The sequence below is a fragment of the Lotus japonicus genome, chromosome 3 (assembly GCF_012489685.1).
Source record: "Lotus japonicus ecotype B-129 chromosome 3, LjGifu_v1.2".
Taxonomy (NCBI): domain Eukaryota; kingdom Viridiplantae; phylum Streptophyta; class Magnoliopsida; order Fabales; family Fabaceae; genus Lotus; species Lotus japonicus.
Genome location: NC_080043.1, coordinates 29,602,300 through 29,673,416, shown reverse-complemented (window position 1 = coordinate 29,673,416; position 71,117 = coordinate 29,602,300). Strand labels below are relative to the sequence as shown.

The 71,117-nt window shown below is 37.2% G+C and overlaps 5 protein-coding genes, 1 long non-coding RNA gene and 1 pseudogene across 14 annotated transcripts; 5 read left to right on the top strand and 2 right to left on the bottom strand.

Moving 5' to 3' along the window:
• Positions 1–1,938: 1,938 nt before the first annotated feature.
• Positions 1,939–5,823, top strand: LOC130749164 (uncharacterized). Of its 4 annotated transcripts, none has more exons than XM_057602470.1 (5): positions 1,940–2,301; positions 3,085–3,723; positions 4,089–4,433; positions 5,074–5,114; positions 5,307–5,446. In XM_057602470.1, the coding sequence occupies exons 1-4, from the start codon at positions 2,110–2,112 to the stop codon at positions 5,086–5,088; spliced, it is 1,191 nt and encodes a 396-aa protein (XP_057458453.1). In that variant the 5' UTR covers positions 1,940–2,109; the 3' UTR covers positions 5,089–5,114; positions 5,307–5,446. The 4 variants fall into 4 exon arrangements, with proteins under 4 accessions (XP_057458452.1, XP_057458453.1, XP_057458454.1 ...); XM_057602471.1 differs by having other exon boundaries at positions 5,260–5,339; XM_057602469.1 differs by lacking the exon at positions 5,074–5,114 and having other exon boundaries at positions 1,939–2,301; positions 5,260–5,364.
• A 3,688-nt stretch (positions 5,824–9,511) lies between these two features.
• Positions 9,512–10,940, top strand: LOC130742410 (uncharacterized). The gene is made up of 4 exons (XR_009021144.1): positions 9,512–9,801; positions 9,922–9,983; positions 10,068–10,301; positions 10,707–10,940. It is a non-coding gene; the product is annotated as an uncharacterized LOC130742410 (long non-coding RNA).
• A 5,163-nt stretch (positions 10,941–16,103) lies between these two features.
• On the top strand, positions 16,104–19,917 carry LOC130749024 (uncharacterized). 5 transcript variants are annotated; one of them, XM_057602291.1, is made up of 8 exons: positions 16,104–16,310; positions 16,407–16,507; positions 16,926–17,007; positions 17,129–17,449; positions 18,243–18,565; positions 18,651–18,743; positions 19,092–19,193; positions 19,293–19,917. In XM_057602291.1, the coding sequence occupies exons 4-8, from the start codon at positions 17,179–17,181 to the stop codon at positions 19,596–19,598; spliced, it is 1,095 nt and encodes a 364-aa protein (XP_057458274.1). In that variant the 5' UTR covers positions 16,104–16,310; positions 16,407–16,507; positions 16,926–17,007; positions 17,129–17,178; the 3' UTR covers positions 19,599–19,917. The 5 variants fall into 5 exon arrangements, with proteins under 5 accessions (XP_057458274.1, XP_057458273.1, XP_057458275.1 ...); XM_057602290.1 differs by having other exon boundaries at positions 17,122–17,449; XM_057602292.1 differs by lacking the exon at positions 16,926–17,007.
• A 6,063-nt stretch (positions 19,918–25,980) lies between these two features.
• LOC130749023 (PH, RCC1 and FYVE domains-containing protein 1-like) lies at positions 25,981–32,260 on the top strand (annotated as a pseudogene).
• Positions 32,261–41,331: 9,071 nt separating this feature from the next.
• LOC130749020 (protein LURP-one-related 15-like) lies at positions 41,332–42,732 on the bottom strand. The gene is made up of 3 exons (XM_057602284.1): positions 42,409–42,732; positions 41,733–41,960; positions 41,332–41,634 (listed from the first exon to the last, which is right to left on the bottom strand). The coding sequence occupies exons 1-3, from the start codon at positions 42,649–42,651 to the stop codon at positions 41,482–41,484; spliced, it is 624 nt and encodes a 207-aa protein (XP_057458267.1). The 5' UTR covers positions 42,652–42,732; the 3' UTR covers positions 41,332–41,481.
• A 702-nt stretch (positions 42,733–43,434) lies between these two features.
• Positions 43,435–48,270, bottom strand: LOC130749019 (E3 ubiquitin-protein ligase HAKAI homolog). 2 transcript variants are annotated; one of them, XM_057602281.1, is made up of 4 exons: positions 48,033–48,270; positions 46,789–47,113; positions 46,014–46,072; positions 43,435–44,564 (listed from the first exon to the last, which is right to left on the bottom strand). In XM_057602281.1, the coding sequence occupies exons 2-4, from the start codon at positions 47,041–47,043 to the stop codon at positions 43,622–43,624; spliced, it is 1,257 nt and encodes a 418-aa protein (XP_057458264.1). In that variant the 5' UTR covers positions 47,044–47,113; positions 48,033–48,270; the 3' UTR covers positions 43,435–43,621. The 2 variants fall into 2 exon arrangements, with proteins under 2 accessions (XP_057458264.1, XP_057458266.1); XM_057602283.1 differs by having other exon boundaries at positions 46,789–47,108.
• Positions 48,271–55,231: 6,961 nt separating this feature from the next.
• LOC130743915 (uncharacterized) lies at positions 55,232–58,921 on the top strand. The gene is made up of 7 exons (XM_057596129.1): positions 55,232–55,643; positions 55,764–56,439; positions 56,558–56,693; positions 56,782–56,857; positions 56,951–57,027; positions 58,212–58,617; positions 58,731–58,921. Exons 1-7 carry the CDS (start codon positions 55,232–55,234, stop codon positions 58,919–58,921), a joined length of 1,974 nt encoding a protein of 657 aa, XP_057452112.1.
• The last annotated feature ends 12,196 nt before the right edge of the window (positions 58,922–71,117 follow it).

Sequence of the window (71,117 nt, the reverse complement as noted above, 5' to 3'; positions counted from 1 at the left end):
CAAATCTTTCTCCAAACACACCGCAAAAAAATCGAACTCTCAACTAGATGCTTAAGGAGTTCAACTATCAACCAATAGTGCTAAGACCTTATTGGTATATCGTACTGCTTTATTCAACAACAAAAAACAATAAAGGTTGATGAACCCCCAATGAGTGCAGACCCTTATAAAGAGATATGAAGATAAGAGAAATAAGTGACAGATGCGATATATAATGTGATGTGAACAAAGAGCAAGATGAAGAGAAAAAAAAGGGTGTCCCTAAGTGGAGATGGACTCCTCAAAATACCTTATCACTTTTAATACTATTGCTAAAATTGTATTTTTTAAAACAAAATTCAATTATAAAGTTTAATTTTTCACTAAGTGTATTTATGTTATTTTATATACATTTACTTTTTTTCAGTCTTTTTTTACAATTTTTCAACCACAACCATTAGTTATGATTACTTACGTTGAGAAAGTTAATAAAAATAACTCAATTAATAATTATGATTACTTGTCTTATTCTCTAAAGCTACTTCCTCATCTTAGAGATAAAGATGCTCTCAAGGACGACTTTTCCTTCGAGCTTGGGAATGGCAGGACATCTTTGTGGTATGAGGATTGGAGTGGGTATGCACCCTTATCTAAACAAGTTCCTTTCATGAATATCTCTGACACCAATGTGTCTCTGTATGATGTTGTTACTTATGGGGTTTGAAATTTCTCCGGCCTTTACACTGAGTTACTTGTTCTTATGCTGCAGAAGCTTATGGAAATATCACCGGTTATATATAGATGACAGGTTGTGCGATCATTAGATTTGGAAACATTGCAGGCAAGATATTTATTCTACAACTGCTGCATATTCCCGGTTGCTTGCGTCTACAAACCATGCTTCGTCTTCCAGTTCAGATATATGGTGTTGGATTGGAAGGATTCAAGCACCGGAGAAAGTCAGGGTTTTCATGATCATGCATGACGCTATCCAAGTCAATTCAGCAGGTATGGTCTTGCATTTTCTCCTCTTTGTTCTCGCTGCATTGATCAAATTTAGGATAGTTTGCATTGCCTAAGGGATTGTAGGTTTGCGCGTGAAATCTGGATCAGTTTTATTGCGTTTGCGTGGCACGATTTCTTGCTAATGAATGTGCGGGATTGGATTAAAGCTCAGGCTCGTGGTCCCCAAGGACATTCTTTCATGGCAGCTCTATGCGGTATTTGGAGATGGAGAAATGATGTTCTTGTAGGTGATAATAGTTGGACAGCTATGAATACCGTGAACGGGATTCGCACAGAGAAGAATGACTACTCGTTGTGCCAAGCTAGTAGGCGACAACGAGTGAACTGTGTGGAGCGTGCTAGGTGGGTAACTCCATCAGTTGGGAGCTTCAAGCTTAATACAGATGGTTCCTAAGACCAACGTCAGATGAGGATGGGAATGGGAGGGATTGTTAGAAACGATTCTGGAGACTTTGTGATTGGCTTTTATGCTGGCAATAGTGGATGGGATCCTCTTAAGGTAAAGCTTAGTGCCTTAGTTCATGGACTCAATTTCTTTTGGGTTGCAAACGTTAGATGCACAACTTGTGAGGTGGATTGCCTTGAAATTTTGGAAACTTTGGCTGGAAGTAGGTACCAGTTTCATGAGTTCGGTTCAGATTTTCTAGCCCTCTGGACTCTCCTAGACCGTGATTAGAGCATTGACCTATGTCACATATTTAGGGATGCTAATGAGGCAGCGGCAAACCTCGATGGTTTAGGGGCCATGTTGTAGTGTCACCTCACTCGTCTTGAGGCTCCGCCTCCCGAACTTATTCTCATCTTGGCTAGGAGTTTGTTAGCCTTATAGCCTTTTCGTTGTTTTTTTACTTTTTCAATATAAGAAAAAAAGGATTCAAACCCCCTTCTCTTTGCACATATCATTACTAAAACAGAAAATGTAAAATTTGCTAAATTTTTCATTTTATAATTTTCAAATGGATTTGGAGAAAATGAAATAAGGAAGCAAGTATATCCGTCGCTTCGGTGACAACAACAACTACCACTTTCTCAAACTCTGTTCCTCGTATCCCCCGAGGTTAAACACCATGACTTCTTCTTTAATTACTACACTCTCTCCCAACCATGCTTCCTTCACGACCCTTCATCACTCTCACTCTTACGGCGTCGTTTTTCTCTCCTCCCCTGTTCCTCAATCGCCGCCTTTTCCTCCGTCTCTGTTCCAAGTTTTCACCGGTGGCTAAAACCAACAACGCCATGTCTTCGCCAGCTGAACCGTCGCCAATTCGTGGAAACTCTGCTGCTCACCACGACCCTGTATGTTTCAACGACTTCCCTGAATTTTTCTTAATTGTAGTGTTAATTGAAGCTGAATCTATGAAGTGTGTATGTGAAAGATGTTGAAATATATTAAGATTGCTTTTATTTTTTAAACATATATGTTATCTTAATAGTATCTAATTTTTAGGGATGCTATATTGCTATGCAAAGAAAATATCTAATTTAGAGAAATTGAAATTTTATTACAGATTTGAATTTATCTAGAAGTTTACTTTCTTTATGATTATTAGGAGTTTACATATATGTACATCTTATTTTAATAAAATATATCTAGTTTAGGAAATTTAGATTTTGTTAAGATTTTCTTTTTGGTTTATTTAGGTGTCTTATGTGAGGGGGACTTTTTATGATTAATGAATATACATATACATATTCTTTTCTTGGAAAGTATCAATGAGGTTTCAGTTGAAGGATTACTCTTGAAATACTTGTTCTGTGTCAGTAGTATTACATTGTTCAAGTGAGCATTGAGAAACAATACTGTTTTTGCTTCCTTTCTGTAATTTGATTGTTGATTTAATAACTTAATGTCCTTTAGCAGCATTTCAGATTATTCCTATTTTTTAGTTTGAATAAGTACTCGAGCTTTTCCTTAAGTGCTTGTTGAATTTCATGTAGTCTCATAGAAAATAAGGCAGAAATATTTATACTAGTTTGTGCCTATGGCTTGCAAGATTTTATAGTATTTGTGTTAGGCTTTTCTGTGCTACACTTGAGATCATACTTCAGTTAATAGTTTTACATTTGTTATATTTTCAGGTTCCATTATCTGATTCTTCTCATGATAATGAAGCAATTATAATGATCGGAAGCAATCCTGTACCCCTGTATAAAAGGGCGAAGAATACTTCACGAGACACTTTCTCAACTAGATGCGATTCATCTGTTGGCAAACTCCCTGAGCTAATGTCTAGGTCAGATCATTTACCTTCCCCAGCAACTAGTACTTGTTCTCAACACAGAAAATCCAAGAGGAGAACTCGAATTGACTTGGGATTGACCAAGGATAGTGGTGATAACTGTAGTGAATCTAGTTGTGGTTCCAGTTTTGAAAATACTCAAAATAGTAATGTATCACTTACAAGACACAGTGATGAATCACCTCAACCTAGTCAATTTTTGAAGAAGTCTGCATCAGCCAATAGACCATATCATATCCAACACAATTTAAACTGTAAAGAAGCTGGTTACGACAGAGATTCTCCAGGTAGTACGCCAAAGTTTGAACGATATGACATCTGCTTTCACGGGAAAAGAAATTCTCCTTTAATAGGAGGATCCACATTGTTTGAAAAGAACAGCGAAAGCAGCATCGAAATGGAGGATGGAGCAACCAAAGAGGGGGTACTAAGGCCTGGAATGGTTCTCCTGAAACATTGCATAACCCACATAGAACAGGTACTTGTTTTTCACTTGCTTTAATATGCTTGCTACTTTTCTTTATGATCTTTCAAAATCCAATTTATATTGCAAAAGTAGAAATTGAAAATTATGATTTATGTTTCACTAAAGACTAAAGCATTCAGAAGAGATATATTTCAGAATAGGGAGGACTGAAAGTTGCATGATACCTAGGACACATACAACTTTCCGTCCTCCCTATTCTGAGAATTTCTCTCTTGTACTAATGCATTGCATTATTTAATGAGTTTTCCCCCATGTATTCTGATTGCTGCACCCTAACTTTTCTACATTTGATTGAAATATTTTATTTCATAGCGGGTAAGTTTAATTCTCTAACCATATTTGTTCTTATGATATAGGTCGAAATAGTGAAACGATGTCGTAAGCTTGGTTTGGGTCCAGGAGGGTTCTATCAACCATGTTTTGCAAGTGGAGCGAAACTTAGATTGAGGATGATGTGTCTTGGTATGGACTGGGATCCTCAAACTAAAAAATATGGAAATAAACGCGCATTTGATAGCAGCAAACCACCTGATATTCCCCCTTACTTCAGAAGCTTGGTTATAAGAGCAATACAGAAAGCACAAGATTTAATTCCTAGGGAACATGACATAAGCAATGTGGAGGATATACTTCCATCAATGACTCCGGATATAGGCATTGTTAATTTTTATACAACCTATGGAAGGCTTGGTCTTCATCAGGTTAGTTCCTGTTCTTGCTACACTTTCTTGCTTGTTTGTATTTTACTTCACAAAACTCATGAAATATTTGGATATTGTTGCCTTGCTCCCTTTATATTGAAAACAAAATATTAAGAAAGAAAAATGTCATCATGGATTTAGGACCAAGTATTTGCTGATGGTAATAGGCATATAGAGATATCAGGGTGTTTTTCTAAGAAATCAAACCTTCTCTTACTCTATTCCTGTGTTTCACCTATAACATCCATTTTTCTCATACTCGGTGTAATGGATGGATTCAGATCCTCTTGTCCAATCTCTGCAGCATAGAAATCATTATCAACTATTTAATAAGAAATTTTTTTATCAATATTAATTTTAGCCTTTGGTCACAACTCATAAGAATCAATGGTTAAAATTATGCAAGAGTGGCTGTAGAGAGACTTGATGGAGAGAGGATCCAAATACGTTATAATGGTGTGTTTGCAAATTTCTTGTACTGGACGCATTCAACTAGTGTCTTGTAATTTTGGTATTCACGTATAGTTTATTCATTATCTTAATCTGCATTGGCAAGCTTAAGTTTAAGTTTGAAAAGTTTTACTTCATCCATTTTGTTGTTTATTAGACCACACTCATAATACTCATAATGCAAATGCAGATATCAGTCAATTAGTTATGAGTCATGAAAGTTGCAGATAAGTAAGTCAACTTCTTAGAACTATGCAATTATATACCTCAAGTTTTTTACAGTTAATTAGATGAAATTTTGTAACATGTTTCAATGAGATTCCTCATTTTGTCCATCTACAAATTCATACATTGTTATCCATTGTTTGATGATTAGATGAATGGCAAACTTGTTCTGCTTCAATGAGATTCCTCATTATGCAGGATCGTGACGAGAGCAGAGAAAGTATCCGAAAAAGGTTGCCTGTTGTGTCATTCTCTATTGGTGATTCAGCAGAATTTCTGTACGGGGATGAAAGGGATGTTGAGAAGGCCGAGAGGGTGCTTCTAGAATCTGGAGATGTGTTGATATTTGGTGGTGAATCTCGTCTTGTCTTACATGGTGTGTCATCAATTATACCAGAATCAGCTCCGCCCGAGTTGCTGCAAGATACTCGGCTTTGTCCCGGCCGCCTCAATCTTACATTCCGACAGTATTAATACAGTCAATATACTTGTAGTCATGCATGTTATTGAAAGGGGCAACATTTGATGTATTGGTAACCTTAAATGTTGCCCTTTTCAGTAAAAAAAATCATATAAGGAGTGCCATAGCACTTGTCCTAGTGAATGTGTAGAGGGATTATGGATTGTTTATGTTTATGTCCCTTGTGCACATAACTGTCCCGTCTGATATTTAATTTTCATGCCATGTTTGACTAAAATTAGCATTTCCCTCTGATGGTTTTGCTTCCCTGTTCAGCACCATTGATATTGATTCTGTTGAGCATTAATTAAATTAAGGTGTTTGCTGTGGTACCTTAATTTAATTGAGGGTACGGTACCTTAAATGATGTAAAACTTATTTATCTCCAAAAATTTTAACTTCTAAAAGCCTCTAGCACCATTCATGAGCATTTTAGTAGATTATCTCATTATCTTGTTGTTCGCCAGACACCAATTTCCATATTTCACCCTTATTGTGGTAGATAACTCTCTTGTTCTTACATCGCATACATTTCCACTTCCACCACTAGATTCTGACTTAAAAAGAGCTGCAACAACCAGCATGACGTCTAAGATTCCAACAAAAGTTAAAATGTATAATTGTCTCTCTTTCTCTACCCTTCAATTTCACAATTTCATCTAGTCGGGGTACCGTACCCAAAAGAATTTCAGGGTACCACAGAATTTGCCTTAAATTAAATGTTATAACAGTCACTTGATTCATATGTAATTCCATTAGAAGTTAGAATATAAAATTTGTTGAAAATTCTAAAGTAATAGCCAATTTTGGTTTTTGAAGGTATCGCCGATAAGGCGATAACCATGAGACTAATCTCCTGGCTCGAAGATCATGTTAAGTGGATATCTCATAATAAATGTTTCTCCATATGGCCCTTGATCGAATCTTGAACTATGCTTAATGAATTTAACTATCTATCAGTTATACTACACCTTATTAGTAATTCTAACCAGCTAGAAACGACATAAATAAAACAGAGACAGAAGCCTTGCAAATACTATTTATATTATCTTCTTGTTACTTACCAAGATATATTTAATACGCAAAATTAATTCATATCTATATATATTAGAAAAGAAGAACTTCTAGCATGACGTGTCGCTCCCACAGGCCAAGTTAATGACGTGTCTCTCTCAGATTAATTCTCACTTAATATTTTACACGTAAGCTTTTCCACCTTAGCCCTACTTGCCACATGTGCCTGATTTTTCTTTACCTTATTTCTCCTTTAACAGCTAAACCTAATGTTCTTCCTCCTCCTCTTTTTTTCAATTGCACGGTTTCTTCTTATTCTCCTCACTCTGATTATTACTACGATCCCCATCGTGTATAGCCAGAACAACCCGTGTGCCACTTCACCGGAGCAAAGCCCCACCGTCGTCGCCGTCGTTTAGGGTTAACACAGTTTAGGGTTCCGCTCCGTCAGCCAAAGAACCAACACAGGGAGGCAATGTCAAGGTTCACTTTCTTCTAACTCTTCTCATTTAGGGGGTTGACTAACCTGCTTATTATTGATTCAATTCCTTTGTGACAAACATGACACAGAAGGAAGGCATAATTTGGTTGAAGGGGAATTGCAGAGCGAAGTGAATCGGGAAGAAGAAGAGTGGAATACCTAGCTAGGTGATTTGAACTGAGTCTGAGTAGTCACTCTATCCCTCTCTCATTTTTACTTCATGCTGCTTCATTGCAATTCCTTTCCTGTTTGGCTTTGATTTGCACCTTTTCATTGCTGTTTCCAAGCACTTTTATCATATCTTCGGTGCATACTACGTGTTCGATGAAATTCCTGAATGAATTTGCTTAACTGAGTGCATTTTCTGTTCTGCATACACATAAACTTCAGGCACATGTGTTTGGTTCTATGAGTTTTCCTACACATTTTTACATTGTCATGAGATGCAAATAAAATCTGTTTAATTGATTGATTGCTGTAAATCGTACTTCATATCATCCCTGTGGGCTGCGTTTTATGTGCTTCTTGCCTCAAGGATGTAGATTCTCCTTATTTCCCCACTTCCAAGTATGCCTTTTTTTCCTTTGAAACACTGTTTATTCTATTATTGATAATTTTGTTCATTCTTTTGTATCTCTCTGCAGGTTTGGGATTATACAAGTTTGGATATGTTAGATATGATGCAAGAGATGTAAATAAAGACTTTCTTGGGTAAGTGTGGTCATCTGTTATAATAAAGTGAAGCTCTTCACAAAATAGCTATTGTGTTACTAATTGCAGAAACATGATCACTCAGGTGCGTAGCAGAGAATAAAGTGCTGCATAGTGTCTTATTATCATGTATGAAGGTACTCACATTGTCTGTTTGTGATATGCAGTATGTAATTCTGATATAGTCTTTAAAATCAATTGTAGAAGAAAAAGAGTGTCTTTATCTAAGAATAAGTGAGATTCATTCTCCCGTTTTAATCCGTCACTGCATGCATTTTTGAGATTTGAAGGAAATTGAGAGTGTTTGTGTTTGTTACTAGGTAGAGGTGCATTGGAAGATAATGTGGATGTTGCTGCTTCTGCTTCGGCTTCGGCTTCTGCGAATCATTGTAACTTCCACCCTAATTATTTTAGTATTTTGAATCCTGTTGTGCCGCCTCCTAATGTCATATCTCAGCATTCATCTCATCACAAGGAGGATCGGTAAGCTATTTTTCTATGAAACTGCTAAATTAATTATATTTTCTCCTTCACTTTTTCATAAGTTTATTAACTCAGCCCCTAGAAGGCATTTTATGTGTAAGGTCTTAACTCTTAACCAAACTCTCTAACTTGACAGCAGCAAGGAGCTTTTAGGTCCTCTCAAGTTAGTAAAAAAGTAGCTTTGAACTTCAATATACCTGATCACAAGTCAGGAAAGGTGAGTATAATCTAGCTTTCCCACTATGCGATGATGTTAACACTTAATACATGCTTCATAAAACTTAAGAAATGCTGTTTTTTGTTGCTCTTGGAAGATTTCGATAAACAAATAACATGACATCCTTAGAAACTAATCCATATTAGTATTTAGTGCATTATTTATGTTCTCTCCTGTGATATTCTTCTGCTGCTATAGGTCTGATTGCAGTTGGTGCTTTTGTGGCGATTGAGCAGCTTTCTAAGCCATTTACTTCTGTGTTTCTATATGACAAAGAGTCCCATCGTCCCGCTCTTCTGTATGCGCTGCTTCCTTTAATCAGTTAGTCCAGTTTTCATCATCTATGCCACTTGAGAGGTAAGATAATTCTTTGGTTTTCTGCTTGGTTTGAACATCTACACTTATCGTCTTCTCTATTCGTAGAGCTTGCTTTGTTCCCTTTTCCTAGACAATATTTTGTACTATATCTGCTCTTTATGCTACCTTTAATCCATGGAGACTGCCTTCTTGACGGAATAATTGGCTTTCACTTAACTTTGTGCTAATTATGACTTCATATATTCAGATTTAGAAGTTTCAATTGCTACTGTAGCTGCTGTTATTCAATCACGTGATTAAAATTATAGCTGTTATTCTTATAGCTGTTAATTCTTATACAGAGATTAATTCATGTGCATTAATCTCTGTATTAAGCTTCTTTTACTATGTTAATTAATCAAGTCAGATTATTTAAGCATAAGTAGAACTGTTTGAAATGTGTTTACTGTTGTTATTTATTTTATTATGATGATTGGAGTAGAAGAGTAGTAATCTCCATTCTCTTATGTTTAATTGTTGTGACCATTTTGAACAGTTTTATCTCTGCTTCATGACGCCTTCAATTTGTATGGCGCCTTTCTTGATACCCTATTACATCTCAGGTATTCACTTCCTCTTTTTTTCCGTTTTTTTCTTTCTTTGGATTGGGTTTTGCGTTCTTAATAATTGGTGATTCTCAAATTGTGAATTTCTGCTGTGTATTTGATTTATGGCTTTCTATTTTGAAATTAATTTTATGCTTAGATAATTGGGTTTTGGATTACAACATTTAAATCAATAGTCATTTGGCAGGAAGTGGCTACTTACTGATTAGAATCTGATGTGTCTGATTGTGAAATGGTAGCCTAATCGAGAAGATGAATATGCTAGAATTGAGGCAGCTGGAGGTTAGGGTGCAGATGAAGATAACTCCATTAAAGCCAAGCCAACATCCTCTAGGTTTGGATTTCTTCTCAGAGATGGAGCCGGCTAGGGTGCACTGGGTCGTGCTTCACCTTCAATGTTCTCTGTGAGTCCCAATTTCCCTTTTTGTAAGTGACCCAGAAACACGGCTTTGTTTAAGCTTGCGAAAGTTTTGATTTTGTTGAAAACCCCCAAATTTTTGAAATCGATTGATTGCCATTGCAAGAGTGGATTGCTCCCAAGCCTATGCATGAGGTTTTGCTTGAGGGTGCTTTGCAACATCAAACTGTGAGTAGAGTGGAGTAAACATTGATTTGGCAAGCTTTTTTTGTTGTTTATTGTTGTTTTGAGAGTGTTTGTGTTTGTTACTAGGTGGAGGTTCATTGGAAGATAATGGGGATGTTGCTGCTGCTGCTTCTGCTTCGGCTTCTGGGAGCAGCTATACAATTATTGTTTATCTGATTCATGGGAGGCAGATAGTATACAATTATTGTTTGATTGGTGGTTCATGGTGGGGATCTTGATGGTACAAGCTTCTGATACTTTTGTATCCTACTTTTGTGTAGGTGGTACAAGCTGACTCAAAAGACTAATGAGAACAAAAAGGTTGGTTCTAAGCAATGACAGTTTCCCCTCTGCTCTAAATAAGTATGATTAATGAAAGGAATCACCTGTCTTTTGTTATCTTTTATTTTTTTTGTTAAAAAAATGACATGTATAATTGTTGGCCATAAAACTTTAAGCTTTTTATTGTGCATGCAAATGTAGAACATGACATGTAGATATATGAACATCTTTTATCATCTGGCTAACCGCAAAGTGTCTATTTAAAGTGGTTGTGGGAGCGGTTCCATAGTTTTGTATTGTTAATTTATATGTGGATAAATAGGTGAGATAATAATTGATCTACTGATACACATCGCAACACCTTCCATCTGTTACATATAGTGTTTCTTCTAGCAGGATTTATATGAAAGAATACATTTAATATTTTTTGTACCTTACATGCAGTCTATCAAGCCAGATTTGGAAGTGCAAGTTGTACCAATCAGAAATCCGTATGGCCCTTCCATTGTAGATGAAAATTTGGAGGTTGTGATTGTAAGGTTTGGAGTAAAGGCCATCTTTGTATTTGGTGTGAAGTGTCTATTAGATTTTATATATCTATAGAAGCTTACAGAAAGAAACGTGTGAGTTGGGACAAAATATTTCATTCCTATTGGCTATTTTTCTGTTCTTGATTTCATGGTTATAACTATAGTTTTGCTTTGATAGCAACCTGACTGCAGTTATGCAGATTGAAGTTGTAGATTTGGTACACTGTGATTTGAGTTGAATATATGGTTTTATGGTTCATGGTGTTGCTTTATTGATATGTATTGCCAGTTTTAGTTTACATTAAACAGATTCAACTTTCCTTAATTTAGCTTCTGTGCATCATAATTTTGATTTCAGTGTGATTTTCAAATGAGTATCTAAACATGCTTTTTATATCTCAGGTGGTATGTTTTATTGTAGCTATGCCACTTGAGAGGTAAGATAATTCTTTGGTTTTTTGCTTGGTTTGAACTAAAATTATAGCTGTTTAGAATATTAAATATATTCTAATATTTAAAATCTTTAGCAAATCTAATCTAAAAGCTATGCTTTTTATGTAGTTTCCAGCAAATCTATAGTAATCTATTTGCTTTAGATTTTTATGTAGTTTAGAATATTAAATCTATTCTAATATCTAAAATCTTTAACAAATCTAATCTAAAATCTATACTTTTTATGTAGTTTCCAGCAAATCTATAGTAATCTATTTGCTTTAGATTTTAGATTTGATACAAAAAGCAATATAAAATCTATAAATTCGTTTTCCAGCATATTAGATTTAAAAAGTTTAGAAGCATATTAGATTTGTTTCCAGAATTTCAACAAAATCTATAGATTTGTATTTCTAGGAAATATTTTATTTTATTTTATTTTAGAGTTATTTCTAGATTTTTGACACGTGTCACACCTTAATTACTATATATAATCTTGACATATTTTATTTCAAATTCAAATCAATCTTGCCATATTTTGATTTAAAACCAAATCATCCAAAAAAAGTTATTACTGATGCGATATTTTTTAAAATAAAATTCAATGAGATAACAACCGAATGCATTCAGTTTTTATTTTCTTAAAACAACTATTATATTCTAAACTAATTGATAGATATTTTTTAAAAATATTTAATTTATTTATTTAAAATATTGCATCAGCCATACCCATCAAACTCTCATCCTAAATCATCTCTATAATAGACAAATTCTCCGTGCAACGCGCGCGTTGTTTAATATGTTGGCAATTCCTTATATCTATGATTTGTGCTATTGTCTTCATATTCACGAAGAATGTGAAACGAGTTCCTGTTGATCTGGATCAGGCTTAGAAGAGAAGTCTTTATGTCCACTTTGCTTAGGATTTCTGACTCTTCTATTTCATCCGTAGTTTAATATATTTTTAATAATTAAGGTATCAATTGATGTATCAAATACGATAGACATATTCCCCGTGCAACGCGCGGGTAAAAAACACTAGTATCAATCAATTGGGCAATGTTCACGCAACGGTTCTAAGTGATGTGAACTGGGCTTTGGACTAACCCAACTAATCTAGACTTACTCAGCTTAGTGTTTGGCCCAATTTCTTTTTTACTTTTAAGTTACTTTTAAGCCAAAGTTGGGCCAAACACAATTTTTAACTAGATCTTATAAAATAAGTTACTTATTTTTTTACAAAGGAAATATAAAAAAGTAACTTTTAAGGAAAAAGTTAAATGATGGAGCTTTTTTCTAATAAGCTGTTGAGAGTGTTAACCCTTACGTTCCATTCGTTTCTTCCCGCTGTTGTGCCGCACAAGACTTCTTGACCTCCATTGATTCTCTTTTGGCATGTTCCTTCTTTTCTTTTCCTCTCCTTGTTGGTCTCATCACGTTTCTTTTTCTTCATGTTTTTTTTTTCTTCTTCTCCTTATTTGTTAGCTAATTTTAGTCAAACTGAGAGTGTTCGGAGCATCATGTTTTGGGAGTTGGATTTTCCAACCCACTCATTAGAAATGTCACCCCACTTAAAACACTTTCGGGAACTCAATTCCCGAAATATTTCAGAAATTGAGTTCCCGAAGTATTTTTCCACTTAAAAATGAGGTGTTACATTGTATTTTGCACTACCGGAAATTTAAATCCCGATTTAACTTGGAATATAAAATCCTGAAATAATTCGGAAATTAAAAAACCAAAATTGTGGGGTGGGAAATCTAGTCTTGGGGGTGGGAAATCTAATTCCCTCATGTTTTGGTTCAGGTATAGGTGCAGTTTTTTTATTATCACCTAATTGTGCAAAAGGGGGTTCCATCAGGTAAAATTCCAACCTTTATTGAACAATCCACTCAAATCCAATGAGATTTCCAAACCTAATCATCCAATTAGTCATGAAACGATAAAATGTTGCAAATCCAGGACAAGGGCAAATCAAAAAGGTTTCCAAAGAATTGTAACATACCTAGAGATAAAGCTGGAATTTTTATTGTTCAGAATACAACCCCACCTTCTAGAGCTACATTCCCATGGAAAAATGACCCAAATCAATCACCCCAGATGAAGAATTGAAGCCCTAATTTCCCGAGAACATGACAATGTTTTTTTTTGGTACATCGGAAAGATAAATTGCACCCGTCAGGAATCGATCTCTGGACCTCCCCCTACCCAACCCATATGTCCCCAGTTCCTACCAAACAGTTTTGAACTTAAAAGTAGCTTTTAAGCTATTAAAAAATGGAAACTGACAAACAGTTTCTGTCTTTTTTTTAAGCTCTTATTGTGAGCTTAAACTTAAAAGTAACTTTAAAGTAGCAAAAAAATTAGGCCAAACGTTACCTTAGTATTAAAAGAAGTGAAATTATTTTTTTTTCCGTAAAATAAATTATTTTCTTCATCGCACCACCTAAAATAAATTAGGTACGATAACGATTTGTGAACAAATGGATTTGAGCTACATATTTCAGGCATACCTCTACATGTTGCGGTGGTAAAAAAATCACCTCTAAAACATATGTCGGAAATAGGGGTGATAAAATAGCTTTGGTCTAATGGGTCAACCCATTTGGCCCACCTTTTTTGGTGGGTTGAGTTGGGACTTTGAACCTAAATCTTAAAGTGAGTCAACTCAACTGAACCCGTATTGTGGTAGGTTAATGGCGGGTTGGGTTGGGTCGACCCTCCAACCCACATTTCAGCCCTTAAGTTATGTTTGGTCTAAGACTTTCATGATTGCATAACATTATTATTTATAATTGTTAGAAGTAAACTTTTGCTGATAATTGGATAACACATAGTATTGTTAAGAAGATTAAGTGCGTGCATATCAAAAAAAAAAAAATTGACATTTAAAATGATTTGGTGAAGGTCATTAGCACTTACACTTGATAGTTGTAATGGAAGTTACACTTACAGTTTTTAATTACAATGCATGGTGAATGTTTGTTTAATATTGTGATAATTCTAATTTCTATATGTTTCAATATACAAAAGTGACAGATTTTTTTTTTATTTCACTATATTCACTAAGTAGGTCAGCTCACTAAGCGCAGATCCATCAAAAAATGGATTTAGTTGAGACTTTGAACCCAAATGCCAAAAGTGGATTAACCTAACTCAATCCAGAGTTGGATTCGACATGTCCGACCAATCCATTTTGCCACCCCTGGTTGGAGATATGTCGGGCCAGAACTATATCTTCACGTCTAACAGCTTAACAATGAAATCTTAATATTTTTTATTGAAGCATTTAAACTACTGATTTAGGATATATGTCTAATTTGCTTTTCCATATAGATAGCCATCTTCACATCTTTTCTACCATAGGATCTTAGAGATTTTATTCGTTAGATTGAGCCAGAAGGCCCTATAGCATTCCAATCGGCACAAATGCTTCAAAACTAAGTGAGTACCGTGTGGGTGAATGGACTGAATTAGTTAAGAAAATCTATCCCAACTAAAGTCAACTGATCACACGATAATCCACTTACTAGCCATCAAGCAATGCTGCCCAAGGGCAACCATAATATTGAAACACCTTCTACAAGGCTTCTTATAGTCTTTACGATCTCCGAGCCTATAAAAACTATTAAGAATCAGGGAGGCTTAACTCAGCCCAAAAGTTAGCTCAAGCGTTTAGGGTTGCTCTACCCTTTATAAACACTTGTTTGGCCATATATCTAGCCAATGTGAGACTTCTGACACACCCCACGCCACTGCTGAACATCTAGAGTGTGGAATGAACATCAACGGGTGGCCCAAATATGGGAGGTCTCCACCACAAATTGATCTATGATAGGCTCTAATACCATATTAAATAATCAATTATCTCAAAAACTTAAGTTGTTGGGTAAGAGGCAAATGAATGGTTTTATATTATATTCTAACACGCCCCCTCATGCAAGAGTTTTTTTGGGCTTGAAGTGTGGATAAATGCACAAGCCCACTTACCATGTGCTTAAATTTCACTTTTTTTAATAGAAAGTGAGGGAGTAAGGATCAAACTCTAGATCGCTAAGTCATAGAGGCTCTGATATCATATTAAGAATTAGGAAGACCTAACTCAACCCAAAAGCTAGCTCAAGAGTTGACGGTTGCTATACCCTTTATAAACACTTGTTTGATCATACCTCTAATATGGGACTTCTAACAAAAACATGTGTAGTCATTCATTTATGTATACAGTACTACTTATTATGCTAAACTCCAAGTTTTTCTTAGACTTTGAAATTCTCTATTTTCCCTTTCACTAACTTGGACGTCAAAATTTCTTCTACAGATACACAATCGAGTCAATGCAGCTCCGCAGTGCAAGCAAACGTGAACAAGGCCGTGTACCACCACGGGAAGTAAGGAGATTCTGGCAATCTCATTTCATGAAGAACAACACCAAACACAGATGTCAAGGTACTTAGAATAAGGAATTGGTCCAGTCCTGCAATGTAGTATGTTAATATTATACTCAAGCAAAATGAATATGTATCCACATACACCTAGTTGGGTTTGATCACTATCAGAAAACATTCAAGTAGCAACTGACCAAATCCGTCGCTAAAACGGTTGGCAACCGATTGAGTCGATGCACTACAACAAAACTGGTGTTTAGCGACGGATATTTTGCGGCGGTTACGCAAAAACCGCCGCAAAATGTAAACTTGAGGCACTTTTTCATGCGGTTATGCAAGCCGCCGCAGTTTTCGAACAATTTTGCGGCGGTTTAGGTCAACTAGTGGCGGTTTTTAGACATTTGCGGCGGTTATTTCAGAGGCGGTTCAACCAGGCGCCGCAGAATGATTAAATCAGGAAAACCTAAAATAAACCCACCTCACCTGAACCCACCACAGAAGCAATTTCAGATCGCGTTTTTTCATCTCAGGAAATACCCACCACACCTTCACCTCTCTCAGCATCGCGATTCTTCTCAACTTCGTGATTCTTCACCTCTCTTAGCATCGTAATTCTTCATCTCGCTCAGCATCGTGATTCTTCATCTCTCAGCGATGGCGAACACCTCAGAAGCAAAGCTCACGCCAGTCATTGATTGAAGGTAAGCACTTTGTTTCATCTCGCGAATTGATCAGGAGTTAGGGATTTTAGTTTTTAGATTTCAGGTTTTTGATTTGGATCTGTTTGATTTGGTTAGGAATTAGGGATTTTAGATTTCAGATTTCCACATTCTCATCAAAACTGATGTTTGTGCTCTCGGTTCTCAGTTCTCACTCAGATTTTGGTCTTTGATTGAAGGTAAGCACCTAGTTCTTGGTTTCAATTTCTTCTCAGTTGTGCTTTCACTTCACTCAGTGAATGTGGTTTCGTAACATAGTAGCTTCTAGCGTTGATAGTTCAAGCGTTAATTGCTATTTTCTTTGAATTTGTACCTCTGTATGTTTCATCTTTCTTCATCCTTTTTCTTATCATTGATTGAGGCTTTGAAATTTGAGTTAACTAAACCAAATTGCTATATCTGTATGTAATGATTCCTGAAACCTTGGCACCACCATCAATCTGATTTGCATCTTACTCTTTTCATATTACTGATAGCCGCTGTCAAGTTCTTATTAAATTCTTTATAATGTCTCAATTCCTTAATTATTTTGGGTTATACCTTTATGTCATGTCATGAGGTTTCGGCTGTTTTGAATGAATTGTCTTCATTCTTTAGGCAATTATGTGGTAAAGTGTTGAATGTGAAAGCTTTAGATAAACTACAACATGATATTGTGCTCACTTTATGCCAATTGAGTGTAAGTCTATGCCTGCCCTTCTACTTTGTGGTGTTAAAAATTCTGGTTCAGTTCTCTCTCAGCACTCATCAGATCTAAATTTAACGTGGCCCTTTTTTTTTATTTCATTTGAAGGTCTCAGATCATTTTGGATTAAAAATCTTAGGAGCAAAGAACTAAGGAAGATTGGATATGGCAACTAGACGCGTTCATTACGCTCCTCTTGCCACGGATGAGGATGATTATATTGGTGATAGAAGTAGACCATTTGACCCTCGATTTGATTATATCCCAAAAGCCTTGGATAAAGTTCCCTGGAAATCCATTGTCCTTGCACTCTTCCTGTTATTTCTCGGTACAGGACTACTATTTCTGTCATACTTTATCTTCACTGGTCATATGGGGGGAGAACGGTCTCAAGCTTATGGCCTTTTAGCCCTTGGCTTTCTTAGCTTTCTCCCAGGTATGTTGAAGTCTCAAGATGTTGTTACATGCATTGTTTACGTGTGCAAAGTGCTTTGGTTGAATAAATATAAAGAATTAGGAAATTTAATTGTTTATGACAACTCTCTGAGGCTGAAAATATGCTTCTGTGTATATGTTAATAGTTATGCATTAAGATCTATCTTGGCTGCAACTGCTTTCAGCTTTACAGTCAGAAATACAAACCAGCATACAGGTTTCAATCTTGTCAATGTTCGAGTGAATTTGGTCAATTGGAGGATAGTGGATGCACCTTATGATTTGCAGAGATAATTCTGATAGGAACTGAATTTAATATGGAATTATTCAAAAGATAGAAAAGCTGTAAATAAATTGTAAAACAGAAAAGCTTCTGCCTTATAACTAGAATTACACATACTATGAGGCATACTACTCTGTATCCAGATCACATGTCCTACTTTCCTGTCCCACCTTAGAGTGTCATTTATAGTAACACAATTTAGGTAAATGACAGTGATATCTATCTCCATCCCAATGGATAGGGTTACCATTACAAATTAATGATTTCTTTCAATCACTTATATATGTGGAGTGATGTTGCTTGACATGATTTTTACCTGTTTTATTTGTTCTAGAACTTTTATGTCTGGCTACTTATCTTTTTCTTAGACAGAGAGTAGTTTTTAGCTTGTATCTACCATGCAGCCTCTTTTTGGTTATCACCCTTTAACTCTGCTGAGATGAACTTATCTTTCATGAGGATTTTTTGTCGACTAAACTTGTTGCACACGTCGATTGATTTTTTGATACAGGCTTTTATGAGACTCGAATTGCATATTATGCATGGCGGGGTGCCAAAGGATTCTGGGTAATGCTTTCTACACCAATACAAATTCAGGGTAATGCTTCTACCATTAGTGAAAGTGCATCCCATGCTTCAGCACAAAGTGAGCCCGTAGTTCCTACTTTCTCATCCATCCCATCCATCCCATCCATTAGTGTTGCATCACAAAGCCCCCAAACTGCACACTCATTTGACCAAAATGACAATCTTACGGAAGTTAACAGCCCAGAAGGCATGCCGATAGAGCAATGGGCTTCTTTTCTAACTTACCGTCTGAAGGAGGAAACAATGGTAATGAGATATTTTTGTGTGATAATTCTCTAATAATAGTTATCAGCTACTGATTTTGTTATTTTTTTATTCCTTCACAATGTAGAAAATGTCTGAAACGAATGCCTTAAATAGACAAAAACAAACTATACCGCACACGCTTGGCACAAAGACCATTGCAAGGAAGAGGCATGAGCTGGTAAAATCACTAATCTGATATATTTTTTATTTCATTTCTCCTATGCTGTTTCTCTCCTCTGAATGTTCTCGGCCTATGTCATTGATATTCCTGGTTGAAATCAGTTAGTTTTCTGCTATGCAAGCTGGCATATGCAGATTCACAGATTGCAGTTTCTTTTTCTTGTTCTTCATCAAGCTTGTTTTTCCTGTGGTTGCTGGTACCTGGTTGTGCTGAAATTTATGTGCTTCGAAATTGTTTTGAAGATGTTGTTGCTGCTGTTAGGATTAGAACTTTTATTTTCTCCTATTTCCTTATTCTAGAGTTGTTGCTGTTTTTAACTTGTGGTTGTGCTGATAATTTTTTTAGGAAATTGAAACCGGCCGATCATATAGTAGAGCGGAAATGTACTCCATTTCACACAAGAAAAGTGATGGCTCTTTTGTAAATGAAGAAGCAAAACAAAAGAGTGTGAGTATAGTTACAAGTTTCTATTTCCTTTGAAATTTTATAACTATCAAATATGCTTTGTATGTTTGATGGCATGCACATGTTTAATTTTTTGTGTAGGATTTATTGGAGAAGGAACTTGAAAAGAATTGTTCTGAAGAGGCTGCCTATGTTAAAGTTTTTAGGAAAGATCGCTCAGGATACGTGAGAGGCATGGGCTTTGGTGTTTGTCCATCTCAAGTGTTGGAATCTGCTAGCAGCTCTAGTAGCTCGCAATTTGCTGGCATCACATTGGCTGAATGGAATGCCATGAAATCAGAATTGCAGGAGAGCAATGCGAAATTTCAAGCTTTAGAGGAACGAATGAATTCTTTCATGCAACAGTTTGGAGGTCAAGGGCCACCTAACCAGGTATTGAAGCTTTAGATTTCAAGTGTGTTCATCTTGTTTCAATGTTTCCCTAGCTCTTCACTGTTTTCTATTTCTCTTTCACTCTTATCTTTGTGACTGGACACTGGAAAAGTTGATCAATTTATGGTGATAATGCTAATGTGACCTTACTTCTATTTTGTAGAGTTAAGTACAAGTCCAATTTATTTTGTCATATTTAGTATTTTGCATTAATCTCCTATCCACACTTATTATGTGATAAACACTTATTTTGTAAGTTGTACTTGATCATATTATACTTCTATTTTGTAAGTTACTTTTTATGAATCCTTTAAATACATTTGGGTGGATGAAAGTGCTAGTACATTTGGCATATTTCCAAGGTGTTTGGAATTGGTTGATTTCTTTGCTACTGTTTATAAATATTATAAGCTTCATTTTATTTAAAGAGATCATTTTATAAAGATTATAAGCTTCATTTTATTTAAAGAGATCATTTTATAAAGATTATAAGTTTCATTTTATTTAAAGAGATCATATTATAAAAGATTATAAGCTTCATTTTATTTAAAGAGATTATTTTATAAAGATTATAAGTTTCATTTTATTTAGTGATTAAATTAAATATATAATTTGACTTTTAAAAAAATTTGAAAAACTATTTTACAACTCCCTGTAGCAAAAAAAAACTCACTGTAGAACTTTGCGGCGGTTAGAAACCACCGCAAAACAGAGGCGGAATGAATTATAGGTTTTGCGGCGCTTTTAACCGCCGCTATATACTGCGGCGGTTATTCCAACGCTTGGATATAAGCGCCGCAGAACGGCCCCCGACGCTCGTAACTGCGGCGCTCGAGGAAACGCCCCAGTATACATTCTGCGGCGGTTAAAACCGCCGCAAAATGCTTCCAAAAGCGCCTCAAAATGGCTTTTTTTTTGTAGTGGATGAAAAAGTTCTTATTTAACCGATCGAGACACAAGTTCAAACAACTTGAATTGAGATATTGCTTCACTCACTATTAAGGTATCTGGTATCATATACATAATTCAAGGAATGTTAAACTTTGTGAGCTTTGAAAAGCATCTTTTTACAGCTTTATCAAGGAATGTTAGACTTTCTCCAACCCTAGGAAAGAAGTAGATTGTAGGTCTCCTGATTTTGAACATCATTCAACATTAAATTGTAGAATCTCATTCATAAGGATATAATACTTGACTTAAACTCAAATGCTGTTTATTATTACAATTGAAAATTAATCAAAGCTAACTCAATCTCAAAAGCTAGTTTGAAGGGGGAGGTGATTGTCTATTTTATGGAGAAGTAGCAAGATTTTCACACGCGCCTTTCACAAAAGATCAGCTCAACATTTAGAGAGTGAAATGAACTCTAATTAATAAAATGTTAGAATTGAAAATAAATTAAGCCTAATTCAACTCTAAAAATTTAATGGATAAGAAATAATTGTACAGGTCATTGTGAGGAGTGTTTAGATCGTGTACATAACGAACAGAAGATCTTAAGTCTTACTTCATAGTTGTTGAGTTATGGAATGAAGAATTCCTTCAAATGTAACTAGCTACATGCACGTTTTTTCTGTATAACTTTAATTGCTAATCCTTTGCTTTAGAGATTTAGTTTCCATAAAAACATGTTAATTAAATGCACGTTTTGATACACAGAAAATTTTCAAATAAGTAGAAGAATTGATTATGAAATTAAACATGAATCCAAACATGCTAGAACTTTGATTGTGAAGTATATTGAGCTAAATATTGCTCATTCCAAATCCGATCCACAATTTAAAAAGAGAAAGAGGGTAAGGGATCGAAGGGAGGGGGCAAAAAAGTGTAGAAGATGAAACTGACTTTTGATCCTACTTGAATTAAGATTAAGTAGCATTGCTAATTAATGAGCAATATACTATAGCAAGGGAGAATTAAAGCAAGAACAAGGAAGCAAAATTATATTGAAGCTCTCATCATGATATAATTATTGCCGATACAAATTAAATCCACCTTGAATTGAAGTTTGCTTTCCCTTTTACGGGAAGATTCAACAGAAATAGTAAAAAAAAAACAAAACAGTGCATATTGTTTAACATATCCTAGCTAGTTACCTAGCTAACGATCAGGCCTACCCATCTCCGATGTCATGGGAGGAATCCGACCGGAAAACGCTGCAGTTCGCCGGAAATTCCTGCCAGAAAATCGCACCGAGGAGACGAGAAGAAAAGCCATGTCCAGCAACAGGTGCACGTATTCATGATATACGTGTAGAGACTTCCTGAGGAGCACAATGCTCAACATTGATATGAACGCCGTGAATTTAGCCATTTCCACACTTTGCTGCTCCTTGGTGTTCTCGCCTTGACAAGAAACGAGGCTCAGTCTTTATTCCTCACCTGGCAGAATTGCTTTTACTAAGGTACCCTTTCATGTTTTCTAATTTTGCTTTTGGAAATAACTTTTTTATTTTGGTAAATAACTTAGATACGCAAAAGTACTTAGAGTGTGTTCGGATATTGGAGTGGAACGGGGCGACCCGGACAATTCATCGCCTTATTGGGCCACCTTGTTGGCAAATGGGATGGAGGGTTTGAGCCATTTTTTGTGGTGACCTAGTCCTATAAAAGCCTTGTTAGGGATCTCAAGCATTGAGGCGACCTATGGTCTTTATCTTAATTATTTTAAATCACGTAAATTAAGATAATTTGCTTATGTTGTATCCCACACGCCCCTCGAATCACCACACTTGTTAGTTAGAGGAGACATGCAATTAGTTTAGGGTTTGGAGGCTCGCCTATATGTAATTGGAAAGGCATGTGTAAATGACATGTTCGTTAAAATATGAAGACACTAAGTTCAGAATTTTCTCTAGGGTTCTTAGCTTGGTCTTTCTGTTCACTACGTGAACGTTGGGGTCCATCGTGAGACCCTAGTAAGTTAAAACATTTTCCAAGTCCCAAGTACAATTCTTGAGATAAATAGTTGATCAAATGCAAATGCTTCTAAAAACAACAATGGCAACAACAACAAAAAACTACCCCCAAATGTTTTGTAGGGGAACGCTCGAGGGGATTCAATGACACACCGAACATTTGCAGATCACCTATCTCAATCAAGATCGTGCGACCATTTGGGGGGATTTTCAACCATTTTTTGAAGAGGTGGCCCATGTTGCTCTGATTATTTCAAGACTTTGATCTTGGATATGTACACTAGAGATATAGACCATAATGAACATCAAGTGTACTTCAACACTAAGATGATCATCAATGGGGCGACAGATGCAGTCAAGTGCAAGATGTTTCCCTCCACATTCAAAAGTCGACCATGACTTGGCTCACTACACAACCTTTGAGATTCATAGTGAGTTTTACGAAACTGTCTAGCAAATTCCTGTCTCAATTATTCGCTAATCGGGCAAAGAAGGTCACGCTATAGCCCTTGTTCAACATACAACAACCGAGGGAGACGGGGAAAGAATTCATGGGAATATTCAACAAATTATTTGTTCATGTGGAGGACCGAATTCCGGCTCTTGGTGCCGTCACTTTTCAAAATAGTTTACAGGCGACACCTTTGGATAACAACTAGAGTCATCACTCAGCCGAGACCATGGAGGAATTGAGGAAAATGGCAGTTTATCCTTGAGGAAGATGGCAACATGATGAAGATGGTTCAAGATTCATGGCTGAAGATGGTGAAGAATATGGCTGCAGGAGAAGGAGTAATGGTGATTGAAAGGGAGGAGGAGTGGTGATTGAGGCAAAGAGTAGACTAAAATTGCAACAAGCGAAACATTATTTGATTAAAAAATTAAATTTTCAATTAAAATAATATTAAAAAAATGTCACGTCATCATTTTGATTCTAAATTGGATGCAAATGTGATGAAAAACTAAAAGTGCTAACAGAGGTATAAGTAGGGACTTAAACTGCAAACCCATTTATTTTTGTTTGTGATCAATCTCACACAAAGAATGTAAGTGGAGGACGAAAAGTGCAACTAAGCCTAATTAAATAAACATTGTACACATACCCTTTCAGTTTAGCTCAATAATACAATTTTAGCTCTTTTCATTCCGATTTCATTACTTCTTAGTATATATCTCGCGTAACTCATCTCGTCTTAACAATGACCACAAAATGAGGCAATCATTTTCGAGCTATGATATTCATTCACACTTCTACTTCATTTTCACTTTCATTTTCTATTTATTTCTTTTATCTTTAAATTAAATCATATCACTTATTATATCTTTAATTTTTTTCTCTTTTCTTCTTATCTATGTTCTATTCACTCAATTTTCATTTAAATAGGATTGTAAATGAAACTTAATTCAAAACTTTCAGCCTTGAATAAATAAAGTGTTGGGCCTAGCCCCTCCATGTCAACTAAATAAATAAAGTGTTAATATATTTATACAAAACAATATTTTGGTTTTTTATTGGAAAAAATGTGCTCCAAGATTCACATAGGGGAAGTTCAAAAATAAAAAATTCACATAGGGTAAATCGGTAATTGTGTTGAATATATATTGTCAGAGGCTCGCCGTTGTTTGTTTTTTTTTGGTAAGCAATTAATCAAAGCGATCAAGGGACAGGAAAAAAGAATGAGCACACTATGGAGACATTGGTACGATAAAATAAACTTAAAGCTAAAAAATGAAGTACTCGTGTTGTCTTCTCAGAATCTATGTGAACTAGAATGTCGACACTGTTCAATACCTTACCTTGCAGGTACAGCCTTGTTATTATTCAATATATAAATTATAACATCAATGTCATTAGCTTCTTGGCCGGAAGATATTTTTAATGTCACTGGTTTCAACAATCATATGGTTCACTTTTTTCACAAACTTATTTTTTCACTTGTTTTTTTTTTATATAGATGTCTCTCATCTTTTCTTATCATATTACTCCATTACTCCATTCTCTCTTCATTAGATGAATGTGATAAGTGTGTATAAATCATTTCCAAAAGATAACAAAGAAGCAAGATTCCATAAAGATAAAATAGAAAAAATTGCATAGAAATTATATTTCAAATATGAAGAGAAGATTCAAGCGCCAACTTTTAAATATGCCAATAACGTTTTAACTATCCATCTTTTCGCTTCCCTACTAAGTTAAAACAAGTGACACATACGCACTAAAGACGCACAACACTACTTGACGATATATACCATGCTCTTGATATCCTCGCTTAAAGGAGAGGTCAAATCTCACATGCCTAGTAAGCAAAAATGCTTAAGGCTTGGGGTTGTCTGCATACCGATTTATCCATCAAGATGACCCGACTTAAATGTGGGGTTAACTTTCAAGGGCCCAGTAAGCAAAAATGCTTAGGGCTTGAGGGCCTATGTACATAACGAGCTATTTTGATAGTCGGGCTTAAAGGATGGTTAACTCTGACAAGCCTTTTGTTTTTGGAAGGCAAAAAATTGAATAAATAAGATGAGTTACTAGGGGTAACTCAACTCAAAGAATACAGAGAAAAAACAGGAAAAGAAACTAACAGTCAAAACAACAAAAACAAAGCCGAACACACCTCTAAAACAAGAGAAAAAACAGGGGGAAAGACACAAATCCACAAAGCTCTAACCAAAGTAATCCACCCGCAGCAAAAACGGAAACCCCTCTGCAGGCGGGGACTACTTCATGATTCACACACTTGCAAGGCAGAGAGCAGGATTAGAGAGCCATTCGTAAGTTTAAAGACGAAAGAACTCTGACAAGCCTAATAAACAAAAATGTTTAGGGCTTGAGCGAATGTGTACATACTGACCTATCCATTATGATAGCCTGACATAAAGGAAGAGTTAACTCTCATGAGCCTAATAGGGAAAAAATTCTTAAAGCTTAAAGGGTGTGCACATAACAAGTTATCCATCATGATAACCCTTAACTCACAAGCTCAATAATCAAATATGCTTATGACATATTTGGTGGTTAGGATATTCTTTGTGTGGTTTTAAATTTGATTTGATTTTATTCATCTTAAGAATGTATTATTTTTTCGTCTTTTTCTGAAAATAGTCTAACTTATTCTTCAATTTCATCATCTTGACACAAAAAATTGTTGGAGGGATAAGAATTGCATTAGCTCGAACATGGAACTTCTATTTAAGTTAAAATAACATCACACTAGTTAATCTATGCGTTTAATGGAGACCGAAAATATTTTGGATAGAAGTATTCAAAATATATATGAAGTATAAACATATTTAAGAATTATAATTTATATTTTGTTCACTTGAAATTGATTAATTTCAAATGTTCTACTCTTTTCATTGTTTTTTTGAACAGTACTCTTTTCATTGTTACAAACTATATATTTCCAGTTAAACTTTTATAAATCACATTATATTTTTTTCCCGTATTTAATTTCTTTCAATATGCTAAAGACAACCTTAAATTAAATGTGACCCAGTACTTTCCTCCCATTTCGCCTTCTCTCTCTCTTTCACTCATCTGCAATTTTTCCCCTTATACTTCGCTTAACTTGATTCTACCCAAAAACAGAGACACTCAATGTTTCAATTCCATAACCCCTTCTGACAAATTTGATGATGATTCCCTGGTTTTATCATTAGATGCACACACAAAATACAGTTCTTTGAGCTTTGAATCTTCATTATTAGAGCCATTTTTATGAGAGGATGAATTTAAGAGGTTAAGGATCTATGAAAATGTGGACACGAAAACCTACCTAGCATTTTTGTTGTCCCTTGAGTTTCATCTTTGGCAATTACCATCCCATTTTTTCAGATGGAATGGCAGATCCTGCCAATTATGGGAATCTTGAGCATGAAACTAAACAGGTTAGTTTCTTAAATATTGTATGATATATGAATACTTAGTTATGATTATTATGTGGAGAAATATTTTGTCACATGGTTTGCCTTGATTTCTGTTGGTGTGTTACTCTAAGAGTAGATAAAAATGTCTCATTTTGGTATTGTCATGTTATAAGATGTGTGTGTTTATATGTTTTTACTTTTATACGAATAAGATTGTATGAATATAAGGAACACAAATTGTGCCATTCTTGGAGAAAAAACAAGAAAACCATTTTACTGTCATTGTGCATACACTTGGAAACTTTATATGATGTGGAAGTAATTTTCTGTTTATTCGTTGAATTTTCTTTCCTTTATGTACAGTCAATGTTTGATATTTATATGGTTTTATGAAAGCTCAAGTAGCTTAGTGCTTTGTCAAGTAGAGTTTAATTTATTGATTACGCTCATTGGTTTAATGAAAGCTACAACGCTCGGTTAATTAAGTAAAAATAGTAGGGAAGAAAAGCCCTGCTAATAGGGGCTTAATTAGCTGAAATTATTTAATGAACCTCATATCTAGAGTTTCACTCAATAATTCAGAGAGCTAAAAATGAATTTTCAATAAATATGTTGCCAGTAGAGGTATTGTTTGCAAGTCTTGAGCCATTCATTTCAACAGAACAACATAATATGGGTGTTAGAAGGACATAAGTGTGTTAAAAAATTCATACAAATGATCATTTTTACTTGTAAATGCTTACAATATATGACAATTTCATGTAGTGAATGATATGGACTTCCAAATCATGAACTTACATGAATGTTTGGAAGTTATTTGAATTGAAATCATTAACTTCTCTGTGTTCTGTAAATACTGTTGTTGTTGATTGGACTTCTAAAAAATATATGAACTTACCTGAATGTTTGGAAGTTATTTCAATTGTATAATGGAATATTTGACTCTTGATTAGTTTTACTCAATTTTGTAACATTTTGCATTTGCATGAATCCATATTATGAAATGAAGTCCTTACAAGTGGTTATTGTTTTTGTGAATTCAGGGATTGTGAGCAACAAATACTTGTTTGCAAGTTTATATTTGACTTTAATCAAAATGGACATATTATTTGTGCAACACTAGAGTTAACTTTGGGTGTTGCTCCTAGTAAGCTCAGATGCGGGGTTAAGACGTGCAAATATGAATTCAAGGATAAGTGTTGGAGATGGTTTCCGTGTTAGTGCATCAAGTACACCGAGTAATTCAAGCGGAGGATCTGAACCAGATGACATAGAGTCATTAGGTGATGTCTACATATGGGGAGAGATTATGGCAAATGGGGTTTCACCTGATAAGATTGGAACTCAGGTCCCTTCTAAGATAGATGTGTTGATTCCTAAAATCTTAGAGTCAAATGCAATTATTGATGTTAATCAAATTGCATCTGGTACACACCACCATGCAATAGTTACCAGGCAAGGTGATGTTTTTACTTGGGGTGAAGAATCTGGGGGAAGACTTGGTCATGGAATTGATAGAAGTTTTGGCCAACCTCATTTGGTTGATTTTCTTATTTCTAAATTTGATTTTGTTGCGTGTGGAGAGTATCATACATGTGCTATATCTAAATTTGATGATCTATTCACATGGGGAGATGGTGCACATAATGTTGGACTTCTTGGCCATGGTACCGAGGCTAGCCATTGGATACCAAAAAGGGTTGATGGCCCTCTAGAAGGAATTCAAGTTGTATCTGTTGCTTGCGGCACATGGCATACGGCATTGGCAACCTCGAATGGAAAATTGTTTACCTTCGGTGATGGAGCATTTGGTGTCTTGGGCCATGGAGATAAAGAGAGTGTTTTGTATCCAAAGGAGGTACAATTATTAAACGGACTAAAGACTATTAAGGTTGCATGTGGAGCATGGCATACTGCTGCTATTATAGAGGTTATGTTTCAGTCTGCGGGTTCAAAAGCATCTTCATGGAAACTCTTCACATGGGGTGATGGAGACAAGTATCGCTTGGGTCATGGAAACAAGGAAACATACCTGCAACCAACTCGCGTCTCTTCTCTTATTGAATATAATTTCCACCAGATAGCATGTGGGCACACTATGACTGTTGCTCTCACTACATCTGGTCATGTCTTTACAATGGGAGGCACTGAAAATGGTCAATTAGGAAATCCTGCGGCGGCTGGAAAAGTACCTACTCTAGTTCAAGATAAGTTGCTTGGTGAGTTTGTTGAGGAAATATCATGTGGAGCACATCATGTTGTTGTCTTGACTTCAAAAAGTGAGCTATACACTTGGGGAAATGGTGCCAATGGAAGACTGGGACATGGTGACACAGAAGATAGGAAGTCTCCTTCACTGGTGGTAGCCTTGAAAGATAGGCATATAAAAAGTATCTCATGTGGCTCAAATTGTACATCTTGTATATGCAAACACAAATGGGTCTCTGCAAATGATCAACCTGTTTGCTCTAATTGTCGACAAGCATTTGGCTTAACAAGAAAACGACACAATTGTAATAATTGTGGGTTGGCTTACTGCCATGCTTGTAGTTCGAAAAAAGCATTCAAAGCAAAATTTGCTCCTAGCCCAGAAAAGCCTCATCGCCGTATGTGATAATTGTTATGCTAAGCTTAAAGTTGTTGAGGTTGGTGATGCATCCAAGTTTAATGGAAAAGTTACTTCTGATTGTTCTATACATGTCAGGGACAGATTAAGCCAGAGAGAAGTAAGGTCTACAAGAACTCTCTTGTCGCCCATCACTGAACCGGTGAAATATCTTGAGATAAAGAATAACAAGCCTGGAACAAATTATGGTTCTATTTCCTTTATCCGTGCTTCTCAAGTTCCTTCACATTTGAAATTGAATGATATTGCATTTCCAAGTTCATTGAGTTCTATTCAAAGTGTTTTCAAGCCTCCTACATCTCCCAGTCCATCACAAACTCCACCAACTGGTTCAAGTACCACATCATCATGTACAAGTAGACCAAGCCCTCAATGCTCAACTAGTCCAAGATTGTCTAGAAATATTTTAAATAGTTTGAGAAGGACAAATAATTGTTTGAATCAAGAAGTCTCAAATTTAAAATACCAAGTAAATTTATTACCATTTTAACTATAGCAATCACATCCTTTGTTCTTGTAGAAGAAACATGCTTTGTCCCTATTAATGATTTTGTGGAAATTTCTGTTTACAGATTCAAAATTTGAAGAAAATAGATGGCATGAAAGATGTCGAAATTCAGAAGCTTCAGAGAAAGGCTACAGAAACTATTGCCTTAGCGGCTGTGGAATCTTCTAGTCATAGAGAAGTAAAAGAATTTATTGAATCTATTATAGATCAGGTATCTACAATCTGTACTCTGGATTAATAATTTAAATTATTTAATTTATTATTCAAAATTAGTGAGAATTAGAATCCAAAGTAAGATACATAGTTATATTGCAATATATCTACTAGAGCATAGTCTGGTAGTTATAATAAAAAACACAAGTGGCCTACACCTAGCACTTCAAACTTAAGACTTTTAATAGAGTATTGGCATGACATGAAATACTTCTTGATTAAGTACTTGGGAGTCTTGTCTATGTTATCTTCACTATGATTTATGAACTTGTGCTCTATCTATATATTTTTCCAAAATACCTTTGATTAATGTAACATTAAAGATAAAAATCTTTTGAGTTTAGCATGCAATATTAGTTTAAATAATTTCTTGGTTAACTTTATATGTAATGCATGAGTATGACACAACCTTATTGATGATGCATAATGGGGAAGATAAATTGGGAAAATAAAAATGTCACATATTAGGTTTTTTAGTTTTCTATCCTAAATAACTAATTTTCTTGTCTTTGGTTTATTCAGTTAAAACCAATGACTGAGAAGCTACCACTTGAAGTTCCAGAAAGTGAAGATTTGAGAACCATGTACATTCAAGGTGAAGACTTTCTAAAAGATAATTCAAAATCGAAAACACCATCCTTGCTATCAATGTTGGAGTTCAAGCAACAAAATGCTCCTGAAAGACTTACTGCGGACAATGACTCTTCTAAACTGCAAGAGAACATACTAGAAGAAAACATTAATGTTGCAGGCGTTGAGCCTTGTCAAGATGGAGAAAAATACCTTGATGAAATTAATGGATCTGCATTAGAGTGTAAGAAACAAAATTCACATGATATACCTAATGCTAATGCTAATGCTAATGCTACAGGAGTTGACCCTTGTCATGATGGAGGAAAATACATATATGAAATTAAAGGATCCACATTGGAGTATAAGCAACAAAATTCACAAGACATATCTACCTCGGATCATGGCACTTTAGAATCACGAGAACTCATAGTAGACGAAAATGTTAATGTTGCAGGAGTTGACCCTAGTCTCGAGGGAGGAAAATACCTTGATGAAATCAATGAATCCTCATCGGAGTATAAGAAACAAAATGCACATGATATACCTACCTCAGATAGCCGCACTTCAGAATCACAAGAACACATACTAGAAGAAAATGTTGATGCTGCAGAAGATGACCATTTTCAAGATGTAGATAATTTCTTTGAAGTAATTAATGGATCAAAGTTGGATTCTGTGCAACAAAAAGAACCTGATATACTAAGATCATATAGTGGTACTTATGAACCTCAAGAGCAGAGATTAGAAGAAAAGTTTAACACTACAAGAGCTCATCAATCTCACAATGGAAGATATGTTCTTCAAGGAAGTAATGCATCATCTGTATCTAGTCTTGAAGAGGAAATGTCGCCACAAAGCTCAGAAAACGGTTCAAATTCACTACAGTCTTCAAAATATGAGAGACAACAAGAAGCACAAATTATTGAAAAGTTCGAATCTGGTGTTTATGCGATAATCATGTTTCGCTCTGATGGTATCAAAATTTTTAAACGAGTTAAGTTCAGGTAAGTTACATGTTTAGCTTCCATCTCAGTATGATTTGAAGTTTTTACATATAAATATTCGAATATCATGCTATGTTGAAATGTGAACTAGTATGCTTTAACAAAATAACAACTACATTATTTAGATCCATCTCATGTGATATTAAATTTTAGTGTTAGGTTCTGGAAAAATAGCTTTTTACTAACACCATGATTTTGAGAGATCCCAAATCAAAATTAAGCATGCAGTTTGTATGCATATTGTTAACCATATCTCATTTCTTTTGTCACTAACATATGCTCTTGTTTGATCACCTTATGAAAATGAAAAGCTATCATGTTATCATATTGTTTGTTAGCTTTAATCTTATCTTTATTAGAAGTGGTAACTTCTTTATGGAAGTATAATGCACATGGTGTAATTTAAAATTTTGATATGGGTTTTTCTTCACTTTGGGATATGTTTATGTTCCAACTAAATGCACCTTAATCCTAAAGGATAGAAAAGAACACAATTTTTTTTTCATTTTGAGTAAAGTAGAATGGATGGAAAAAGGGAATCTAAATAAGTACATAGTTATTTTCAAATTACAAAATTAATAATTACTTGCATTTAAGTGACTTTTTATGATCACATGGTTTTAGAAAAGATCATAATGATTTGGTGGTTTTAGATAGAACACACATGACTCATGGAATTGATCTAACTTAAAGTGAAAAGTGTTTTTGATGATTATAGTCATTGGCTTATTATTATTTAGATGAATCTGTTGGAAACCTTAGTATTTTTGTACTCTAATTTTCTTATCATTTGTGTGCAGTAAGCGAAGGTTCACCCAAAATCAAGCAGAAGAGTGGTGGAAGCAGAACAAAGCTAGGGTTCTTAGGAAATATTGTCCAATACATCAAAAACGAACATATGAATCATCGAACATCACACCACATGCTAAAGAAACTATTGATTTATCGACTTCCAAAATTTAAACCTTATCTTACTATAGGAATCTTGATGATATGATTTCACATAAAAGGATCATCAATTAATCGAAAAGAAAGGCATCTTTAAAACACCGAGCTTGTTAGATTTCCAATCAACTTGAAAAAAAAAATTATGTTTACAAGAAGAAAAATAACTTACTTTTCTTTTTAACGAGGAGAGAGAAAAGAAAATTGATTAAAAAACAAAAGGCTTAATGGTCAAATTGGTCCCTGTGTTTGTAGTGACTTTTGATTTTAGTCCCTCCCGGAAAAAACTAGTCGATATCTTCCTGCAGTTGCAAGTATTTTGGTTCTAGTCCTTACTGGAAGGGGGAGCTCCGGTGACCCCCACCTGGCACGCTAACGTGTTAAATCAGTACTAAGTGGAAATTTTTCAATTTTTTTTAAATTAAAACCTTAAAAACCCAAATACTCTTTTCTTTCACCCCTAAATCCCCAAATTTGAGCTCATCTTCGACCTTTCCTCATCTTCTTCTCCTTTGTACTGCCACTGTGTCTTCTCCCTCTCTCCTCTCTTTCTTCGTCTTCCTTTCGTGTTCTTCCTTCCTCGTTCTGCTTCGTCGTATCCTTCTTTTCTCCTACTGCTTCTTCAATCTCTAGCAATCAAGAACTTTAATTCGTTCCACTTTCAAACCTGGAAAGAATTTACCAACAACACATACATGCCAACCACAGTACAAAGGTTAAACAATGTGATCAAATCAAAGAACATGTGGAAAATAGCAGTTAACTTCCTAGTTTCTAATGAAACAAGCCCACAATTAGCCGCAAAGAGGAGCTTACCTCAAATTATTAAATTCCAAAAAACAAAATGTTTCATCTTTCAATCCAATCCATGTCTGGTAAAACCCGTTCCGCGGGAATTTTTTTTTGTAAGAAATGAATAGGAAAAAGATTGGAACATGAGTGTATACAAATCAATATTCTCTCTGTCGCTACCTTTTCTTCTTCCTCTCACGCTACTTTGCATAAGACTCAAACCATGGAGTGTTTCTATTTTGCTCTTTTTTTTCACATCGAAAAAATAAATTACATCCGTCAGAAATCGATCTCTGGACCTCCTCTTACCCAACCCATATGTCCCCTAGCCCCTACCACTTGAGTTATCATCCGGGGACAGCTGAGTTGATATGGGAGTTTAGAGATTTAGGAGAGATTTGAGGGATTTGGGGGTGAAAGAGAAGGAAGGGTATTTAGAGTTTTTTACTTTTTAATTTGGTTTTATGTTTAATACTTAAACAGATGTGCAACCCACGATGGTCGTCGTAGTGCCATAGGCGGTAGGTTGGGAATGGCTGCGATGGCAACGGTGAAAGGCTGGTCGGAGGCGGTGACTTGGTGGTAGCGTAGCATCATTAACATGGGAGAAGGAATGAGAGTGATGGAGACCTAGGGCATTAAGATCAAAATAAAAATATTATAATTAATTATAAATATAAAAATGTTGTATAAGTAGGTTAAAAGTTCAGCATCTTTATAGAATATTCGATTTTTGTGGCTATGAAGACCTCTTGCACCGGTGTCATACCTATTGTGTAGTACACCTTATACTCCACAAGACCACCATAATACAAAAGTAATTTTAGAATATTGGTAACTCAGCAATTTTGTGGTAAACTGATTGATTTTCTGATTCCAGTGGTAAACTGCTTGCGGGGGGGGGGGGGGGGTACGGCATATGCTTAGGGAGGGGAATGACGTGGCGATTTTTTTTTTGGCAAAGAGCGGGAGGGATGGGAGGTTGACATTCTGGCAGATTGGTGATGCTGTTGTAGCTGTCTGATGCAGTGGTACTGGGCATATATGGAACAATCTGCATTAAAATATGACAGTGAGGATTTAAAGGTGGGAGGTTGATAGTATGATTAGGTGGCGATTTTGATGGAATTGGGGTTTTTTGCGGGTGCTTTATGATGGCAAAGTCACAGATTGGTATCCTTTGGTTATTGTGGGGGTTGAGTAATTCCTTGAAGGTAGTTTTGTATGAAGTGGTGATGGGTTTGCTTAGAGAATTTGCTTCTGTTTTTTGGTTTATATTCTGGCTGGGTGACTGCAATTGAAGATTGTAGTTGTTTTGAGCTTGGCATACTTTGGAAGGATTATGGTGGGCTCGGGATCAAGCGTTTTGGAGGCAATGGTAATCAACAGATTTGGACCTATGGCATGTTAATTGTTTGTTGGTTTTTTTCTATGTTTTTTCATCAATTGGATGAACCGGATGTAATAGGGTGGGGTATTGAAAGTTTAGGGCCTGTTTGGTTTGATCATTTCCTATTTTCATTTTCATACAAAACAGGAAATAGGATGGAAAATGTGTTCACTTTACTTTTTGAAAATGTTTTTAATGAAAATATTTTCGGAAACAGGTGAGAAATTGAAAACAAAAAATCCTCGTTTCCAGCGTTTTCCATTTGAACCCTTTGAAAATGAAAAAATATGAAAACGCGGTGGCAATCCTGTAAATAGTTGGAATACTAATTGAGATGCGTTCTTTTTTCTTCCACTAACCTCCTGGTTGTCGGTTCGATTCCCGTAAGCTCCACAAAATTAAAAATAAAAATTCCTTCATGTGGTTTCAACGCTTAGATTAATACGACGTTTTGATCAAAGAATGAATCTCAGCAGGAACGCACAATGGAAGAGAAAGCACACGCTCTAAATTATTTCGAGTATGTTTCAAGCTCTGATTTTTGAAGATCTGGTACAGACACGTGGAACAAAGCAAGGACTTTTAAGTACCAGATGACCCTTCGAAGCTTTCAAATGGAACAATGATAGTCCAATCACTGGTCAAGCTCTTGAAGAAATCTTACCCTCACAAGCAATAAGGATGAAGGATCCATTCAAAGGGGTAATAGTGTTCTGGTTATGTATATGAGCGTGTCAGTGTTGCAGGGATAAAGATAGTGGGGATAAGGACTACTTTAATATTTTAGTTAACGTCTTAATATATATATACAATTAAGTATTTATATTGTATATTTATTGTTCATATATTTTTAGCAAATAAATATATAGCTATACATTTATGTACCAAAGTAAATTATAGCTATACATTTATCATTAAAAAATGCTTCATTCAAATTATTGAAAATAGTTGAATCAAACACAATTCTAGTGTTTTCATTTTCAGAAAATGAAAAATGGAAAATTAACCAAACATGTTTTCTTGAATTTTGGAAATTGAAAATGAAAATTGTTTTTGGAAATTGAGATTGGAAAATGAAAACATAAAATGTTTTCTCAAACCAAACAGGCCCTTAGTTTTTAATTTTTGGCTCTCTATAGTGTGTTGTACTCTTTTTCCTTCACTAGGTTTTTTATCCCAAATGAGTTTTTCTTAGTAAGGTTTTAATGAGGCACACACTATAGTTTTCAAGAGTCTGGGTGGGGTTTTCTTAGTGGTTCCTTTCTGTGTGGGTTTGTTCATGTTCCTTTCTATCAATAATATATATTCCTTTTGCTGCCAAAAAAAAAAACTCAGCAATTTTGTGTAACAATTTATAAATCAAATAGTAGCTGCATCAAGTATGAAGCCAGTAATGTTCAAAAAAGTATGAAGCAAGTACTATTTCTTTTAGTACTACTCCAAAAAAATTGTCAAATACATTGATGCGAATTCGTAGACTAGTACTCTGTTTGGATACAGAGGTGAAAATAAAAGGAAGGAATATAAGAGGAAATAATATAAGAGAAAGAAATATAAAGGAAAAATGAGGTGATTTCTGAGTTGTTTGGAATGAGAGAAAAAGAAGGAAAAGTAGAGTGAAAAGTGAGAGATAAAAAATGAATATAATACTCTATTACTATTTTACCCTTTAGATTAAAATGATGAAAATAATGTGTAGTGTTTAATCTATTAAAAATTATAGAAATTACTTGGGCGCGTTTACTATGGACCACTTTTTGGTGGTCTATAGTTGCACCACCCCCTTTTTGACCTACTATTGCATGTTACCCGGTTTTTTAAAAAAAATAAAAATACATATTTATTAATCACAACAATTAATTTGTGATAATTTTAATTAAGTTAATTAAAACCTAATCTCTCCTCTCTCCTCTTCATCTTCTACCCAGCCACTGTAACTAATCTCCCTCCCCTAACCTTCTCTCCGACCACCACACAACCACCAACACAACCTTTCATCACAACCAACAAGGCAAATCAGTATCTGCAGAAACTACTAAAAGTTAAAGAGTGAGAGATTACCCCCACCTAGAACCCATCACAACCCACCCCACCCGCAACCCATATTGAAACCCCAGCCACCACCCCCAACCACACAGCACCATCACCCCAACCACAAACAAACTTTTTTTTAATCAAACCCAGAAAGTTGCAAGCTTGGAGGAGATCTGGAGAGGAAATGAAACCTAAAAATTTGCAAACTTTTTTAAAATCAAACCCAACCCAACATGAATTAACCAGCTTGTTCAACACCCACACCACAAAATCGCAAAAAGAAGAAAACTTTGCAGAAAAATTGATGAAAACCCATCCTCTGCATCCCCCTTCTTCTCTTGCTCCGATGATGATGGTTGTGGAGGTCACAGTGGGGGTTGCGTTTGTGCGGTGGAGGTGGGGGCAGTGGTGATTGTTCACCAGAGGGGGTTGTGGCTTGGGCGGTGGGGTGGGGGCAGTGGTGGTTGCGGTGGTTGAAGTCGGCGGTGGAAGAACAGAGTCAAAGAAGGAGGTGGTGGAGTTTGGGAGGGAATCGAAGAAGGTGAATAAAAAGAAAGGAACATAAGAGAAGGAAACTAGATCTGAGAGAAGAAGATGATGGTGCTCTCTGGAAAGGTTGAAGCTTTGAGAGAGAGAGAGAGAGAGAAAAGGGGAGAAGATTAGGGGTAATTAATTTAATTGAATATATTAAATATTTTAATTTAAAAAAAAATAAAAATAGAATAAAACCTGCTACCAGATCAAAAGGTGAGTGGTGCAAAGTGGATTTTTTTTTTAATATTGTAAAAAAAAAAAATATTTGTCAAAATATTGTCTTTCAAAAAATATTTGCCAAAGTATAGTAGTTTTGGCCAAGAGGAGGGTGGGACGCGTGCTGCAGACCAACGTGGGGAACATGATTTGACCAATCTCTGAAAACTCTTGGAATTAAGCGTTTAAAGAAGAAGGGAGACTTCTAGGTTCAGGCGTCTTTGACTACGTGTGTTCCCTATGCCTCAGCTGCTGGGTTCGACAAGACAAGGGCTAAAAGCTCCTGAAACGAGGCGCTGACACTGTAAGGAAGACGCCTGAAATGAGGCGGCTTTCTAAGAAGGAATCTCACGGGGAATCTCGCGTGGGAATCTCGCCTGTTCCCCATGTGCTGACGTCATGGCCGCTTGACAGTAGGAGTCTTCCTTGAAACGTAAACGCTTCACAGTAGGAGTCTTTCGGCTATTAAATTCCCACCCACCACCCACACGCAAACAACCCTCTCTTTCGTCTCTACCCACCCTCATACTATATTTACAATCAGATTTTTACCAAGTACCAAATCCTTCTCTTTTCCTCCTGTTTTTTTCAAGCACCTGATCATACGTTGGTTCTATTTTGGTTCCCCTCTGTAAGTTATCTTTTCTTAATGTCCTCCTTTTTTTTTTTTTCCTAAAGCTCTTAATGCCCTCCCTCTTAAGTTTCATAATATACTACTTCTCAATGCCCACATTGAATAATAAATTGTTTAGCTTACATGATGTTTACTACCCTTGCACTATTATATTTTGAAGTAAAAAATATAATCCTTTCATGTGTGCATAATGGTGATATTCAAACTTTAATTCAAGTTGATAAACTTCAATAAAGAATAACGAAGATTAATATTTTGTTACGTTTCATTGTTGTTAGTTTTTAATTTTTAATTTTAATGACTAATTAAAAATTCTCTTATTTGTCTATCCTTCAAATTTTTCGTGTAGGCATTGCAAAAAATGGCTGAAGAATCAATTATTCATCCTGGACCATATAATCTTTCACTATTGAATAAGTAGCATGTACATGTTTCTGAATTTGTTTGGAATGGGAAAATAGAGTGTTACGGGCGAGACGTGCACGGGACTCTCGGTCGGACAAGTTGATAAGCACTGTGCCGAATCCAATTATACCACTCCTCCAAACTGCCGGACTTTACTATGTTGCTTGTGTTAAGGATGTAAGCCCAAATCATGGGTTGATATCTGCTTCTGGATGCACTTCATAATCGTTGTGGTAATCATCACCATCGTCACCCAAGTTAACATTGGTATCAACATTGTCATGTGTTGATCCATCCCCTGTCTCGCCCATTTGTCTAACACCTTCATTAGTCAATGTTTGCGGTGTAAGCATGAGATATGTGTGGATAGGGGCTGATGAACTTCCAACCTCATCAATATCAACGTACAACTCCAAGATATTCATCGAAGCTTGTTGACTGAAGGCGTTGATCATGCATGCTACATCTTCATCGTCGGATACTTGAGCACCTGAAAAATACTTTGGATTTTGTGACATCAAATTCTACAAGTTACACCAGAAATTACCTTATTGCATTCAAGCTTCAACTTGCTATGAATTCTTTGCTTCAGGTTATCCATACTCATTTTCCGTTTGAGGTGCATGGTTCTCTTCTGACCTTCGAACGTCAGACCTTCATTGCCTTCAAATTTTCTACCATTGTAGTAGACAAAAGCAACAATATGATTCATAGTGTTGGACATGAAGAATCACAACGACTTGAAAAAAAAAATGAAGAAGGAAGTAGAAAATCGTAGAAGGGAGAAGAAAATGGTTAGTGAAGTGTGAAATTTTCGAATATGGAGGTCTTGGTATTTATACAGTGCAAAACGTCCGGTTGTAGGCGTTCTACGTAAGACTCCTGAGCTAAGGAGTTTATGGTACACATGAGACTCCTGGAATGAGGAGACTGATTTGACAAGAGGACTCCTCACATGGGGAGTCTTTGTTCCATTCCCAACCACCCAACGTCATTATTGTGACGCGATTGACGAGTTTAAACTGAACTCCTCATGTGAGGAGTCTTTCCTGCAGTGATGACTCCTAGGTCTAGGAGTCTCTCTCATACTAGAGACGTCTCAAAATAAGAGCTTGACTTGAAAGCTAAACTTCTCATATGAGGAGTCTTCATCAGAACCCCAGCTACCCCACCAACCGGAGTCAAGGTAATAATGATGATATTATTGACTGTGAAAGCTCCTAATTCTGAGCGTTTTTATGATGAAATGGACGCCCCAAATCAGGAGTCTTCACAAAAGCTGACCCCACTTGGCCAAAAGTACTATACTTTGACAAATATTTTTCGAAAAACAATATTTTGATAAATATTTTTTTTTTACAATATTAAAAAAAATCTGCAAAGTGGTCCATAATAAATTTTCCCAAATTACTTATCAAGTCTTTTTTTTTCTTTTTAAGCAAAATATGAATGATGTATTAATTTTTTTAACAGTTAAATTTTTTTTTACCTGTTAATTAATGAAAAACTATTAATATATAAATGGATAACATAATTATAAAAAAAAGTTATAACTCTATTCAGTACTGTTCATCATCGTCTAGCAAAAAAAAAAAATCATCGTCTAGCAACAAACCTGCAAGGAAATGTAACAAAAAAAAAAAACCTGCAAGAAAAGTCATGGGTAAAAACTGGAAACGAAATTGAGTCATGGGCATTGGGCAACAAGTTAGGAGAAGGGTAAAGAAGCTAATTCACACACTTAATCACTCTCTCTCCAGTTTTCACGCCAAAGTAGCAAGGAAAACTGACAACTTACTTTTCTTGTACGGTTTTCCCACCCACTCATTTTCATGGCTCTTCCAAACACACAAGATTCTATATTCCTTCTCTTTTCCCTTCCCTCGTTATTCCTTCCCCCATTTTTCCATAGAAACAAACAGACCATAGGAGCTCAAAGGCACCGCAATTGAACTGGACACTAAAAAGCCCATTACAGTGATTATCTTATCTTACCGAATGCCCGAACAAAGGTAGTTGTTATTAACATCTCCTTCATCTAATTCAACTCCCCAAAAAATGGTGCAAAGTCTAAAAGACCTCTTTAAAATAAAAACTTTCCCTTTCCATCCTTTTCCTCCTAACACCCCTTCTTCCTCATACCTCCTCCCATCTTACTTTCTCTCACAAAACCCACCCTCCTCCTCATCCTCAATTTCCTCCGCCCATTTGCACCGATCACCGCCACCCCTAACTCCGTCGTCGATTTCGCCGCCAACCCTATCTCTGCTGCCCTCCCATCCCACAACGCCTCTGTTTAAGGTACTACCCTCGATTTAGTTCGTTTCTGTAATCGTCCGCACTTTAAAAGTGTGTTACATGCGTATGTAGCTTTTATGAAAGTATATTGTTGGGGCATTTTAAAAAGTGGTCATAAGCCTAAAATGGATAAAAGATGAGGGAGGTATGCCCTTTAAAGTTCTTCCCTTAACTTGTAACGTGCATAACTCCCTCATCATTTATCGTTAATTTTAGGCTTATGACCACTTTTTAGAAAGCCCCAACAATAAATTTTAGGTAACACACTTTAAAGTGTGTATGGAAAAAATTTCAAATGCGTTTTTAGATTTTACATATGTAAAGAAGTGGAATTAGATGACGGGGGTGTTAATAGCAACTACCATTAAAAAATAAGGTTGAATATGTTTTTTTCTCTTACTTATACACATAATCTAAAAATGGTCCATTTATAAAATTTTATAGTTTTTACTTTTCAATAACGTCATAAAGCATTTTTTAAATATTTTTTACTCAATCATTAGCCTACACAATAATCATTTTTTTTAACATCACATAATAATCCTAGTTAGATATAAGTGTCACGTGTAATGTCATTTAGTTTGTATTCTCCCTCTCTCTCTGTATATATTTTGGGAGCCTAATATGGTTGCTCCTAATAACTTTGCTAAGTACTCTACTACATATCCGGACTCTATACATATCCGAGTTACTCTTGTATTCGCTCAAATATATATTTTGACTTTAATTTTAAATGAAATTCCATTTTTCCTTAAAAAAACCTTTATTATAATGTACTCCAAAACAATAAAATATACAATATTAAAAGTTAAATTAACACATATACAAGATGATGGCTAGGAAATCTATTCACTATGTCAAGATTTATGTTTTGAAAAAAAAAACCTCAGAGAACCGTCCCCCAGAGGAAATTATATATAGACAAAAAGCTCAGGTAATCAATCAATTCTGAGCTTGCCGTCTCTTGTCTTGGTTGATTTCGTCAAGAATTAGAATCAGTGCCACTATGAATCCATAGTCATTGTTGGGATACACTGTGAGCATGAAACTATCTTTCCCAATGGCTACACTTTGAACTGTGTTCTTCTTATGCATCTGCAATCACATAAATACATTGCAAAGATCAGAATTTAAACAAGGAAAATTAAGGTTACTTTCTTTATAACAAGATTCTATTTTTGTGAAAGGCTTACCTGGGCAACAATGGTAAGAGATTCACCAGCATAAACAACACAAGATCGCTCGAACCAGCTTCCTTTGATCTTAAAGTCACAAACTTGTTCTCTGGTATTGTTAGCTAAGAACACCTCCAATTTGGTCTTTACTTGGAACATGGATGGTCTCTTTACACTAAAGATTAAATCTTCTGGCTGTGTGCTTTCACCCCGAAAAGCTTGCCATCGATCATGTGTTGTCATTATCTACAAAACAAATTAAATTGGATTCAGTCCATAAGTTTTCTTCCTTTAATTTAAAGATGATAATCTACCTAAGCAATGCTAAAGAAAACAAAAATCAAAAGTAATATTACTGATTCAATAAACAAAATAAGTAAAAAATTCATAAACGTGAAAAATTTATAAATATTTTTTTTAAAAAAATAACGTGAAAATTTAAGTCATGATACCGACACCAATTACGTATTTTAATAGTTATTTGAATTTCAGAAAACTTTTATTTTGTTTACAAAATTCCAGAAAACTAACTGTATTATCTCAAATTCTTCAAACCATATTTTCCTATGTACAAAAAAAAAATTCTTCAAACCATTTAACAAACTAATCAAAATCCAATCCAAAATAAATGATACATAACAATTAAGATATAAACATACCAAATACATAATTGAGTATAGTAAGTAGAACAAACCTTCTGGCGCAGCGTGACGATAGGTTTTCCGGCGGCGTCTAGCAAGACACGGTGATCATTGATGGACATGAGAGAGGCCTGAAGGTTGAAAACTACTTTGCCATTAACATTGATGACGGAGAAGTTATCAGCTAGTGCCGTGACTTTCCTCACAACTGCAAGGTCAACATTGTACGGAGAACAATACTGAGGGCTGATGATACCGGCGGGTTTCGCCGTTGCCGGCTTTCTGTTTTGTTGCATGACTGTAGTACTGTGAATTAAGTTCAGAGAGAGATCGATGCTAGTACTAGACTTTTCAATTTCTTGTGTTGTGTTTATTTATCTTCTTCTATGGTTGATGTATACAATGTTAGTTTGTTTGTTATATATATGTTTGTGTGTTTGCGCGTGTGCATGATGACATGTGAAGTGAATTGGTCAATGACCAAGTTGGAAGGGAGTTTTATTGAAAAAGTAGGACGATGGCGCTGAAGAAGACTATACTCTATCGCATTGAAGGTTGAATTGCGCAATACATTATTGTTATATTCAAATCTTTGGACGCTTCCAAATTATTTACTCTATACGACTGATTCTATTAGAAAAGTACCCGCAGGCGGGGATTAAGAATTGTTTCTATTATTTATATCTTTATATCTTTCCTTATTACACTATTTACCATTGAGTTCACTTTAAATACAAGATAGAATAGGAGCTTATAACATTTTTATCTAAATTTCTTATCCTATATTTTCATATTTTATCATTATTTTAACATATTCTTATCACGAGTCTTATATAAAGACAATTAAACTCTTGAAATTAATAATAAATGTATTTGTAAATAGGTTTTGAGATTTCTTATGAAGATAATTTTCCAAAGATTCAAGTCCCTTCTTAAGTTGGTTAAACAAGAATGCAGCGGCATTTGAATCAGTTGGATAAAATTTTAAATCATTCTGATTTGCCGTCCCAAATAATTGATCCCCTTCATTGCAACACATTCAATTAAATTCTTGTGTCGTAATTCCAGTACCAAACATGGGAACATAAATCGTCAGGTGACCTTCGATAATCAACAAAGGAAAATATTCGATTTTAGAATATACAAACACAAAAAGCAAAACCATAAGCGAGTTTAATTGATGTTCAGCAATTCAACAGATGCATACACATGCAGAAACAGCTTCTAAAGTATCCAAATTAAGGAAACTAAAGATTGGGAACCTTATTAGCCTTGGCTGCCAAAACTGTCACGGCTATCATGCTGCCACCCACCATAACCCTGACCATCATGCCCAGGCTCACCAGAATAGTAGTTCTGTTTCAAATGTGACATGTGAGGTAGAGGTGGGGGTGGTGGAGGAAGATGCATTGGCTGTGATGCCAGTACACCTTTGGCATCCCTTGGATCTGCAACTTGTTCGAAAGGCGCACCCGCATGCCAGGGCTGGGCATAATTCCCTTGAAAACCCGGTGGTAATTGACTCTGGTCCCCACCGATATCAGAAGTCGAGTCCTGCCTAGGCATATCATAAGGAGCAGCATAAAATGGTTGAGCCCGTTCGGGCAGCGGGTAAGGGGGGTAACCGAATGGCACTGGCGGGTTGAGCATTGGGTTTGAAGTAACCATTGAGGGCATATTTGGAGGTTGTGCAGAGTGCATTGTTGGATACTCCTGAAATGAGGTATCTGCTTGCTGGGAAGGTTCTTGTGGGGGATGCTGCTGCATGTCAAAACTTTGTTGATGAAAGCCTTGCTGTATACCTCCAACAGAACCAGACAAGGTATCTGAAGGGTGATGTTGTTGACCAAAAAATGGTGGCTTTTGCTGCTGCAGAGTTGGCCGTGAAGGAGCTTGATCTCTTGGTGGCTGACGACGAGTTCTGTCTTCCAGGTCATGTTGCTGGGAATTCGAACCAGGAGAAAAAACTGGCCTCTGGGGGCCTCGAGCGGTGGAATCTGAAGCTGTAGGTTGCCTCACGCTCTGAGCCTCTGACTCATTTCCATCCTCTTTATCAGCATTTGAACGGAGAAGGTTAGCATGGTTGTCTTGGATATGAGATTCAAATTCAGCCCTCTTCATAAAAGACTTGAGACAATGAGGAGCTGCACATATGAGGATCCCTTCCATCATTTTGATTGTCTGAATCTTCTGGATTCGTTCATCACACCTGTGTTCAAAGGAAGATGAAAACCGCTGTATTACATAGACATCATGTGTTATAGACAAAACAGGACTGCTATAAATGGAAAGCTATCAATTGCCAAACAAACTCACTACGACTGATATAAAAAACTTAGTATTCCAAAATCTTAAGCTATTCAATAAAAGCATTGGAATGATTTTAAATTAAACATGCCCCTTTACAAAAGAGTCCATTGGGTTTAAATCATGAAGAATTCATACATCTACTCTACACCTTTGCTAAAATTGAAGTTATTATGAGAATGAAGACTGCAAGCATTAAACTCTACACCCGTGTTGTCAATCTGAATAGCGGTGGATAGTGGCCAACCCCAAAAATAGTAATGCAATATAGCGCGCATAACGGGATGACCGCAATGTTGAATTTTATACAATTCATATAATTTATGACATTCATAACTAACAATAAAAGTCATGAGTGTCTTAAACAAAACATACAATTAAATACCAAGAAAAGGCAAGGTAACCAACAAAGGCCGAAAGTCAAAGAGAACAGAAGATGAGTTTAAGAAACAGAGACAAAAAGAAAAGAAACTAGACTGACAGTGAATAAAAAAAGCCACAAAGGGACTCAGAACAGTTTAAAAGAACTCAGAAGTTTGAGATGATTAAAAAAGAAAAGTCCACCAACGTTTCAAAACAGAAAGTAACTATCTCACTATTCTATGCACTATTTCATATACCGTAATAAACTAACTATCTCAAAAGCTTAAGTTGTTAAATGAAGCCACATGAATAATCTTTTACATGATATTTCTAACACGATCCTCATGCAAGAGCCCTTTGGTCTTGAAGCGTAGACAACGCATAGGCCCATCCGCCATGTGTTAAAATTCAACTTTTTTTAATGGAAGAATGTAGGCTACAAGGATCAAGCTCTAGACAACTTGGTCATAGAAGCCCAAACACCATGTTATGAACCAACAATTTCAAAAGTTAAAACTGTTAGGTGAAGACGCGTGAACAATTTTTATATTATATTGATGTTCAAATCTCACATTGACTAGAGATAAGGCCAGCACAGGGCTTACAAAGGCTTTGGCAATCCTCACCTTACGAGCTAGCTTTTTGGGATAGAGTTAGGTCTAACTCGAATTCTAAGAATTTCTAACACGCCACTCTCACCTACTCAAGTGGGTAGACTATGATTTTCAAGCAGCTGGCCCCACGGACATGTACAAATTTAGATATGCCACCCTCCACATATAAGGTGCAAATGATGGGTAAGCAAGTGGTCTCTGTTATGCTGAAACTAAGATCTCTTAGATTAAGTATTTAACTAATATTAAGCACCAAAGTGAAGTTCTATAATATGAACACATAGAATCGGTTAAAAGTAAAAGCATACAAAAGCCACTAGTGTTCATTCATCATTGTTTTACTGTATGAAGATCAGAAGATAAGAAATCCTTACAGGTAGCACAGTGAATCACTTCTAGCACAATCGAGGCAGAAAGCATGCTCACAAGGGCTCTGCATGAACATGAACCTGTTAATTTACTGTAAGCCAACATCAACATATAACATGTTTTAAGACATCTTCAGCGGGCGGGAAAAGAACACAAACACTGTATCTAAAGGTTAAACCTGACAGCCATATCCCTAAACAGGTCCAACTCTGAAAGCATGCTTAACATTTAGTACTCTAAACTGCAAACAAACTACAAGAGAAGAAAAAATGCATATTTACAGTGATAAGATACATTTTGTCAATTTCAACCAAATTTCAGATGAAAATGCAAAGCCGCAAAGAAATCATTGGCCCATTATTGTGATATATTAAAATGCAGCTAATAACCCCAAATATACAACAAAAAAGAAAAAGTCAAAAGGCACACAAGAACCTACAGCTGATATTCACAAAAAAGCTTCAGTTAAAAAATCATATATATGTGAAAGATAAGCCTGTCAACTATTCAACTTAATAATTGTTCAATAAATCAGTTATCATGCTCTCTTCGATACATTTATTACTATTTTCTCTGCATTATATTTTTCAAGAGGGAACACAGGCTAAGGCTAGAGTAAAGAATATGTCCAGGAAAATAACCCACTTTTGAAACTAAGCCTGAATGAGAAAAGTTAAACCGGGAACTAACAAAAAAATTCACATCATGCTATGATTATAAGCGCATCCTATCAAGCAGCAATCTTAATTCAAAAACGAGCTACCAAGTCTAAGTAGTTACCAGTCGTCCATAAATAGCAATGGGGAAATCACAGCGAACACAGAAATGTACTCGCTCGCCAAGCTGGCGGCGGGATCTTCGGCCCAAAGTCTTGACAAGGGAAGCAGCAGTAGCTGCCCCAATGCCCTTTGCAACAGGAAGATCAGCAAGGACCAGATGGTCAGGGCATGCAACTGTAACAGTCTCAGCAGGTGACACCTTCACCCCCGCTGACCCTTCTGAGGCAGGAGTCTTGCTAAGCCGAATCTGAAGCATATTTCGATCAACTTATACCCTCAAATCTGAATTTCTGTCAGGGTAGAACTTCAAAACGTGCCCCTCTTTCCTTTAGCAAATAAAAAAAAGGAACACTTTTAGATTTAAAAGCAAAAAATGGTGAACAATTAATAAGTGAAGCATATATCCAGAGGCAATAATGAACACAAACAGAAAAACAAATGAAAAAACACAAATGAATAGCATTACCCATGTGCTTTAAGCTACTAAGCTTTATACTTAGTTTAACAAATATCACATAAATCAAATTAAAGATATATACATATAGCATGGTTATTTAAATTAAATTGGACCCGTGATCAAACAGGTGAGGGCATGGTTTAGGGTAATAATGAATAAAAGACTCAATATACATCATTCTACAAGTAAAAATTACACAACTGTAGAGCAGTAGAGCTATTTCTGAATTACAGCAAACTCGGATCACAGGCTCACAATTACATAAACAACAAATCTTGTAACATATCACAATACCAAACAGATAACATAACACAATACCATTTTGCTTCCTGGTTGGGGTTTTGTTCAATCTACGTTGTCTACGTTGTAGATTGCGACTTTCTAGGGCTTTGTACTCTACAGTCTTTTCAAGATTGTGCATTTATCAATATACATATCATTTTGCTTTCGAAAAGAAAACATAACACAATACTATAAGTCTATAACACTAAAACCGCAATCAAGGTATCAGACAAAATTCAACCAAAGCATCAAACAAATTTCAAACAGAAAGCCAGACATTGAAGCAGAAAGCAAAAACTGAGTTTGGGACAGGTTGAAACTTGATAGCTAAACCAAACAGTGCAGCATCAAACAACAAAAAACGAGATCCAAAATGGATGCGATGCAAGCAGAAAACTAAACCAATAAACTGATATGCGAATTGAGTGCAACTCCGGCGAACAGAAAACTAGGTCAGAAAGTGGTGCGACCACTGCGACGTGGACGAGATCAGAAACGAAACTTACGAACAAAGAAATTGGTGCGACTCCGGAGACGGAAAGGGCTGCAGAGGTGCGACTCCGGCGAGTCTTACAGCGGCGGAGGCGACGGCAACGTCAATCGTCTCCGGTGCCGGTGACAGTGGTTCGGTAACAGGCTCCGAGCAACTGTGGTTGCTCCAATTTTTGGTTAGGAAGGTTAGGTTTTGCTATTGCGTTTCACATTTTTTCTTCTTTTTTGTCACCGACTTTTGTTTTTGTTTGTTTACCATAATCTCATCCTCTCAGGCCCACTGAGAAAACAAGAACCCGAACGGCTGCAGCTCTTTTTGTTAACCGGCTCGACCACAAAAGAAACCGGACTGTGTTTGTCCGGTTCTTACATCCTTCGGTTCCCTTGTGAGTTCTTAGAAAAGGGGAATAGAGGCTTTGAGGAGAAGGAGCGGTAGAACTCGGTAAGCAAGTTGGTCTGCCGCGTGTAACACCCCGATTTTCAGGTGTCACTTTAGTAACCAAAAATAAACTTTACGCGGAAAACAGGTAATTTTTTTTGAGTAAAATACACTCACCCCCCTCAAGGTTTGTAAGAATGACACTCCACCTCATTCTTTTTTTAAATCTACACTCCACTCCATTTTTTATAAAGGCAAAATTTAGTGACGAAAACAAATTCGTCACTAATAAAAAATAATTACTAATTAGTTAAAATTTAAATAAGTTTAATGCATATACACTATCATACATTAATTTATGAAAATAATTTTCCTGAATTAAATTTAAAAAAACAATCCACTCTGTCGGTTAAGTCCACGTCCCATCTGTCTCCAAATCATATTTCTCACCACAAACGGTCACCACCAAGCCTTTGCTCCCTTTAACACGACGGCCACTGTCCCAGAATGTGAAACCCCATGGCACCACCATGCATCAAAGTTTTGTTGCGACCTGAACCACAGAACGTGAATCGCACATTCCCAAAGCTACCTGTTCAACTACTTCTTGTGAACTTCACCCCCTTTAAGTTGCGAGCGAACGCTCTGTTGGTTTAAGATGTCGTTGGATTTTGTTAAAAGCGGTGCTCCACCGCATCGTTGGGTTCTAATAACCTCCGATCCACTTCATATTTCTTAATTTTGTTTCTCTATTTTCTTCACCCATTTGTCTTGCTTTTTGGGTATACAATCCAATTTTCAAAATTTGAGGTATAAAGAGATTATTTTGATTAAAATTGAATTATTACCAAATATGAAAACACAAGCATGTTTCCCTATGTTCGAGATATGGTTTGTAAACCGGTCGGGTGTGCTATTGCAGAATTTTCATTGTGAATTTATGGAGGAAGACCGCGATTGAGAGAATGAGGAGGACTGTGATGTTTTCATTTTTAAATTTGTTGGATTATATTGAAAATATTTTTTGAAATTATTGATTAACAATTTAAATAATAACTTATTATTAATGAAGAATATTTTTCGTCACTAAATTTGCATCTATATAAAATGGGGTGGGGTGTAGATTTTAGACAAGAATGGGGTGGAGTGTAATTCTAACAAACCTTGAGAGGGGTGAGAGTACTTTACTCATTTTTTTTCGATTGATTCCTTTTTAAGTAAAGCGATAAGGAAATAAAGACATAACCCAACACTAACTAACCGCTATACAATATATACACATGTACAGCCTCAGTTGCACTCCACGTCACGCGAACCCGCAGTGACTCCAAAGTAGTATGCCCGCAGGCAAATATATACAAACCAGCACTGTAAGTAAAAGTATCAAATATACAGTTATCCAGAGAAAGTCGGCACCCAAAAATGGCCTGAACAAAAGACCCCTATACCCCGACAGACTCTCTGTGATCCTCCTCAAAAGAACCACACAAAAAGCCACACATCGGGACCTACCCTGTCCCAAAAAGTAAGACGATCAGAGCTCTACACAAAAAATGACGCTAGCCTAAACCTACCCTCCCAGTACCAAGTCCACTGCGAACTGAAGTTGGCAAGTTGAAGCTCAGCTCCATGCGTCGTAGAACTCCTTTCGTCAGACGTCCACGCTCGTCAGTCCGGTCCTCCATGACCCTTCCCCGGTACGTCGCTCGGTGACCAGCAACATCGATCACCCAAGCGGTGGGGCAGCACGGTCCACAAGCTCATACCTGATCCCCCCCGAGGGAGAGACCATCGAAAACCAGTAGGCCATCGACATCTGGCAGCAGGCCGACCGCCCAAACACAAACATACAAACAAAGCCAAGGCGCTAGGGTCAACTCACGGAAATAAGTAGATATACACTCAACATGTGACAGGGTATAGATATATAAGTTGTTATATATATACATATAGATAATCCTAGCATGTTATGGCTCTAACAATGCTTCAATAAAGCAGACAGCATACAATCCCAGTCAGAATGAATGTATGCGTGAAATGCAATCATGATCCGGATTGTGACGCGTTCCCGTTCGCCACAAGTGAAGCATTCTCGTTCTTCACTATGGATGAACCATTCCCGTTATTCATCCTGGATGAACCATTCCCGTTATTCATCCTTGGTGAACCATTCCCGTTATTCACCGTATGATGAACCATTCCCGTTATTCATCATTAATGCAGTGGTGAACCATTCCCGTTATTCACCATGAGATGCACAGGTGAACCATTCCCGTTATTCACCCGATTGATGCAATATGATTAGCCAAACATCGAATCGTCCTCACCACATAAGTGTTTAGCTCAAGACCCAATCTCAACAAACCCAAGAGTTAGTGTCAGTCAATACAACACAACTCAGAGTTAGTGTCGGTCAATACAACACAACTCCCACCACAAAACCCACAAACAAAGCCCAGAGTCAGTGTCGGTCAATACAACACGACTCGGAGTTAGTGTCGGTCAATACAACACAACTCCAACCACAAAACCCAGAGTACTAGAGTACTCGGTGACTTTCAATCATCACCATAGCTCACCTCAGTGGCTTTCCCCAATTCCAATAACTCTCTAAACCCACAACAAAAGTCGACTTTTCCCCGTCTTTCGCAATCATTTTCTCCTTTAGGTATCCTATAATTATTCGTTTAGTAAAAACGTTTCGAATTGGATTAGTCAGGTTATGAGTTTATTTCTCAAAGTCTAAGTCTCCCAAAGTCGCTAGTTTTCAAAATTCTAATCATTCTAATTTTCCAAAAACCCTCCAAAAGAAGTTTTCCGGGGAAAGTCTAAGTATTCAAACGAATCCCAACAAATGGCTAAGTCTCAAACCCCACATTTGAACTTGCCTAGGGTTGTTCATCCAACCCGAAATATCAAAGATCACCAGATCAATGAATCTCCACTCCGAAGTCGCGTCAAAACGCACAATCCAACAATATCACAATATCACAAGTTATGGAAGAACGTCATAACATCAACTCATCATCATAAACAACATCAGATAAAGCATAAGTCGAATTTATCGACGCCTATCATGCAATCATAGCTAATATGTAAGTTGCCCTAACCTCGAGCTGATCCAGCCTCGCAATCAAAGGTTCCTTCACTCAAATGCTTTGAAGCTCCTAAAGTTCCTTCAACTGAACCTCGGAGAAAAACAAAGCAGAATCCAAACAAAATCGATTAGTTCGATCGCAATACAACACATAAACGATAGACAAAGCATTAAAGCTTCAGAATACGACAATCGGGTACGTAAAGACAAGTTTTCGAAAACGAACACTTCCCCCCCCATTGATATAGCCCACGGCCAGAATTCGATCAAATCTGTTTACAAGGTAGTTTTAGGGTAAAACTAAGGCAAAGAAACTGTCGGAACAATTTTCGGACAATCGGATCAAAATACGGCCGTTCAGGGGCGTTTTGGTCCAAAATAAAAGCTCAAAACCTCAAAGTTATCAGTTCGGAAAACAAATTTGACAGCAATGATCCTAACGACATCCGTGACAACAAATCCTAAAGGCACGAAGTCAGATTACGACTTTTCGACAGTAAAGTATCGAAATGTGCGACAAAAAGGGTTTTGAAACAGTTTTTCAGATCCTTGACAGCTCGATCGCAATCGGCGATTACTGACAGAGGTTTTAGACTCTTGGGAACTTAGGGAACAAAACCCAACCAAGAAATTAGAGAAATCGGACAGTTTTACAAAAAGCTCAAAACTGTGAGCACAGAAACGACTTCAGAAACGCAGTAATCAGAGGTAAGAATCATGCTAGTTACCTCAGTACCTAGAAGTAGGGACGAACTGCACGAAGATCGGTCGAGTTTTCGCGAAAATATTTTCTCCTCCCCTCCCCTTGAAGCTCGCGGCCTTGAAGAAAGAAAATGGCAAGATATTTTGATTTTTGAGCTATTTATAGGCAGGCGAAATCGCGGGAAAATGAAAATTTCGCGATTCCAATTTTTGCAGCACGTTCACCGATGAATTCTAAGAGAGATTCTGGCGTCAGAATTCCAGAACTCAAAACATATCTCTGACATTTGGGAAAAACGATATCTAAAACGCCAAAAGCGGTGCAAGTTAATCTGACCCGAAAAACTACTTTTTGCTGTGATGGTCAGACGACAAAACTTCCTTCTGAAGAAAGATTGGAAATGTCGAAACAAATCTGGCAACGCGAACGGAAACTTCGTTAGAAGTCCCGAATAGAAAAAGTCTTCATCCATCGCTCGAATCTAGGGTTTCGAAGCAAAGAAATTAGCGTCGTCGAACTTCCAAAAAGTAAATACTATCGTGCGTACAGTCCAGGGTTCCGAAATGAAACGCTGGTCGAAGGAAAAATAAAGAGAATCTTTAAATTTTCCAAGGATTCGAAATCTCACTTAAAACGTTGCTCTAAAGCGAAATTAGCCTATTCCAGACACGCTCGCCATAAGGCAGGTGTGCAGACGACTCGCACTAATTCCTACAGCGACTACGCAACATTCCTCCAGCAATTCCTGAACTTTCTTCTTCATTAATCTTTCTCAAATATCAAACTCTTGTCACGCTTACACTGATTCTACGCGTGAGTCGGAAATTAACTTATTCTGAAAATCCAGGTCTTACACCGCGCGTAGACTCTCTCCGTGTAGGCCCGTATAGAATCACTGTAACGGGCCTCTCTTGAAGTAGTTCGCATCCGCCCCGCAGAAAAACGGGTTGACCTGCGAGCTACGAAACATATTTTAAAATGAAAAAAAATTAAGAATTTAACACTAAATAAACAAAAAAATTGTACTAAAAGAACCTTTAAAAACCTAAAAAATGACTAAATTAGAGACTTAAAAAATAGATTAACTTAATTACTAAAATTTTAAAACCATATATTACTTTTGAAACTCAACAATCCAGCTCACTGTTTTGCATCATACTGTTGCCATTTGTTTTTTTTTTGGAAAGCACTGTTGCCATTTGTGCGCTTCAATATGTGAAGAATGCACCTGGTTCGGGCTTGTTTTTCTCAGACAACCTTTTCAATTGCAGGGTTTTAGTGATTTTGATTGGGGAGGTTGTCTAGATTCTAGATATTCAGTTTTTGGTTATTGCTTTTTTCTTGGGAATTCCTTCATATCGTGGAAGTCTAAAGAGCAAAGCACAGTTGTTTGTGAGCTTCAATGGCCCATCTACTTTCTCTGTGATATGAATATTACTTAGCTTGTTTTAAGTCAGCAATTGTTTATTGTTATAATCAAAGCACATTACATATTGTTGCCAACCCGGTCTTCTACGAGCGCACCAAACACGTGGACATCGAATTTCATATTGTTTGAAAGAAGGCGTGCAGGTTGGATTGATGGAACTTCTTCCCTTGTCTACCTGAGATCAAGTGGTTGATGTTTACACTAAGTCTCTTTTTCCACGAGGTTTTCATACGTTATTTTCCAAAGCTGGAAATGTTGTACACTTACCATCCTCCATACGTTAGTGATATATTGTGTAGTTAGACACTTAATTAGAACCATAACACAATTTTTTTTAATTCTATCCTACAACTAGTTACAACCGGTGATTAAGATAATAGTATAAATACGTGTTTTTGTTCAACGACTAAGACTAATGAGAATATAGTTCTTCATTCAAGTATTCTATCTCCTATCTTTTCTTTTCACATTTGTGTATTTCCCATAGCTCTTAGTCTTAAATTTGCCTTGATTTATAGTTCTTTCGTTCCTTCACTCACGACGCGTGTTTATTTTTTGTTACAATCTACAAAAATTGAAAAGTGCAATTAAGTGATGAATTTGTGCTGCGAACAAAACCGGAGGCATTTGAGCTCAAAGAAGTTCATATTCTTAGGTAAAAGAATTAACATCAAGTTCAATGGCTCCCGGGTCACTCCCAAATTACACCCTTAGTAAAACAATAAAAGGAAATTTTCAATCTATAAAGTGCTTGACTGAGGCATAAATTTTAGGAAAAATAAGCATTGATTGAAGAAACTCACTTGAGTCCTCAATACAAGGAGCCATTCACATAGCATATGATCGCACCTTTTGCTTCACTCATCTGGACTATCAAGATTTTTCACAGTGATTGGTGTCTCATGAGGGAGGTCACCATTCACATTGGGAGTTGGGCGTTCACCATGACTAAGAGCATAAGTGATTTGGATATCATCCATATAGATTCACTATAAAAACCTTAAAGGGGCCGGGTGATTGAGTCATTTCACTATAAATATAATTATTCACTACAATCAGGAATCCGCATCTCAATTTTCGCATGATCACAGTGCCTATAGACATCACTATCTTGGATGCGGTTAAGGAAGCTGTGGAAGGTGAAACAGAAGTTGTTTATCAGCAGTATCCATCAACAGACACCATAGTCCATAGAATGTAATGAAGTTTCTTATGCCATTGTTGTTGTTGGTGAAGGTCCCTATGCTGAGTGATGATATTGGATGGCATTTTGGAACACAAGTTGATGAAAACCGAAATAACATCAGGTGCAATCTTTGCAATGTGATATATAAGGGTGGTATCACAAGATTGAAGCAACACTTAGCCCATGACAGAGGACAAGTGAAGCCTTGCCCTAATGTCACCTAGTTGATTAGAGAAAATTTGAAGAAACTACTTGCTGATGCAAAAGCAAAAAAAAAAGATTCAAAAAAAAAAAGAAAAGAAGAATTTGAGGAACGTCTAAGACATAATGATGAAGAAGATGATTATTCTATTGATGAGCAAGTAAGGTTAGCTCAAGAAGAAAGCCTCAGAACACACTGTCAATGGGAGGATAGGAACATGTTCAGACATCAAACTGGAGGATCCATAAATATTTATGATCAAGGGGGAGGTTCTCGTGCAAGTGTTAGTGGTGGTGAAAGGCCTGAGGATATTGCTTTTGCTTTGAGGTCTACAGATATTAGTCTTGCCAGGACCAAAAGCATGAAGCAACCGAAAATTAAGGGGGGTTTACTGAAAACATTAAGGAAGAAGCTTGGAGAAGCAGTAAGCAAGTTTATTATTTATGAACGCTTACCCATGAATTTGTCTAACTCTCCTTGGCTACACAATTTGATAGTTGCAGCTGCTGAAGTTGGAAAAAATGTTAAATGTCCAACACCTTATGAAGTTTCTGATGTTTATTTAGAAGCGGAATACAATACCATGCAGGAATGGATAAAAACTTTGAAAGGCACATGGAAAGATAAAGGTGTGACAATAATGTGTGATGGTTGAACAGATGGTTTGAATCATACACATATTATGAATTTTCTGGTTTATAGCAGTAAGGGGACAGTTTTCTTGAACTCTATTGATGTTTCTGATGCAGCGACAAGAGACACTGATTTTTACTTCCAGTTGTTAGATAAAATTGTTGAAGAGGTGGGAGAAGAACATGTAGTTCAAGTGGTTACAGATAATGAAGCAGCATTAAAAGCAGTTGGTCATAAGCTAATGGATAAGAGGCCCCATCTTTATTGGTTTGCATGTGCTGCTCATTGTTTAGATCTTTGCTTGGAGGATATAGGGAAAAAGAAAAATGTGCAGGCCGTATTGAATGATGCAAAGACTGTGACTAATTTTATCTACAACCACATATGGACTGTGAGTCTCATGAAACAATTTACAAATGGTAGAGAAATTGTCCGGCCTGGTATTACTCGGTTTGCAACACAATGCTTACAGCTTCAAGCAATTCTGAAACAAAAGGATGGCTTGATCAAGATGTTTGACTCTCAAGCGTTCAAAAGATCTAAGTTTGGGAGAGATAAATCTGGTGTTGCATTTGAAGCCCACAAAATTGTTAATGATAAAGAATTCTGGTCGAAGTCTGTTGACATATTGAAAATATTTGAGCCTCTGGTAAAAGTTTTGAGGTTGTGTGATGGTGATGAGAAACCTACAATGGGTTTTCTTTATGAAGCAATTGATCGAGCTAAGCAATCAATTCAAAAAGATGTTCGTTGTTTTCAACGTTACCATGAGTACATAGATGAACGTTGGAGGTTCATGCATAGCGATCTTCATTCTGCTGGTACGTGAGTATAACTTATAAGTTTATTTTCATTGTATAATGCTATATGATAATTTTATGAAAAATAAAATGGTTACTTCCTTTTTAAGTTATTTTTTGAATCCGCAATTTCAATATGGACTTCAACATTGGAGAGATGTATACAAAGAAACATTTGATGGAACTAAAAAGGTCATAATGAGATTGGAAAGAAACATGGAAGATCAAATACAAGCTTTGAACCAGGTTACTATTAAATAGTTATTTAATCTTGTTGTAATTTTATCATATTATTATACATTCACGTATTGGCACGTTATATTATGTTATGCAGTTGATGATTTTTAAAGACAAAGGTGAGACATTTGATACACCTCAAGCACAAATGGGATGGTCTAAAATGAATCCAGGTAAAAATTCTCTATTTCAACACATTAATTATTGACATGTTTATCTTTTATATAGTTAATAATTTCTTTAATTTGGTTGTACATTTAAAATAGCTGAACGGTGGGAAGTATTTGGTGAATGTGCTCCGCAACTTACACGTTTGGCTAGGGGTGTCCACCGGTCGGTTATGGTCAGTTTCGGGCCGCCGCCGGCGGTTTGGTCGGGTGAAAATCACAAAAATACAGGCCCGCCACCGTCCGTTCCAGGTTACGGTTTCATCGGGTTCGGTTTTGACGGGTGGTGGTTTCAGTCGGACGGTTAACACGATGATGAATTAAATTAAAAAAAAAACTGAGAAGGAAGTAATTAGGGAAGTAATTTCCAATTTTCCATAACAATACAGTCAAATTAAAACAAAGAAAAAATTTATACATCCATTACATGTCTTTACAGAAGAAAAAAAAATAGAAGAAAATCACAAACATGCAACAACAGATCATGTTTAAGAGTGACGAATCAAGCTTCATGACTCAAAGATCTGGCTTCAGGAGCGGCGGATCCTCTCAGATGGTGGTGGTTCTGGAAAAAGGTGCTGGCAGAAGCGGCGAGTATGGCTTCATGAGAAGAGAGGAGCGACGTCGGTGGTGGCTTTGAGGTGAGATGGCAGTGGTGACTGGTGAGAGTGAGATATAGATGAGGAGAGAAGCTTGCAAAGAGGATTTGGTGATGGTGGTGTAGCATGGTGGAAGACATCATAGAGGAAGAGAAGGGATTGTGGATGGTGGCTGCGCGTGGTGGTGGCTCGCGGTAGGGAAGAGATGGTGGTGGTTCGCGGTGGTGCTGGCTCGGGTGGGGAAGAGGTTGTAGTGGCCCGTGGTTGTGGTGGCTCGTGGTGGTGGAGAAGAGGTGGGTGGAAGAAAGGAGAAATGTTTGACGGCTGCTGGGTCTTCAAGGGTTAGGGAAATGAAGCTTTTATATCTAGGGTTGAGGGTTGGGAACTTGAGAGTGGGCTAGGTTGATTGGGCCAGTTTTTTTTTATAATTAAAACTACTTCGGTCGGTTCGGTCGGGCTCAATCCCAAACCGAAACCGACCGAACCAAACCTATAAAAACCGAGTTTTGTTACCCGTTGGACCCGTGAACCGGCCCGACCGGACCGAAATGCCAAAAAATGACTCGGTTTGACCGGGTCCGGTTCGGTCCGGTTCATGCTGGACACCCCTACGTTTGGCTATAAAAGTTCTTAGTCAAACAACTCCAGCCACAAATTGTGAGAGAAATTGGAGCACATTCAGTTACATACATACAAAGACAAGGAATAAGCTTAAGTATAAAAAGTTGCGAAAACTTGTCTTCACATACTATAATATGAAGTTGAAAATGAGGCATCAGAAGAGAAGAAGTTCAGAAGAAATTGAAAAAAGTTTCAATCCTATCAATCTTGACTACATATTTCAAGAAGATGATCCATTATCACCTTGGATTGAAGAAAGAGAAAATCCAGTGTTAGATGGAACACAAGATTCACAATGGTTGCCTATAGATAGTTCAGATGATGAACTTGTGGAAGATGGCGGCGGTGACACAAATTCCAATGGAAGTCGTGGTGCTTTGAGTCCACCAAGTAACAACAGTGGTGGTGGTGGAAATGAAGTTGGTAATCAAGGAAGTGAACAGGGTGATGAAGAGGATGATCAAAGGATGAATGATCCATACCAAGAGATGCCACATACTAGACGTGACCAAAATCTAGTGACTGATATGACTGGTCTTAGATTAGGTATATGGTTCCTTTGGATAGATTATTTCTTGATAAGAGAGTATGCATGTTAAAATTTGGAGAGGAAGAAATAAATAAGATGTGGACTTGAAAGTCTTCTTCTCATATTGCAGGTCGGTACTCACAATCTAAAAGAGAAAGATCAACACAAAATATTCCACTTGAAGAATCTTCTTCTCATGTTGCACAAAGCTTTAGTGACTTTAGCATTGATGAATATAATACTCACAATGAGTACTCAAGTGATGGAGATCCTTCCTTGAACCACTCACCAATTAATTATGATCCTTATTATCAACAATAAAGTGGTGGATTTTTTGGTTATGTCTTTGGACAAGGAGCTACACAAAGTGATAGCCAAAGTGAAAGTGGAAGCTATGATCGTCCGCGCCATTCTACTATGTGGTAGAAAAAATCATGTGAGTTATATTTAAAATTTGTATTTGCAAATTAGTTCATTATTTATGCATAAAAATATTAATATTCTTAAAACTTGAAGAAATTAGTTTCTTATTTTTATCATGTTTTCCTTTGCAGTGAATCAAAATGATGACTTTCTAGAATTTGTGATGAGTGATGACTATCAAACTTGCAACAAGTTATATTCTTCTTTGATAGTTTCATTTGATTATATTTATCCTAGACTTGTTCGTAAGTTCTCTTACTTACTTGCTAATGTTGTACTTGAACTATAAGCTTGAATCCTATGTATTATTTTTTCTTATTTCTTTGTTTAATCTAATTTAAATTATCAATTAGTATGATACAAGGTCTTAAAAAACAAATAAACATGCATACAATGCTATATCTAAAAGGTATGACAATAATAATAATAATAATTGATTTTTTTAACATACGGTGAAAATTAAAAAAAAATCACACCGCAACGGCCGCAACCCGCATTGCGGTAACCGCATTACCCGCATCCGCAACGACCGCAACCGCGACCGCGACCGCATCCGTAATTTAAAACACTGGCAGAGAGTTGAGACCCAGAGGCAGAGGCAGAGACAGAACTGAGTACAGAGTAAAAGAGGTGAAAAGATAAGGTTGGTCCTTTTTTGGAGATCTGAATGAGATAAGATTCCTAAATAATTTGTTTTTTACCTTCCAGGAGCTAAACAGAACGGTGTTTGATGATCGGAAAACCCTGTTGCGGTCGCCGGAACCCCGTTGCGGTCGCCAGAACCCCGTTGCGGACATTTTTTTTCCGTTTCGTTGCGGTCAAAATGCGGTTACGTAACGAATTTGACTGAGAAATCAATTCTCACCGCAATTGCGGGCTGATGCGGTTGCGCTGCGCTCCGCAACGGCAATATTGCGGCCGCAACACGGGTTGCGGTCCGCAATTTAAAACCCTGTTGTTGCCTGGTACTGAAGGACAAGGAATCCAAGATGTTATCATTGGGGATCGTGACTCCAAGGGTCAATTACCAATTACTTGGTTCAGAAGAGTTGAACAGCATTATCAACCAGTTGATGTAGAGAATAATAGTGACCCCTTATTCCCTCTTGGTTATGGCCTTATGGGCTAGCTTATAATTAGGAAAATGTACATTGTGTGTTTGTTTATCCAGTAGATTAGATGTAAATGTGCTTATAATTAGGAAAAACTGTCTTGGAAAGCTAGAAACCAAACACAATGAGGGCTCGTTTGGCACGCCGTATTAGGCATGATAGTATAAGCTTATACAATACATTATGAGTTTATCCATTGTTTGGTGATGACATTGTATTGTATAAGCTTATCCATCAAAGTCCCCTTATACGTTAAAATGACGTATTATTTAATCCATCATGTGAGTGATGGATAAGGCATGATAAGGTTGTGATGTATAAGTCACCATCACCACCACCCTCTATTGCTGCCAACTTACACCATCATTGGCACCACCACCGCCACCACCCGATCACCGTCGCCGCCACCACCACCACCACCGCCGCCACCCGATCACCGTCACTGCCACCACCACCACCACCATTGCCTCCACCCTCCACCGTCGCCGCCACCACCACCACCACCATTGCCTCCACCCTCCACCGTCGCCGTCACCCGATCACCGTCGCCGCCACCACCACCACCACCATTGCCTCCACCCGATCACCGTCGTCGCCACCACCACCACCACCGCCACCACCCGATCACCGTCGCCGCCACCACCACCACCACCATTGCCTCCACCCTCCACCATCGCCGCCACCTTACTAAGCCGCCACCGCCTTACCACCACCACCACTCTATCGTCGCCAACACCACAACCACCATCGCTGCCACCACCGCCACCGCCACCACCACCGCCGCCGCCCTACCGCCGCCACCGACACCACAACCACCACCCTATCGCCACCACCACCATAATCGTCGTCACCACTCTATTGCCACCACCGACACCACAACCACCACCCTATCGCCACCACCACCACCATTGCCTCCACCACCGCCTTACCACCACCACCACCACCCTATCATCGCCACCACCATCACTGCCACCACCACCTCCAACCTATCTCCACTGTCACCACCACCGCCACCAACACCAACCTACCACCATTGCCACCACCACCACCAACCTACCACTACTTCCATCACCACCGCCACCACCGTTATAATCATCTCCATATTTGATTTTTATTATATACCATTATTCAATACTTCATTAAACATAAAATTGCATCAATTTAAACGATATGGTAAATTATACAGAGTATGTCCAAACGCTGGATAGTATAAAAAAGTTATCAGGGCTTATACTATCAGGCCTAATACTATCAGGTCTTATACTATCAGGCCTTATACTATACGTCGCACCAAACGGGCCCTGAGTTCAAGGATTCAATACAGAAATTGGTCAGTATACACTTCCAATGTAAACAGTTTTACACAAACACGTTCAAGGAATATGACACAATAAAGCTGTATGAGAACCATTTTGAGTTTTTTACAAAAAAATGTGAAACTTATTCTCGATACACTTGTGCTTCAACAGAATAACAACAGTGCAAAATGCTTTTTCTCCCCCTATTTGTCAATTTACTATTTATATACTCCCTCTGGCCTCAATTGTAAGCAAATATTCTCATTTGCACACTTATTAAGAAGTTGAATTTTTGTATTAATTTTGTATAAACTATGGGTTAAAAGTACTAAAATAACCTTCTAGTTTTAAACACCAAAATTTAATGAAATTAAACAGGGTGCATTTAGTTCCGTTATGATACTATTAATTGTCTCACATATTTAATGCAGTAACGTGCAGAGTAATATGCCTTTTGATGTTTCCCTTGTAAAAAATCAAAACATACAAAAATGAACCACTTCTAATGAATCTTCAACAATTAATTGTGAGAAATCCTCATCATCACAAGTGCCCAAGTCAAATGAAGGCATGCTAAACAAATTATGTGGTGCTGCCAATTTTTCTTTTGGTACAAGTGACGCTGCCATTTTTAAGTAGTGTAGGAGTAAGTCTTTTTTTTTATAGTACTAGTAAGAAACTTGGAAGCATAAATTAACTTGGGAATGTGTGTGGAAATGAGTTATAGCGGCTCGGTAATACAAATATAGGAAGTTGTACAAATTAAATGACAAAATGCATGTGTAAGGGTATTTGTGGAAAGAAAATATTAAATAGAGTTGAATTTTATGACTTTTGCTTATATTTGAGGCCAAATTTTTTCCATGTTTTTTGCTTACAATTGAGGCCGGAGGGAGTATGTATTATCCCCAATTCCCATAGTATAAAAAAGACAAAATACCTTCTCGTTCACATTTTGTCTTGTTCAAAGGCTTCCTTTCAGTCCATATCACGATGATCTCCCGCGAATATCAGTCAGATAAGTAAATTGTTACAACATTTACTAGTATGTTCAAACTAGAGGTGAAAAAGGATATGTAGGCTATCTTTACATATCCGTTGGTACCCTTCCAAATGGATAACATGCAAGTAAACAAAACTCTTATTATGCATTGAAATCAAAATTTATGTGCATCAATTAATTTTTGAATCAACAATTTATGATGGTTTATTTTACCTTATGAAATAACTCTCTTACATTAAATGAGACATATCTGAGTTCATTTTAATCTTGAAATAAATTGTCCTTTTTGTTCATAAAAGATAAAAGACATAATTTAATAATTAAGGGACAAATACTGTTCACATATTCGTCTTCTGTGAACTAAATTTATCATCTTTTTAATCATTAGACTAATTAAACTGATAGTCCTGTAGCCAAGAACTGATAGTCCAAAGTTTTATGCTTGAGGGATTGAAGTGATTACTTACAACTTTTAATCAAAGTGCTCAGTTAATGTAGAACTTTTTCGCACAAGGCACAATTAATATCGAATAATGATACTTACCCACTCATTTTTCACCTCCACCTCATTAAATAAGAAGAGAATTAATAGATATAACTGATATGATGTGTGATGTGACAGAAAATGCAGAGAGAGATAGGAAGAAGAAGGGGTGAAAATGAGATGTAAGAGAAAGTGAGGTGTGTATATATCATTACTCCACAATCAATATGATTGGTAAAGAAGATAAAAATTGGTACACATATATATACTCATTATTTCAAACACCTTGTACATCCTATTCAGCTATTCCACCATGTATTATTGTTAAACATTCTCACTTTTTTGCATTTATCATCATAATAATTTAAGCTACTAAATAGCATTGTTGGCCTAGCCATTGTACTTAATATGCTTTTACTTATTTAACAAATCATCAGGGCCCATTTGGTCTTCCTTTCTATGTGATTTAAAACCTAGCTTCAATTATAATTATCATATACATGTCTACATAAAACAATTTAATTTGTGAAACAGAGAATTTGCAACGAGATAGGATCTTCATCCTTTACTTAGAGGCATATAAGGCAAACGATTGACTCAGATTGATTCCACATTGAAGGCGAGTCAAGTTCAACGGTGCTCTTCTGTGAACATGAAAAGGGCCAATTTTGGTGACAAGATACATGTTATGCAAAAATGTGATGTTTTATATGAAAGAACTTAACCAAAAATAACCTATTTATATTGCTCACAGCTCTTGCTTGCAACATTGCTCTCTTTTTTTCAGCTAAAATGATAGACTGCGACTGATCCCACCCTTCATCACTTTTTGATCCAATCATATATTATATGGCACTCCATTTTCCTAAAGTTTCAAACTTTATCCAATTTTAATTATTTGACTTCCTAAAGATTTCAAATATTCTTCTAAGTTCTCAAAAGCACAGTACACTACAGTTAGGACAGTAATTAAACATGGTAGTATCTAAGAACAATAAACATAGATAAAAATGGGGACAATAATACGGTACTCACCTTCAAATTGGAGCATCAGAAATCAAAACCTTATCTTTCAGCATTTCCAAATGCTAAATTTTAAGGTGCTGCGGTCATGATGGGGAAGAGGGGCACATGAAGTACTAACTTACTGCAGTTACCAGAATTTTTGCATGTTTAGATACGAAACTACATTGAAGTTAAATTCATGGTAAACAGAAGCAAAAGCTAAATGAAATTGTTTCTGTCCACCATAATTTTAACTCACTGTATGTATTTTTATATAGTGTATCTAAATATGCAATCTACCTGGTAGGTGAAAAAGCAGAAAAGAATGTGATTCTCTCTGTTCACTCCTTCATGAGTTAGTGTTGCACGTGCCCTGCTTCTCCATCTTGCTCAGCATGCACCTAATTCTCATGTAGATTGCAGAAGTTTTCTGACTCTTACAAAAGAGGAGTTTGAGTGGTGAGAGAACAAAACATGTGATTAGAATAGTTCAGACAGTGGTGAATTTTGAGACGCTGATCTTAATCTTAATGTGCTTCAAGCCTACTCACCTATATAACAAAAGAGGCAAATGAGGGTGCTTTTAAAGGTGGGTGTGGGATGGGAGAGGCTTAGTTGGGTGTGGGGTCACAAATAATGATGTTTAAACATATGAATAGTATAAACAAGCAATCAACACTGGTTTTTATTTATTTATCTTTTTTTACATATACTATATCAATTAGTTTTATAACTTCTCTTCTTTTTCATTTTAAAAAATGTCTGTTGAATGTTTACATTATGTGAAGAAGGTTGTTTTCAATTTTCTCTTTTGTATTCTTAACTCAAACATCTTCTCAAAAGTTACAAAATAAAATAGGACCACTTACTCATCACTCAGCGTGGAGATCAAATTATATAAATACCCTTAGGCTTCGTTTGGTTGGAGGGAGGGGAAAGGAAATGGAAGGAAAACACGGAAATCGGACTCGATTTCCGTGTTTTCCTTCCATTTCCTTTCCCCTCCCTCCAACCAAACATAGCATTAAGGTGCTGCAAAATTAGGGAAATAATCTTATTTACTCCATTTTACCTATGAAATGTAAGTTATGATGATGTCACCTGAACTGAACTAGACATCAAACATTTTTTATTAGACAACAGTGCCGCACTAAGCATGCATGCTTTAGACAAAATAACATTGAATCAGAAAATATATTAAAAAAACAAACAACCTTAACAGTTTACAAGGGTCTCGTTTAGATTCACTTAGTAAATGTTTGAATACATGATAAATTTTCACATTGCAGATGAATTGATTCTGGAAATTATGGTAACAAAATTGATTTTGAAAGATCTGAGTGTGAATTCAAACATGGTATTAGTTGGCATGTGTTTTATTCATGAGGGCGAATTTGATGGATTTAGACACATATGTTACTGTACCGTATAGACATTTGAGAAATTAACAGAGAGAAGTTATGAAGGGTACCCATTTGGCACCTTCAAACAAAAGAGGAGGGAAAAGAAGAAAAAGAATCTGTTGCATAATATCCTTATATCCCAATGGAGCTTAGCTCAAGGGGTTGGATACAAGAAGTCATTATTATTAGTTGCAGTTATAACATGCTTCCTTATGCTAAAAGCAAAACTTAAGCTTCAAAATGGAAATTTCTAATATTGTAAATGTATTAAAGAAGAGACTAGAAAGTAGAGGACACCTTCCTACTCTGTACTGAGATAAGATCTCAATTCAAGGACTAATTTATCATCAACTGATCACACATGTGGCCAGAATTGAAATAGTTGTCAATTTCAAATCTCAAAATACATAACCAAGTTATTAGTTATTATTCTTAAGATTAAAGCTAAAGCTTTTTTAAATCTTTAACCACCATAACTGCGACATTTATTGGTCTAATTTATTTTGCACCGGTAGCAGCATGCCTTGCTCAGGAGGATATCTTTGGCAAGATGAGTGTGATGTGATCACAGGAATAATGACTCAAAATTAAATATTATAGAGAGAACTTTTGAATTTTCCCCTCATGTCGATCGAAAAGTTTCATATTAATTAGAAATATCACCATATGAGTGTTTATATAGAATAGATGAATCTTCACACTTAAACTAACTTTTGGTATTGAGTTAGACTTAACTTGAAAAAAGTTTCAGTTCTTTTATTGTACAAAGTCTTATGTTTTCCTTCCACTCATATTATGACACATATCTCATGTATGATTTGTTATTTTTACTTTTTATTTTTAAAAATTTAAAATTATCAATAAAATGTCGCTTTTACCCCTATTTTACAAAGGAGAAGTACTGAATGTTTTACAGAAGGACCAGAAATTTTCTCGCTAACTTGAATTCTAGAACCATATCAAAGCATATCCTATATGTTTTTGGAGACCAACGTCCGCATATGTTCATTCATATAAATTTCACACTCTCCAACTAATTATTCGGGTAGAGTATGGTCAAACCCAAATTCTAAAAGTTCATCATATCTACAGATAAATGAATTGGAGGCGATTTTGAATGTACATTTTCCTAAACTAATAAGCTTGTCCCTTGTGAATAGGGGACTTTATGATGAACATTTTTTGTTTTTCAAGAGATTGTTACCACATAATGTTTTTCTTGCCATAGAACATGACTTGCCTAGTTCTGTGTCGTGATCAGAATCATTGTTGTCTGAAGTTCTGCAACACTTTGTTTCACGAAGAATAATTATATGAGTTATGATAGATACACACATCTTCACTCATTTTTCACCTTTATTTTTGTACTATCCAAGAACATAGAGATGAGGTACGGTACCCATAGTGAGAGGATCGTGATGTGAGAATCTAGCGAGAATGAGAGTGTAACCTAGAGCTGTCAATATGGGTTCCAACCCGCGAGCCAGCTCGACGGGTTGACTAAATGAGCCGGGTTGGGTTGGTTAAATTCCAGCTCGAAAAGAACTTGGGTTAACGCAACCCGGCTCGTTTAACCCGCGGGTTAGACGGGCCAACCCGCGGGTCAAGCGAGCCAACCCGTCGGGTTAGAGTTATTTTTAATTAAAAAAATTATTTTATTTCTCTTTAATTCCAGGTTAGTTTTATGGATTAATTTTAGATAGAAAAATTGAAATTTTCATTTCTTTTAATTTGAGTCAACTTTTTATGTTTTATTTATTATTATTATATTATTTATCTCATTTTAAATGTGACAGTAAAATAATTGTGTTCTTAAATTCTGTAAACAAAACTATTTTTCTATATTTCAAATGTGAGATAAAAATAATTGCGTTGATAAACCTCTTTTTATGAGTTGATACCAATTTCTATAAGTATTTTTTTGAAATTATTTTTTTTATAGCATTTTAAACATTTTCTAATCCAATTTCTCAATTTTTTATATTTATTTCACTCAACCCGCGAGCCAGCCTGTCAACCCGCGAGCTCGTTGCGGGTCGGGTTGGGTTCATATTTTCCTGGCTCGTTAAGACCCCGGGTTGACATAACCCAACCCATACGGGCTGACCCATATGGGTCGGGCTGGCCCATATTGACAGCTCTAGTGTAACCCCTTATAGAGAGAAAATAACTGAATTTCAAGTCTTTTATTTCTCAAATGAGTTAAGAGTCTTTTACAATTGGTAACCGCTCCCTATTTATAGATTCGGGAGTTGGGCTTGGCGCCCCTAACTTCTCCTAATGGGCCAGTTAGGCCTCCCGGGAGAAGGCCCAACTCCCTGGCTCACATGTGCCCCAGGCTGGCGCGCCTGGGCGAGGGACCCTAGGGTCTCGCCCAGTCCACAAGACACCGAGCTCGAAGCATGAGAGCTGAGTGTGTCTTTTAGAAAAACACAAGGTGACAATCATGAATAAACTACCTAAAGCCGGAGTCTAATGACTTAAAACAATTGCCAACATGGCTTGATAACTAGAGCCTAAGACTAATTTTCCTAACGAGTTCCTTCGATTCCACGAGCCCACAAAGCGAGCTAGTGGCGACAGCCATCTTCCACACTTGGTCTTCTCGCCCAGCTGCAATTATGCATGCGCCATGAGTCGTGGTGGCTTGACGCGCATTAGGCCTATGCCACGTGGCAGGAAAGGTCTGCAGAATCCCAACTGCCTCCCTTGAAACGTCCCTTCAAAATCCTCGCAAAATCCTGTCAGTTTGAATTTGAACCAATTAGCTTCAGTTGTTGCAGTTTCCATTTATTGCGACATTCCCACTCTCCAAAATCCCGCAACTCCAATCATTTCTTCGTCGGTATGGTGCACGCTTTTCCACCTTTCCCCCACGTTTCCCAGCTGCCCACAACACTTCCCCCCACGTTTCCCCTCAATCATCATCATCCCTCTCTTATAAAGACGTTGCTTCCCCATCCCTTACTCCTTTCAACACCCCAACTCCTGGCCACCCTTTTTGCAAGCGAAAACCCTTCAACACACTATTGCCTCAGTTCACACAGCGCTCCACGCGCCGCCTTCTTTTCCGGTGAGTCCTTACAACTTCAAAGTATTTTCATTTCCTGTGCCCTTTCCTTTAATGTCTTCGAGACGCCGAACCAAGAACTTCAACCGCAATGTCACCGTTGTCACCCCTCTACGATACGTTCCCCCCGTCGACTCTTCCCCCCGGGGGAGTTCCACCTGATAAAAAAGACATTGCTGCTTTCCGGGCCAAGTCTTCGGAGTCCTTGCCAGTTCCTATGGCAAGGGACCTACCGGCCGGGACGATTCCCAACCAACCATCCAGTTTAGAGCAGTGGTCGTCCATCTGCAAAATTTCTCCAGAGTCTAGTGGGTTTTGTCATGAGAAACCCCTTGACAACATTCTGTACTACGGTGGTTACTCAGCCTCTGAGCGCCCTTGGCTTCGCCTCCCTGACCACCTCACGGATCAGCCCCACTTCTTCTATGTGTATGAGTACATGTTCCCAAATTTGGGAATCAAATTTCCCTTTTCTCCGTTTGTTTGCTCCGTGTTGCGTAGCATCAACGTCGCCCCGTGTCAGCTTCATCCCAACAGCTGGGCCTTCTTGCGATGCTTTGAAATCCTATGCGACGCAATCCAGAAAGAACCCGAGCCCTCTCACTTTTTTTACTTCTACGGGGCGTCCGCCCAGCCTTCACCACCACGCAGCTGGGTTTCTCTGGAAGCCAGACCTAACCCCCAATGCTTCAACCCTTTTTGGCCCACAATGCCTACCAACCTCGCCCGCCGGTGTTTCAAAATCGTGGTATCTCACGAATACCCCGAGATTTTTACCTTGAGGGACGGAACCACCCGATTTCCCTTCTACTGGACCCAAGAAGTATCCTCAGTAATCGACCCACCTAAGGACTCCCTAACTCCTGAGGACAAAGTTGTTATCGGCTTCCTAGCTAAACTCCAGGTTTTAGACTGCTCTCGCGTGATTGGTAAAGCCAAAATTTCATCAACTCCCGCTTACTTAGGTTTTCTTGTCCATTTTCTGCTTCGACCCTTATCCTTTGCTAATTTGACACTTCTTGCCCCTTGCTGACTCTTTTTGTTGAATTTCGTTTCAGGGAGAATGAATTTCGCCAGTGCGGACCTTCTGGTCGCCTTCGAAAAGAAAAAGAGCATCCTGTTCCCGCCCCAGGTCAACCTGAGGGGCGACAAGACATCTTCCATAATGGCCCCGGCGGGTGAGGGCGGAAAACGAGCTCTCGGCGAGGGAGCCTCTCGCCCACCTCCCAAGAAGCCTCTCTTCGTGAGTTCTACCTCTTCTTCTGGTGGGGAAAACATCCTTGTTGCCGTCACGGCCCCTCCTAGTCTGAAGGAGATTCTTAGGGCGACTCAGCCCGGCGGACCTCCCAAGGTGACTCCAGCTTCCTCGCACAACACTCAGTGCGATCCTACTGGTGAATCGCCCCTTGAGGGGACGGTTGTCCCGCCACTCTCTGGTCAAAGCTCGACGCCATCTGCCATCTTGCCGCCACCGCCACCGCTGGGACACAATTTGCCTCCGCCCCCAAGTTCTGTAAACCGGGGATTGCCATATTCCCTATCCTTGACACCGGCGCAAGTCGCGAGGATGGACGAAGTGGTTCAACAACAGGGCCTAGATAGAGTGTCCGAGGGTGCTTTGGCAACGGTGCTCCACGCATTCCATCGTTATAAGTGGTCCACCAAAGACGCCGAGGCGCTACGGTCGAAGGTGGCCCGCCTTCGCGCCCTCAACGCTGGATTCCTTGAAGAGCGCAAGAAGATTCTTGCTAAGCTAGCTTCCCAAGAAGCTACCTTTTCTAAAGAGCTGGCCGAGCAGATTAGCAGTTCTGAGGTCAGTTTTGAGTTTCGAGACAAGAAGATTTCGGAACTGGAAGGGGCCCTTGCAAAACTTCAGCAGGAAGCGAAGTTGGAGATCGACGCCAAGGAAGATTTGATGGCCTCCAAGGATCAGACCATTTCTTCAATGGGCGAGCAATTGGAAACCCTCCGTGCCGAACTGGCGAAGAAAAACAAAGCTCTGAACTGCCGAACTGACGCGAAGGCCTTAGAAGAGAAGATGGGGTCAGATGCTGTCGTTGCCGCTAGCTTCGAGCGTGGGCGTGGCTTCTTCCTCGCCAAAACTCAAGTTCAACGCCTCCATTCCCGAATTGACCTCAGCCAAATGGGAGCGTTCAAGAAGGTGACTCCTGCTGGACTGGTCGGCCCCGACGATCCTTCGGGCTTCGTCGCCGAGCGTTTCCTGAACGAAGAAGATGTAGAGCAAGATAAAAATGTTAATGATCCTTAAATTAGTTATGTAATAACAATTAATTTTCCTGCCCTCTTTCAATGAAGATTCTGAGCTCTTTTCACTTTTTTTTAACTGAATTTCATAACAACATTCGGGCTCTCGCCTCTCCCCGTTGGAGTCATGCTCCTTATGAGCCCTGGTGACTTGGCCTGGAACGAGCGGGTCAACCGACCTGCGAATTCTTGACTTTCATTCCCGAAACCGCTGCATCCTTTAATCCTAGTCAGAGGACCATCGTTTACCACCGGCCAAGTGAATTTAAGACATTCAAAGATGACCTCAGTAACGGAGTCTCGGGAAGGTATTTCATTGTTAAATGCTAGCAAGCGTTCCATGAATATAAATAGCAGGGTTATCTGAGGGAGAGGAACAAACTTGAAACAAGTCATCTATGGCAAACTACGAGAGAGCTCTGAACGAATTGGGAGAAAGAGCTTTCGAGCAGAA

Bases quoted from the DNA above. Each gene is read 5' to 3' on its own strand.
- LOC130749164 (XM_057602468.1), top strand. From the start codon at position 2,110: ATGCTTCCTTCACGACCCTTCATCACTCTCACTCTTACGGCGTCGTTT. The intron at 3,724-4,088 runs GTACTTGTTTTT...CTTATGATATAG, and splicing joins GCATAACCCACATAGAACAG to GTCGAAATAGTGAAACGATG. The intron at 4,434-5,306 runs GTTAGTTCCTGT...CTCATTATGCAG, and splicing joins GAAGGCTTGGTCTTCATCAG to GATCGTGACGAGAGCAGAGA.
- LOC130749024 (XM_057602293.1), top strand. From the start codon at position 17,179: ATGGCAACTAGACGCGTTCATTACGCTCCTCTTGCCACGGATGAGGAT. The intron at 18,744-19,091 runs GTAAAATCACTA...TAATTTTTTTAG, and splicing joins CAAGGAAGAGGCATGAGCTG to GAAATTGAAACCGGCCGATC. The intron at 19,194-19,292 runs GTGAGTATAGTT...TTTTTTGTGTAG, and splicing joins AAGAAGCAAAACAAAAGAGT to GATTTATTGGAGAAGGAACT.
- LOC130749020 (XM_057602284.1), bottom strand. From the start codon at position 42,651: ATGCAACAAAACAGAAAGCCGGCAACGGCGAAACCCGCCGGTATCATC. The intron at 41,961-42,408 runs GTTTGTTCTACT...TTTGTTTTGTAG, and splicing joins TCGTCACGCTGCGCCAGAAG to ATAATGACAACACATGATCG. The intron at 41,635-41,732 runs GTAAGCCTTTCA...ATGTGATTGCAG, and splicing joins CTCTTACCATTGTTGCCCAG to ATGCATAAGAAGAACACAGT.
- LOC130749019 (XM_057602281.1), bottom strand. From the start codon at position 47,043: ATGCTTCAGATTCGGCTTAGCAAGACTCCTGCCTCAGAAGGGTCAGCG. The intron at 46,073-46,788 runs GTAACTACTTAG...ATGTTCATGCAG, and splicing joins TTGCTATTTATGGACGACTG to AGCCCTTGTGAGCATGCTTT. The intron at 44,565-46,013 runs GTAAGGATTTCT...CTTTGAACACAG, and splicing joins AGTGATTCACTGTGCTACCT to GTGTGATGAACGAATCCAGA.
- LOC130743915 (XM_057596129.1), top strand. From the start codon at position 55,232: ATGTTCAGACATCAAACTGGAGGATCCATAAATATTTATGATCAAGGG. The intron at 56,694-56,781 runs GTTACTATTAAA...TATGTTATGCAG, and splicing joins AAATACAAGCTTTGAACCAG to TTGATGATTTTTAAAGACAA. The intron at 57,028-58,211 runs GTCAGTTTCGGG...TATAATATGAAG, and splicing joins GTGTCCACCGGTCGGTTATG to TTGAAAATGAGGCATCAGAA.